This window comes from Littorina saxatilis, linkage group LG11 (genome assembly GCF_037325665.1).
Source record: "Littorina saxatilis isolate snail1 linkage group LG11, US_GU_Lsax_2.0, whole genome shotgun sequence".
NCBI classification, from domain to species: Eukaryota; Metazoa; Mollusca; class Gastropoda; order Littorinimorpha; family Littorinidae; genus Littorina; species Littorina saxatilis.
The window spans coordinates 10,729,559-10,789,558 of record NC_090255.1 but is presented as its reverse complement, the minus strand read 5'-3'; the positions used below and the strand labels follow the sequence as shown (position 1 = coordinate 10,789,558).

Genomic DNA, 60,000 nt, shown 5'->3' with positions numbered 1-60,000 from the left:
TTAGAGATATATTGAACTATAGAAAGACCAGATGATGACACTTAGTAATGCAGCAGCTGTTACAAAGCTATCAAAACACAGTTTCGGTCTCTACTGACAGAACACAGTCAAATTTTGATCAAAACTGTCTCAAAGTCGCGCTATTATTTCCGAAAAACTGGAGAGCAATTTGAACTACAGTGAAATAACTGTTATTTCAAGACTGTCTCAGAGTCTTTTTTTTCCAAGACATTAGAGAGAGTTTGAACTATAGAAAGACCCATAACACAATTCTGCAAACAAGAAGGGAATTTGGGGCACGAAAGCGTGTCGCACGAGCCGAGTGCTCTTCAACTCTTCTAAAACGTCACGGCCGACAGTGCGCAACGATCCAGTGACTTAGCAGCAGGTGCGTTGCGCGGTCAAAACGAAAACGTGAAATGAAAACGACCCCTAAACCAGCTGCCCTCATACCGTTCTCTGGTAGCCATATAAGGCCTGGATGCTGCAGAAACCTGAGACGTTCTTTGACGTCATCGCAGAGTGCCAACCAGCGCCTTGCCTATCCATTTCATTTCGTTGAAATCTTTCATTTCAAATTTTAATTTCTATTTTCACTGCCTCTCGCTTGCTGTTGCTCCCGTTATAGAGTGCAGTGCATTAAATTTAATTAAGTTTTAAATGCGTGTGTTTGTGTGTGTGTGTGTGTGTGTGTGTGTGTGTGTGAATATGTGTGTTGCATGCACGCCGGCGCGTGTTCTCTCTCACACACACACACACACACACACACACACACGGGGCGGACGCCTTACCACTAGGCCAACCGTGCCGGTTGCAATGAAAGTAGAAGTTGAACAAGGTCGAATTGACTGACTCCTTTTTGAACAAGTGAAGGCTGTTCTCACTTGAGCCCGAAGTCGACTTTGGGTAGATTTCGCGAAGTATTTTTTGCCGAAAATTCGGCGCCAAAGCGTCGTGCAGCCAGCTTCGTGAAGTAGACTTCGCCCTATGAATGTGAGGCTCAAAAAGATCAACGGGTGCCTCTTTTGGGTCTTGCACGAGACCGAATATCACGTGCGTTTCCACAGACACGTCTGGAGTTCACTGGCACAGACCGAAGCACCACTGGACGTTTGACAAACGACTTGTAAAACCAAGGCTCTTTCTTCCTCCAACAAACAAACACATAAACACACATTCACAGCGCACTCTCACTCAATCACTCGCGCGCTCTGTGTGAGTCTCTCTCTCTCTCTCTCTCTCTCTCTCTCTCTCTCTCTCTCTCTCTCTCTCTCTCTCTCTCTCTCTCTCTCTCTCTCTCTCTCTCTCTCTCTCTCTCTCCCCCCGTTTATATGTTCTTTTACTTCACATTGTTTGTTTGTTTATTAGCTTTGGTTGTTTCTTCTTACGTTTTGTCTGTCTTTTTGTTGGTCTGTTTGGTCAGTTGTTGGTTTATCATCAGTTTGTGTGTTTTGTAGCAAGGACTCCATACTCGGAATCCAGTGGCAGGACCGGATCACCAACGTCGAAGTGCTGGAGCGCGCTAACTCCACCTGCATCGAATCTGTGATCAGCAAGACCCAGCTCCGATGGATGGGGCATGTCGTCCGCATGGAGGAACAGATGGGGCATGTCGTCCGCGTGGAGGAGCAGCGCCTTCTGTACGGAGAACTTTCATGTGGAAAAAGACAGCAGGGCGACCAAAGACAGGATACACAGACTCTGTCCAAAACAATCTCCATTGAGGAGTTGGAGGGGTATGCCAGAGCGGTGGTGAATCCTAGTCCATGAAGCCCGCGCCGAGTTTTACTTTTAAGAGGCCCTTGTCAGAAACTTGTTGCTGCAAGAAAGCAACGCCACAGCACAACACCGGCAGACTTCCAGCAAAGATATTCCAGGGGAATATTTCTGTTTCCAGGATTTACTTGCAGAGCTAGAGCCAACACCGAATACACTGATCGCTGAAGAACGCTGAAAGTCTTCTTCGGATCCGAAGGACAACCACCAAGCAAGGATTAGGCTTCTTCTTCTTCTTCTTCTTCTTCTTCGTTCATGGGCTTAGACTCCCACGTTCACTCATGTTTTTAGCACGAGTGGATTTGTACGTGTATGACCGTTTTTACCCCGCCATTCAGGCAGCATACGTCGATTTCGTGAGAGGCATGCTGGGTATTTTCGTGTTTCTATAACCCACCGAACTCTGACATGGATTACAGGATCTTTTCCGTGCGCACTTGGTCTTGTGCTTGCGTGTACACACGAAGGGGGTTAAGTCACTAGCAGGTTTGCACATAAACTGACCTGGGAGATCGGAAAAATCTCCACTCTTAACCCACCAGGTGGCAGCGACCCGGATTCGAACTCACGACCTCCCGACTAGGAGGCCGATGTTATACTACCACGCCACTGCGCCCGTCAAGGACTAGGCTGAAGACAGGACCTTCTGGACCTAGCGGTACTCTCCTTGGGTGATACAGTTTTCTGGCTGTAGTTGGATCTCTATTTGCACAACACACAGAGTTCTGCCATACAGTCCATAGAAAGCAAGTCACCATACGGCCACCATAGAATTTCATTGCAGGCACACACCATAAAAATAAGACACCCATCACTTCGCCCATATTACTCATCCCCACCCCCTCAAAAAATAAAGACAAATAAATTAATTAATTGAATAATTATAATTGTTTGCTTGTCAATGGTCAGACTTGATGCCAGATGTGTCAAATAGAGTTCATAGAAGGGTAGCTTCCCTTTTGAAGTCTGCAAATCAAGCGTGTGTTTCATTACATTTAGTCAAGTGTTGACTAAATGTTTTAACATAGACGGGGAATCGAGACGAGGGTGTGGTGTATGTACATGTATGTGTGTGTGTGTGTGTGTGTGTGTGTAGAGCGAATCAGAGAAATCTATTGGACCGATCTTCATGAAACGTCACATGAAAGTTTTTGGGTATAATATCGCCACACGTTTTTTTCCATTTTTTTTTATAAATGTCTTTGATGACGTCATCCGGCTTTTTGTGAAAGTTGATGCGGCACTGTCACGCCTTATTTTTTAAGCAAATTGATTGAAATTTTGGTCAAGCAATCTTCGACAAAGGCCGGACTTTGGTATTGCGTTTCAGCTTGGAGGCTTAATTAATCAGTTTGGTCATTAACAAGCAGAAAATTGTAATTAAACTTATTTTTTTATAAAACGATCCAAAAATAATTTCATCGTATTTTTCGTTACTTTCTGATTCAAAAAACATATACATATGTAGATATGTTATATTCGGATTAAAAACAAGCTCAGAAAATTAAAAATATGAAAATTATGATTACAAATAAACATCTAAAATCGATTTAAAAACAATTTCATCTTATTCCTTGTCGGTTCCTGATTCCAAAAACATATAGATATGTTATGTTTGGATTAAAAAGAAGCTCAGAAAATTAAAAAGAATAGAGATACAGAAAAGCGCGCTATCCTGCTAAACGCAACTTCTACTACGCTATACTGACTGGCTTGTCAATTTCACTGAGTTTTACACGTGCGAGGGATTGACGAAGCTGTACTGTCTTGGTGAAAAAATGCAGTGCGTTCAGTTTCATTCCGTGAGTTCGACAGCTTGACTAAATGTAGTAATTTCGCCTTACGCGACTTGTTTTTTGTTTTGTTTTGTTGAAGGGTCAAAAAAGTTCAGGGGACGTTCTGGAAGAAAACTGACTTTTTGAACACCTAATAATCACACAAGTGACACAAAGGACATGAACAGACAGTAACTGCTTTCAAAAACAAATTCAATGCGTTCTCCCCGCCCAAGAACGTTTTTTACCCTCTCAACAAACTCGATTTTGCAGACTTTCCAAAGAAAGTTGCTCTTATCTGACACCCAGCTCGCACCGTTTCCAACAAATCAAAAACCACATGTGGCTGTATAAATAAAATAAAAACCCACTTCAATCAAAAAAAGAGAAGAAGAAAAAAGAAACCAACCTAGCTACCATTACCAATCGTAATTTTCATACCCGGGTAATTTGTTTTCGCTTTGTAATCCGAAACAAATATTTTGTATTGGCTAGTCACAGTCACTAAAATCTTGAAGACTTAAGATACATGGACATGGCTGGAGTCAAACCACAGACTAAGATACATGGACATGGCTGGAGTCAAACCACAAATCTTGAAGATTAAGATACATGGACATGGCTGGAGTCAAACCACAAATCTTGAAGACTAAGATACATGGACATGGCTGGAGTCAAACCACAAATCTTGAAGACTAAGATATATGGACATGGCTGGAGTCAAACCACAAATCTTGAAGACTAAGATACATGGACATGGCTGGAGTCAAACCACAAATCTTGAAGACTAAGATACATGGACATCACTGGAGTCAAACCACAAATCAGAAGCTGGATAACCAAGCTGATCAAGAAAATTGCATCTCATTCATCAAGCAAGTGTAACTGAGTGCACACGTTGCACAACAATTATCTGGAGGCAAAGCCAATCAAACAGGATTGAGAATTTTACAGACCTGCCAGCCCCTGTGAAACCTCAAGTGTAGAAAATTACATTATTTCTAAATTTTCAGCGTAGCAAATGTTGTTACTTAGGTGTAGCAATGTCTAAAACCTTTTCGCATGTCCATATTTAGGATATTTCAAGCAAGAAAATAAACATTTTTGAAAAGTTTATTTAGAAAAAAGAAACATAATGGCCAACAGAGAGTGTCTGCAGTGGGCACAATGTTTTATGACACAAATTCTGACCGCTACACGGAGTGAGAATCAGAAATGAGTATCAGGACTCACAGGAAAGAGCTAACTGTTGCATGCTAATGATTGTTTGAGTGTAGCAATTTTAAGCTTGGCGTAACACTATAGGAATTTGTCTTAAAATGTAGCATGCCACGCTAAAAGCATAGCAGTTGGCAGCTCCGATTTTAGAGTTAACTGAACAGCCCCATGGTCACGCAAAGGTTCTTAGAGCATACAACATGACAACAGCAGCCACACCCCATCACAAACACTCTGCTACTCCACATCTCACGAATGTGCTGTCTCCTAAAGTAACAAAAACGTCAAGTTACTATAAGTATAAATAGCTCACACTTTGGCAGGGAGACAACTCCATCAAAGCAGAGCAATTAACTGCTTGTGACAAGGGGGACTACCTGCGTCCCCCTGTCACACAAGTACACAAACAGGTCTTTCAAACACATACTAGAAGATGAAACATGCAGAAGGAAGCTGACATGTCACATTCTAACACCCACAACTCATAGATATTGACATTATTGACATTGACAACTTTATATCAAAAAGAGACATTCAGGGGAGACTAAAATGGTGTGTGTGTGTGTGTGTGTGTGTGTGTGTGTGAGTGTGTGTGTTTGTGCCTGTGTGTGTGTGTGCCATGTATTTCAGCATCTGAGACTTGTATAGTGCTCACTTTTGAAACTACACTCGAGCTCCCCTTTAAATTAAAGACCTACTTTTGTTTTTAAATCGGAGCAAATCAGGTCTTAAACAAAGGTTACGAAGAGGTGATCTGAAATAGTAAGGTCTTAAAAGGGGAGGGGGGGGGGGAAGGAGAGGGGAGGGGGGGGGGGGGGTCTTAATAGAGGGGTTCCATTGAAATAATACACCGGTGTAACATGAAATTTTTACTCCACGAAAAATTTACTCCGGAGTAAATATTTCGTACGAAATTCTTACTCCGAGTACACTTTTCGTATGAGAAAAGAATTCCCCAAGGCACAAAAAAATTACTCCCTTAACGAAATTTTTACTCCCCATTTTTTATATTTAGTCAAGTTTTGACTAAATATTTTAACATCGAGGGGGAATCGAAACGAGGGTCGTGGTGTATGTGTGTGTGTGTGTGCGTGTGTGCGTGTGTGTGTGTGTGTAGAGCGATTCAGACTCAACTACTGGACCGATCTTTATGAAATTTGACATGAGAGTTCCTGGGTATGAAATCCCCGAACGTTTTTTTTCATTTTTTTGATAAATGTCTTTGATGACGTCATATCCGGCTTTTCGTGAAAGTTGAGGCGGCACTGTCACGCCCTCATTTTTCAACCAAATTGGTTCAAATTTTGGTCAAGTAATCTTCGACGAAGCCCGGGGTTCGGTATTGCATTTCAGCTTGGTGGCTTAAAAATTAATTAATGACTTTGGTCATTAAAAATCTGAAAATTGTAAAAAAAAATAAAAATTTATAAAACGATCCAAATTTACGTTTATCTTATTCTGCATCATTTGCTGATTCCAAAAACATATAAATATGTTATATTCGGATTAAAAACAAGCTCTGAAAATTAAATATATACAAATTATTATCAAAATTAAATTGTCCAAATCAATTTAAAAACACTTTCATCTTATTCCTTGTCGGTTCCTGATTCCAAAAACATATAGATATGATATGTTTGGATTAAAAACACGCTCAGAAAGTTAAAACAAAGAGAGGTACAGAAAAGCGTGCTATCCTTCTTAGCGCAACTACTACCCCGCTCTTCTTGTCAATTTCACTGCCTTTGTCATGAGCGGTGGCCTGACGATGCTACGAGTAAAATGGCATTGCGTTCAGTTTCATTCTGTGAGTTCGACAGCTACTTGACTAAATATTGTATTTTCGCCTTACGCGACTTGTTTTTACTTCCAGTAGAAATGGGATGCGGGCGAAGGGATAATGCCAGTAAGTGATCTCGCGCACACGAATGTTGCGCTACCCTCCCTCCACCCCTTCCACCACCAAGACTAACAGTCGACAAGGGACTACAAATTTCGTACACCTGGCATGGGAAGTTAAATTGCTCGTGTTGGGGTGAAGCAGGGACCTATATTATAGGTCTATGGGTGAAGTAATGTATTTGTTATTTATTCGTCAGGGGAGTAACATTTTTGTACGAAATGTTTACTCGGAACTCACCTGTCTTGGGGAGTAATTTTCTCGTGCAATGGGGGAGTGCTTTTTTCGTAAAGGGAGTAACTATTTCGTACGAAATGTTTACTCCGGAGTAAAAATCTCGTGGGAGTAATTTTCTCGTGTTACACCGGCAGTGCAACCAACTCTACTACTGTGGCTGTAAGTGTAAGGTTAGCTCGACATTATATATCTCGCTCAAAATGAGCTAGATTCTCGTAACTGTCGGAAGAGCAACAGTCGTTAATTCGGTGCATGCATGCACAGTGTAGAAAGGCGATCGACTTCGAAGCGAAAAGGGAGGTCACGTGGATCGAAAACGTAAACAATACCAAAGAGTGTGACATTCAGTTCTGTATTCACCACTCCCATAATGTTTTTTGTTTTTTTTAAACTAAACAATACAATCCAAAACTGGTAGCAGAGTGTGCATTACGTGCTACCCAGCCCACTTAAAGTTAAACACTCAATAAAAACAAAACAAACACGCAAAACACTACCCTTTACAGAACATCATAACGCGAATCATTTCAGACGAATGTGCCAATCAATGGAACCAATGGAAATACAAACATGGTAAACAATCAAACTGATGCCTTTTAGCGATCCAGACAAAATTCGCATACAATCTGCTGATGTCAGCAAGAATACTTGTAGCCGTACGCATCACAACATGAAAGTGGGAATCTTACCTTCACTTTCGACGCCATGTTGTGAGATATTAGATTAGCATATTACGTAATCAGCACTCTAAATCCATCCTTTGGGAGAGACATTTCTGCACCATGAATAATTAAAATACTGCGTTCAGCAGATTGTAATGCTTATATTTGTGCAAGTATATGTACTATTGAGAGAGAAAAAAAAGGGAAATTAGGTAGAGCTAACTTTTCAGGAGGCATATTTTGCTAGTTATGCATGTTCCGGGCCTGACTGTGTGTGACGTCACGTCGAACATGCACACAGAACCATGCGATTGTCAACAAGAACGTAAGAGCTGCCAGAGCAGAATGGTGAGATTATCACTTCATCGATTCATTTTGCAGCATTGTTTTTGTGTATATTATATACGTTAATCAGCCTTAAGAGTGAGAAGTTACAGTAGTGGTGACAGTTGCTTTGGCAGGGTCATTCTCATGCGCGCGCTCTAGTTGTTTGGGGTCGTCTCCATGCAGACAGAATCATTCAAATCTCTGGTATTCATATTCCTCGGACTACGATAATGGGCGAAATTTAGTGTTTAGCTAAAATACACATGCATGACAGCTTGGATTTTGAAGCGACATGAGAGTTGATTTCAAGAACCTTATCGTGTTTGCTGTAATCAATGTTTACTTCGTGCTCTTTCTCTCTCACTCTCAGCCTGTAAGTGTCACAGTCTCTCTCTCTCTCTCTCTCTCTCTCTCTCTCTCTCTCTCTCCCTCTCTCAGCTTTTAGGACGGATTTGAAGGATACCGTCTGTGTCTGTCTGAAACCGGACCGTGTGTGTGTGTGTGTGAGGATAATTGCCCTGTATCAATAGGGATTCCCTCAGTATGAATCACGATCAGCAATTCAATTGACATCTTTCTCATACATGTCTCCTCTGTAAATGGAGTGTTGATGGTCAATTTTGAATTTAGCTTTGAAACTGGAGCTTTAATCTTTATGACTTTGTTAGTTTTAAATATTTAATAAGTCTGAGTACAGGGGGCTGCTAAAGCTGTCAATAGATACTTCCCATGTTCAGCTATACTCTTATAACTGTGCTCTGGAAGTTCCTCAAGTGGCTGAATTTTCACACAAATGCACACAGACACATATTTACAAACACTTGCTTGCACTTGCAGACAGATGTAGACACACACAGACACACAGAGTCGTGTGTGCGCTCGTAAGTGTCATTCCTCTTTGAACAATATTATATATATACATACTTGTACAGTGGAACCCTTTTAAGACCTTCACAAATCTGCGAAAATCAGGTCTTAAAAAGAATGGAGTCTGAATTAAAGAGAGGGTACATTTACAGAGGTTGTGAACAGAGGAAAGTGGGAAAACAGGATCTCAAAAGGGAGGGAATCTTAGGCCAAAAAAAAATTGTCTGTTTCTGGTAACATGGCTAAAAAAAATAGGGTCGGTAGGTCAGGATTTTTTTTTATTTTTTTTTTTACCCCAAATGTAGACCAATAAAACTAACTTTAAAAATCGCGCAAAGAGACTGGATTCACTATACATAGACTGATAATCATAGAGACAAGACACTCAACACATTTACAAATCGTCAGCGGACTTTCGTTTTCACACGTTTTTGTTGTTCATTTTCTCACCCTGTCCTTTACCACCAAAAAAAAAAAAAAAAAATTTTGAGTTTGGAAAAAAAAAGTTTAGGGTCGGCGCCGAAATTTAGGGTCGGTCGGGTGACCAGAAACAGACAAAAAAATTTTTTTGGCCTTATTAAATTGGGGAGGTCTTAAAAGGGGGTGGGGGGTGGGGTACAACTCTATTTTGTTGCAGATGCTTAATTTTGTCATTCCTTGTTTTTGCAGGCTGTGTGGTCCAGCCTAGGACCAACTCTTAGCTGGACCGGTCCAATGCAAGCAGTCAAACTCACTGGACCAAGGCGCCAGAAGAGTCTGCGATTTCCAGTTCGCTGCAGAGAACCAGCCCTCAAGATCAAAAGAGAGACATGAACCTGTGTTATCTATAAACGTGTTGTTACCACACTCTTTTCTGTATACACAATTTCTTTATGTCAACTGTGGGGTGACTATCAGGAATTATTCTTCGGGGAACATCTTGCAGTGTCAGTGATAAATTATCCATCGAAAAGAAACAGTAGTATTTAGGCTTCAATACATTCTTTATTGGAATGCTAATGGAAACGCAAACATTCTGTATCAAGCAAGGGCAAGTGTGCACCCTGTCTGTAGTTTTTGGTGGGCAGAACTTGTAGCACCGTTCTTGGAGGAAAAATGATGAAGAAAGAACTTCATAACTGTTCACAGTCACACAGTGACAGGAGTTGTAACCTGCAGTTCTGACCCAGTTCAAGCACCGCAAAAACAAAACAAAAAATGTCAGGAGTTTCCACAACATCCACAACCACACTGAAAACCGACGTGACGTCGAAAGTGTTGCCCGGTGACAAATCCGGCTTGCCACTGGAAATATGGCAGATCATCTTCTCCTATCTGTCAGTGCGCGATCTGGGCTGTGTTACGCGTGTCAGCAAGACATGGCATGATCTGGCGCTGAGTATCGACATGACGCGATGGAAGGAACTGTACTTGGCGTGCAAGGAATGGCGTCATCCGTACTGGCCGCTGAATGTTCGCTTGGAGCCGCCGTCATGGAAACAGGCGTATCGTGACCAGTACCTTTCGACCCGCTTCTGGCGTCGCTGTTCTCGACAAGCGCACAAAGCTGGCTGCATGTCTCTGCTGAAGGTGGGTAGAGAGCAGAGTCGCCAACTGCTACCCTTTTGGCGCACCATGCTACGTTTAATGACCAAACACGCTGTTAGTGTTACGCCAAGCTTAGAATTGCTATGCTCAAACACATTTTTGGTGTGATTTCATCGAATCAGACTCCGCGATTAGTTCTCTCCCATTCTGGTGGCACCCATTTTCGGCTCGTGCACCTCAGTCTTACCCGATGCTCCCCAGCATGTCGTAAGAGGCGACTAACGGATTCTGTTTCTCCTTTTGCCCTTGTTAAGTGTTTCTTGTATAGAATATAGTCAATTTTTGTGAAGATTTTAGTCAAGCAGTATGTAAGAAATGTTAAGTCCTTTGTACTGGAAACTTGCATTCTCCCAGTAAGGTAATATATTGTACTACGTTGCAAGCCCCTGGAGCAAATTTTTGATTAGTGCTTTTGTCAACAAGAAACAATTGGCTCTATCCCATCTCCCCCCCTTTCCCCGTCGCGATATAACCTTCGTGATTGAAAACGACGTTAAACACCAAATAAGGCCTAAAAAAAAAAAAAGGTGTGGTTACGGTAACCCAACCTACCCTATTTTTAGGGGCCGACCCTATAACTTTTGATTACATTTGTCAAAAAAAAAAAAAAAAAAAAAAACGAGTGCAGAAAACGCAATGAAAGCAAAAGCGCCCGAGTCGCACACTTATTTCCCTGTCAAGTAGGTTTAATTTGTACACATTGGAAAAAAAAAGTTTAAAAAAAAAAAGTGATTTCCTACCTTCCTACCCTATTTTTTGGGGATATGTTACCGTAACCACACCTATTTTCTTTTTTGGCCTAAAGAAAGACCTCAGTCCTGGGACATGTACAGTATTTTCTTACCATTGGTTTTGTGAATCTTTAGTGTGTATCTTTAGTGTGCATGTAGCTTTAGTTTTACTTTGTGTCTGTGTCCACAGAAGTGAAACATAACACCAAATAGACTGAAGTTAGGCCCGCCCCCCCAATACAAATGGTTCCGATAACAAGGTAAAAAAAAAAATAAACCACTATAGGGTTGGTAGGTCGGTTCCTATTTTCTTTTTTTTTAATTGAAGTTTTTGATTTACATAGGCGTATGGTTTTTTTATTGGCCAGAAATCACGCAAACTGTGCAGACCCTTGGATGTTGGAGTTGAGATAGCTTTCCTTGCAAGAGATTTGCAAAATCACTGCCATGTTCTAGTGAAGCGAAAAACAAGGCTCCTGTTTTATTAAGTAAAGAAAACTGACACTCATAATTTGTTGTTCCTTGAAGTTACTCGCCCAGCTGGCTTGTTGAAATTTGGCTATCCCTGTTTCAGAGGAGCAAGGAGAGACAGAACATCCAAGTGGGTCCAGGCTTACAGCACGAAACTCTGAAAAGCGCCTTCGCTGTCGCAAACGAGTATGACAGAATACTGGTGCATCCTGGGATCTATGACGAACAGCTTGAGATGACGCTGAAAGTGCCGTTTGAGCTGGTGGGGGTGGGGGAGCTGGGAAGCGTGATTTTGGTGGTTTGCCTGGAACACCTGGCACTGACCGGAAGGCTGTCCAACCTGGTGCTGCGAGCTCCCTGGTTCTCAAACTTTATCCTCAAGGTAAATTAGGGATTTTGTGTGTGTGTGTGTGTTGAGATAGAATGTGTGTGTGTGCGGGTTTTTTTCATGAGGTAAAAACAAAAAAGGGAAAGGCTGAAGTGTGATTTTTGTTTTCGTGCCATATATTTAGAACCAGATCATACACGTATAAAACGTCAGCCTATGAAGGAAGAAGAAGAAACATGAGCGATTTATAGTAGCTCTTGGCGGGGATGTAGCTCAGTCGGTAGCGCACTGGATTTGTATCCAGTTGGCCGCTGTCAGCGTGAGTTCGTCCCCACGTTGGGCGAGAGATTTATTTCTCAGAGTCAACTTTGTGTGCAGACTCTCCTCGGTGTCCGAACACCCCCGTGTGTACACGCAAGCACAAGACCAAGTGCGCACGAAAAAGATCCTGTAATCCATGTCAGAGTTCGGTGGGTTATAGAAACACGAAAATACCCAGCATGCTTCCTCCGAAAACGGCGTATGGCTGCCTAAATGGCGGGGTAAAAAACGGTCATACACGTAAAATTCCACTCGTGCAAAAAAACCACGAGTGTACGTGGGAGTTTCAGCCCACGAACGCAGAAGACAGAAGAAGATAGTAGCTCTTCATTTCTTGTGTGTTGGTCAGACACCACACCTGTCAAATGCAGAGAGCTGTTTGTGATGGGGTCCAGCTGCTGTTGTCCCCTGGAATGCTTTTGCGAACCTGTGACTTTGAGTTGGCTATTTGTTTAGCCAAACGTGCTCCTGTTTGACTGGCTTAGGTGATTCAAGTGATCTGTGCACAGTTATTACAATGTTGAGTGACCTGCTGCAGCACAGATGCTCTCGGCTAAAAAAAAAAAAACTTGGTCAACATAGGTGGGGTAGAAAGTGTTAAGTTGAAGGCGGCCCGAGATAAAATGATACATGTAGTGATACTGCTTACAATACAAGTAAGATAACACAAAAGTACTGCTTGTAGTCACATGCCTGGTACAACGTGACAGTGATGGACGTAAACCTGTTGCTTACAGGTGAGGTCCGGCTACGTGCAGGTGGACAACTGCATCATGGAGGACGGGATGATGTGTGTGGTCAACCCGGCGTCGTGTCACGTCCAGTTCTGCACTCTGCGTCACGCTACGGTCATCATGCAGCACGTCAATGCCAGCATCATCAGGAACTGCGAGTTTTCACAGAGCGACAACGCAAACATTGTAGTCGAAGGTACGTTGGGGATTAGACAAGGTTCGAAAATAAGTCTGTCGGGTTTTTATGAGTTATGGAAAAGTTGAATTTCCTTAGAAATTCTGTGATAAATGTTTACATGTAGAGCTTCATTATTTAAATACTTTTGTAAAAGTAAATCTTAGTAGTTTATTAATGTACGATTGTGCATTTCGACGAGGAAAATTCCTGGACTTCTTGTCTTTACAAGCGCATCTCAAAGCAGATTCGGTATTTTGACACATGATTACAGTTTTTGTCAGTAAACATGGAAAGAAGCATTTGTTTTAAATGTATTGGTTAACTTAATTAATGGTGCGACGGACGCATGTGAAGCATGTTTGAATCATGGATGGTCAAATGCTCTGTGGAGTAAGCTCATTTTTCTGAAAATACGGTTTGTTTGAGAATATTCCAAGTGCAAAACAGGGTTCCAAGGTCTGATTACAGTTATCTTATCATATCTTATTTTATCTTATCTTATCTTATCCTATCTTACCCTCAGGTTACCCCAAGGAAGACAAGAGCTGGGCCTACACGTACCTGTGTCAGCAGACAGACGAGGTCTTTAGCCAGAAGCAGGCCCAAGGTTACAAGAACCTGCTCAAGGTCACAGACAGCACGACCTCTACCCTTCATTCGACCTTCACCGGAAAATCCTTCACCGCCTCCACCATCAAAACCTACGACACTTTGTCGCGGGGTCGTGCCTTCAGCCAAGAGTGTGACTATATGAATGTCAGTGTGGTGAACTCTGGCGTGAACGGTCACGCGGGTGGTGCTTGTGGCGCTGCTCAGTCAGGCGTGAATGTGAACAACAGTGGCGCTCACCTGTGCGGAATGAGAGCCGAGGCGAGGGATGTGAACGGAAGTCGTGCAAGCGGGAACACCATCAACGTGAACAGGCCTGTCAGCAGTGAAGACACCACTCAGCAAGACATCCGCAACACAGTTTCACATTCCACGGATGTGAACGATCACGAACAAAACCAGTGCGGAGAATGTGCATCTGACGAGGGCCACGGGCACTTGATTCACGCAGAAACGTGTTGTCATAGAAACAACGAGGAGGAGGGCAACGACACGGATGGCGGTGAATGGTTGGAAATCATCGACGAGAGAAAACCGTGGCAGTTGGAAGGCGAGGAGAGGAAGGACCGAGCGACCAAGCCTCAAGATTTAAAGTCGCTGGAAGAGCCTGAAGAAGACTGTGCGTCCCCAGAACACGAACCGTCTTCAAGCGCTACAAGCAAAGCAGGTACCTCAGACACAACCCAGGGTGCTAGTGAAAAACTGTTTGAAAAACGCGACGCTTCCCAGCAGGGGGAAGCACACAACAGGCTCGGGGAAGGGGGCTCGATCCATAAACCGACCAGCTATGCAAAGGGGGATGGAGAGACTGAGCATTCTCCGAAACACTCAGATGTTAGAGGTATTTCTAGCTTAACTGCAGAAGCAAAGAAAGAGACTGGGCATTCAAAGAACCTAGGATGGGACTCAGCACTGGGTGGTGTACCTTCTACTGCCGGTGCTGGTGCAAGTACAGGTGAAAGTGAGATTACACAAGGAGGGGAGATTGTACCTCAAACTCACACTGTAGAACTGCATCCCAACACAGGAAAAGGTCATCTTGTCAATGGTGATGCTTTCCCGCAACATCTCGCTGCTCTCAACAAGGGGGATCACTCTGGTGACCACGACCCGAATCCCCCCGTCCTCCTGAACCCCCACCCCTATCCCCTGCGCCCCCATTCAGACCTCCACCCCCATCAACACCATCATCACCACCACCATCCTCACCCCCCTCAGCCTCTCTCCCACAGTGCAAACTCTCCAAAAGTTGGTGACATTGTCGACAATCACCCCCTTCCCAAAAATCCCTTGGAGGCAGAACGAGAAGAGCGAAGGTCACAGGGATCGTTTCACAGCAGCAGGAAAGATGGTAGCAGTAGTGAGGACGACGACGATGACCTTTCCATCTTGAATGACCTTGAATCTGTTGGCTCTCGAGGTATGAGATATTAGTTTTCATTGGATATTGATTTTATTTGGTTGTGATAGTAATACAAGTTTTCGTTCAATGTGTTTGTTTGTTTGGTACTGTTTAGATGTATAGTAATAAGTACCGAGATGTTGGTGGGATTTTTGTCTTCAACAAAATTTGCAGGAATGGCGATAAAACAAAAAGTTTTGTCAGTTTTCCAAAATGTAGCCAGGACAGTCTTTCTTTTGGTGACATCAGTTGCAACCCCCCACACACACACATAATATTATGTATTTATAAACTAACCTTTCTAGATTTTTTCTCTTAATTTTGGAACAGTAGCAAGCTATCTGTTTTGGATTTGTCCATATCCGATATTACATCCGTATCCATCACATCCATGTCATATATATTCACTGCAAAAACCCTTAGGTTGACGTACTTGAGACTGTTTCGTTTTGTTTATAAGGCAACAAAAAAAAAAATAGTCTGTTTACGGTAACCCGACCGACCCTATTTTTTTCGTGCGACCCTAGACTTTTTTTTGGCATTTGGGGAAAAAAATACCGTAAAAATATGGTTTTTTGGAAAAAATTTAAAAAAAATCCCGACCTACCGACCCTATTTTTTGGCCTATGTTACCGTAAACAGACCCTTTTTTTTTTTTTTTGCCTAATTAAACATTTCGTAATTTTGGAAATTCTTAATTTTGTAACATTGGCGGTCAATCTATTTTGGATTTGTTCATATCCTTCTTATATTCATTTTCAGGCTCACACCACGCCCCCAGTTCCAGCTCCAGCGAAGACGAGGAGCAGGCGGAGGAGGAATTGTTTCGCCGTGACTCAGTTTACGATTGTTCTGATACTGAAGAATCGGTGATCATGCTGCCTCACCTGCGACAGAAACACCTGGAGGCCTCGCTCTCCGCTAACGCCGTCAACGCTGATGTGGGCTCCATCTGCAGCCAGGCGTCACGACCCATCACTTTCAGGTTGGATGCTTTTTCATTTTTCATTTTCATAACTTAATTGTCCCATTGCTTTGGAATCCGTCTCTGAGTCTACACATAAAGTTGAACCGTGTGTTACACGACACTTGAGATTGCCACAAGTTCTCAAACGTCGTATAGTTGTGTTCTTTTATTCTACGTCGCCCGTCTTCGCAGCAGCAGAAAACAACTCGTCAAATTGAGTTCGAGGATTTATTTAGCATTCCATACATACAACTGCACATCGTAGCAGAACTCAAAGTAGAAGCTTTTTTACATACAAATCGCGCTGGCCTATATAGCAAATACTCAATCTCGAGAATATTCCAGACCGAACATGATACAACTACATTATACGAGCCGTCTATGGACTAGAACAGTGACGTTCTCTGTGACGTACATCAAAAGCGCCGACGCACTTAATCCGAGCGAACGCCATGAACCCACGACTCAAAACAACGTGGTAAACAACTTGTTTTGACAGGACTAGAAAGTTCACCTGCATTCTCGTTCAAACATAAATATTGTGTTTACAAAATATTATATCGGTACTTTCCCACAAAGTACAAATAAGTCAACTACATGCAACACACAAAACTGAACCAAAGTTCAGCAACGGCAGCGTTTCCTAACACCGTGTCCGTCCCGTCTCGGATTTCAACCCTTGACCTTAGGATCCAGCGCTCTACCACCTGAGCTACCCGGCAGCTGCCAACTGTTAGTACGTTTTTTAGGCATGGGAATTGTCCGCCGAAATATTTTTTTGTTCCGCCGGAAAAGCAAAAGTGTCCGCCGAAAAAATAAATGGGGGAGGCAAAAATGGTTTTAAAAACTGAATTTAATGGCAATCTTGGAGCTCAGATGACACCAAATTGCACCATTCTGGGGGGGGGGGGGGGGCATACCCCCGGACCCCCTTAGTTAGGGGCTAGGCGCTTCACTCCGTCGACTTTGCTATTACTTAAAGATTTTCAGCCTTTTTTACTTTTTTCATTTCCCATTCCTGGTTTTTAGCATAGCATTAGTGGACAATGGGTCAGTTGGAGCTGGATGCCGTGACCGCAAACAAAAATTTGTATCAAGATATGACCGACTTATCAAAGCTATTGAACATTCGACCAGTCTGGGGGTCAGAAAAATGCGACAGATCAAATAAGACAAAACTGTCACATGCTACATTTTAGCAGAAATTGCTAAACTTTTATGCCAAGCAAAAAATTGCTGTGCAAAAACAAACATGCATACAACAGTGTCTCTCTTTGTTATGAGTCCTGGTACTCATTTCTGCTTTTCACTCCGTGTTGAAAATATATTGAACACTTTGTTTTTGTACAGCGCTACACAGGACGAAGGGGTGATGTCTTACATTGGTAAAGTGCGCGGCTGTCTGATACATCACTGTCGCATGATGCACAGCAAGGGCGGGGTCATGGTCAGCCTTCAAGGTCACGCCCTCATCTCCGGCTGTGACATCAGCAACGTCAGTTATGGCGTACGCTGTATCCAGAACTCAAGGGTGGGTAGTGCTGTGTTTGGGATCGAGGCTCTGTGGCTGTTTTTCTGGATTTTTCATCTCTCGCTCACTTTGTGTGTGTCAGCTTGTCTATTTGTGTATCTTCATCTGTGGGTGTGACATGGGTAATGTCAGTTATGGAGTTCACTGCATACAACTTGCAAGGACCAGTACTCTGTTGTGTCCGGAAGGTTGTATATATATTATAGCTGTTTTTCTGTGTTTTTTCTCTGTCAGTCGTCTTGTTTGTGTTTCTCTATCTATTGTCAACACCTACTGGGACATCAGCAACGTCAGTTACGGCGTACGCTGTATCCAGAACTCAAGGGTGGGTAGTGCTGTGTTTGGAAGACTCTGTGGCTGTTTTTCTGTTTGTTTCTCTGATGTGTGTGTGACTGTCCATCCTTCTAGCTTCAACACCTAGTGTGATGTAATAAACAATGTCATTTATAGAATTGTCTTTGTCCTTAGGACCACAAAGCTATGTGTTTCCTCCTCTGTCAGTTTGTGTGTGAGAGTGTGTAAGTGTGTGTGTGTGTGTGTGTTGATGCATTTGCCTGAATTGTCTCCAACTTGGGACATAACCGCTTTATATATGATGGTGATCACACCATAAGAGTTTGTGTGTGTGTGTAATGGAGCATCTTGCCGCCAAGACTTGATTTTTCAGAGATATCATAGTGTATGGAGATGTACCCCCCTCAAAGACTCTAGCTTGTTAAAGACCTAATTGTTGTTAATTATGGAGAAAATTATGGTTCTTGTTTTAGGTCTTAGAACGGAGGCACCACCGTGCAATAAGTGCTGACTGGATTTTGTTCATCCATGTTTCTGGGCCCTCTTGAACAGGTAGTAATACTGAAGAACAGAATACATCACTGTCGCACCTCAGGTATCTTCATGAGACTTGCCGCCTCTGGGCTCATTTCAGGTAAGCAACTGTTATCACAATACATATATATAAAGATAGGTTTAACACAGCATTTATACTCAGTGCACAAACAGAAGTGACGTGTATATGTGTAAAGCCAGCACTAGCATTTGTGTGCAAGTTGTTGGACATTTTGACGGGCGAAATTGCCTAGTGGATAAGACGCCGGCCTCACATGCAGATGGTCGAGTGATCGAATCCCGGCCGCGTCTGGTGGGTTAAGGGTGGAGATTTTTCCGATCTCCCAGGTCAATTTATTTGCAGACCTGCTACTACCTTAATTGTCTCCCTTCATGTGCACACCCAAGCACAAGACCAAGTGCGCACGGAAAAGATCCTGTAATCCATGTCCATAGAAACATTAAATGCCAAGCTAGCGTTACCTGAAATCAGCATCTGGTTTCCTAAATGGCAGGGTAAAAACGGTCATACACGTAAAAAAATAAAAAAACTGTTGCAAAACATATGAGTGTTCAAGGGGGTTTGTGCCCATGAACGCAGAAGAAGAAGAAGTTAGACATTTCTAGGTGGTTGTGAGGTTCTGTGGTTTTCATCAGTTGTTGATGTTGTCGTTGTTGTTCTGCAACAGCTATGAATAAGCCCAACTATCTCTGTTTCTCTCTCTCTCTCTCTCTTTCTCTCTCTCTCTCTCTCTCTCTCTCTCTCTCTCTCTCTCTCTCTCTCTCTCTCTCTCTCTCTCTCTCTCTCTCTCTCTCTCTCTCTCTCTCGCGAATCATATACATTTCAAAGCAATTAGGCTGGGTGCATGTGGTGATTCATTTCTTTTCATCCAGTGAATATCTCTGTATTTCAGGCAACGACATTCATTCCAACAACGAAGCAGGGCTTGACATCAGAAAAAATGCAGATCCTATTGTTCAGGTATCTTGTTCTTTTGCTTAAGCTTACACAAGATGAAACCGGCACGGTTGGCCTAGTGGTAAGACGTCCGCCCCGTGATCGGGAGGTCGTGGGTTCGAACCCCGGCCGGGTCATACCTAAGACTTTAAAATTGGCAATCTAGTGGCTGCTCCACCTGGCGTCTGGCATTATGGGGTTAGTGCTCGGACTGGTTGGTCCGGTGTTAGAATAATGTGACTGGGTGAGACATGAAGCCTGTGCTGCGACTTCTGTCTTGTGTGTGGCGCACGTTATATGTCAAAGCAGCACCGCCCTGATATGGCCCTTCGTGGTCGACTGGGCGTTAAGCAAACAAACAAACAAACACAAGATGAAAGTCATTCATCTTAGTTATGAGAGACAAAGAAGATCGTGTTGTTTCACTGTTTTGAGCTACCTACAGCACTTCATTAATACCAGTTGTTTTTGAGTGCTTGTAAAAGAGGGTTTGTAGTGGTACAAGAGTTTTGCACAAAAGCCTGTGAAACGGAGGAAAGCGAAGATGAATTCAGGATTTGACCTATTGCCTCTCCCTGGTGTATTTGATTCCTGCTATAGGGCATGCTTTGTGTATTAAGCGTATTAATTAAGCGTTGTTGACTATGAATGTAGATGTAAATGCTTGTATAACTGTGTTTTAATTTTAAATGTGTCAAGCGCAAAGAGCATAATTGTAAAGTTATGATGTTGCGCTATATAAATGCTCATTTATTATTATTATTATATTATGTGTGTGTGTGTGTGGTGAGTGCATAATTTTGCTATTGTGTGCGATATTTTATGATTTTCAAGGATAGAGGTTTAACCCCTTCACTGACCAGCACGTACTAGGTACGTGGTCATGTTTGGTTTGTCATACGCCCATACACGTACTAGGTACGTGGCATTTACATCAGCACTTTTCAGGACATTTGTGAAAACTAAATGGGAGGTAACCACTGTCCAACTTCTTGTAGGGGTTTAAACACAGTTCTTTCCCATTGACCGTTCAGATAAGTTAGTACCACGTGGTGAAAACTCATTTTCTTTGTTTTTCAGCACAACCGAATTCACCACGGGAAGCGGTCAGGCGTGGTTGTGCTGGGCAGTGGCCGCGGTCACATCCGTAGTAACAGTATCTATAGCAACACCGAGGCTGGTATCTACATTCTGTATGGGGGCAACCCCACTGTCAGGTGGGATGGGGTTTGGTTTTTCACTTTGGATGAAATGAGTGTGTGGGGGTGGGGGATGGAATGGATTGTGTGTGAGTGGGGGTGGTGTATGTGTTTGTGTCATTGTGTGTGAGTGGGGGTGGTGTATGTGTTTGTGTCATTGTGTGTTTTTGTGTCTGTGCATTTTTGGCTCACGTAAGTGTAGCCTATGCGATCGTAACTTTGTCTGTCTGTGCGTGCGTGCGTGCGTGCGTGCGTCTGTGCGTGTGTATGTCTGTGGTAGAAACTCTAACATTTGAAGACGTCACATTACATTGACGTCACATTATGACGTAAGAGGGTTAGACGTCACGCGAAGGAAGTACTGACAGTCTCGGTCATTATTATTTTGAGCGCGCCGAGACTAGTTGGCAGTCGTGTCCTTGTAAGTAGGCTACATGCAGACAGACAGATCTAGATCTAGTGTCTCGCTTTCTTGCACAGTTTCACCTATGCTCTTTCTGTGTGTGTGTGTGTGTGTGTGTGTGTGTGTGTGTGTGTGTGTGTGTGTGTGTGTGTGTGTGTGTGTGTGTGTGTGTGTGTGTGACGGAGTGATTGAGTTTGTGTTACCGTTTGTCGATGTGAGCCTTGATGGCTTCGCCTCTTGTTGTGTTTGTGTGTGTGTGTGTGTGTGTGTGTGTGTGTGTGTGTGTGTGTGTGTGTGTGTGTGTGTGAGTGTGTGTGTGAGTGAGTGAGTGTGTGAGTGTGTGTGTATGTACAATATATGTGTGCACGAGTGCATGTGTGTGTTGGGAGTAATATGGGTAGAGGTGGAGAGACAATGGCAGTAGGTGCATACCGTGGTGTTTGTGATCCTGTATTTGTCTCTGTGTGAGAAACACATTTGTGGCTGCATACATGAACATGCGATTTTGACTCAACTTTTTGACTTTATTCATTTTGCGGGAGAGCTTAAGTTCTTGTTTAAATCAGGAGCAAAAGGTGTGTTTGGGTCTTTGATGTGCATCTGTCTGTATTTCTTCCCCTGTATGTGTGTGTGTATGTGCGTGTGTGTGTGTGTGTTCGTGTGTGTGTGTGTGTGTGTGTGTGTGTGTGTGTGTGTGAGAGAGAGCATCGTTAACAAAGCAAATGTATCGGCATGTGTCTATTTCATTTCAGTGAGAACACCATCTATGACGGGAAAGCTGCAGGCGTGGCAGTGAATGAGGGGGGTCAGGGCTACATCTTTGGTCAGTATAACCTGTTGCTCTGGTCATTGTACAGTGGTAACTCTGATTTAAGGCCTTTTACAGTCACGGAAATGAGGTCTTGAAGGAGAGGGAGCAACTGAGGTTTGTGTGGTGAGGAAATGGGTTATCTACCCTGGATAACTCCACAAGTCATTGATTCATACAGGGCCTAGCATTGTAAGCCGTTCGGCGTACTTTACGCCGAAATAACATCTCCAGTGTGCGGAATTCGATTTGGTGTAGGCCGAAATGCAAAAACCTGTTATTCCCAAACGGTAAACCCAAACAGTCCCAGCTTTCGTTTTGTGCGCCGTTCGGTTCAATTCTCAATCGGTTTGACAGTTTGCTTGAGCACGCACTTCCTCTGACATCGCGCGAGCATACTTTGTGCCGGTATTTTGTGGCTCTAGACTTGAAATAATGTCTCGAAGCAACATTGTTGAACGTGGTCAGCCATTCAGTGACAAAGAATCCAGGTATTCCTGGAAGTGGGAATGGCACTTTTAGGCCAAATAACACAAGATTGTCAGTTTTCTTGTTTTCTGTCTGTGTTTTGCTTGTTGGTGAAGGCATAAATGATTTAGTTGCTCAATCAATCTTCTTTGGGGGGGGGGGGGGGGGGGGTGGGGGGGGGGGGGGGGGGGGTCATTTTAGGTAAAAAAAATCTCCAAAAAATCTTCAAAAGCCCCCCGAACCCCACTGGGGGCCTCCTGCGGCCCCCAGACCCCCGCCTTTGTAAGCTGAACTCACTTTTTCCAATGCTAGGCCCTGTTCATACAATGTACTTTGCAATCTGAAATAGCAGAGGATGTTTAGCTACAGTGGAACCCCCCCCCCCCCTCCCTTTAACTCACTCGGGGCGGCCAGTTTTCTCCCTTGACTTTCCCTCCAGACGGGCCATTTGCATGGGCTGGGAAAAAATTCACAGTGAAAGAATGAATAAAGATAGACAGATGAATCGCAAATTTCACCTTCATCCACGTCAGATCCTTCAGTTTGAAGCATTTCAACAACTTCCAACGCCGTAAAACGCCTTGCATTGGGTCTACGAGACGAGCGTGACAACTGCGTGGAAGACGCCATTGTCTTGCTGTTTACCCTCACGCTGATCGTCGGTAGTTTCGCAAACCGGGTCACAATACAGACAAAGAAAGGGACAAGTGAATGCAGTTGCTTCCCTTGCACTGTGGAAAGACCACAGAACAAGCTAGCAACATTTAGTTCCGTACAAACTGCGTCACGATTGCCGCGCGAATTTTCGAAGTTCAGAAACGCTATAGCGTTCCGTCGTCAGGAACGCTATGGCGGACTCGGAACGCTATTGCGTTCCATCGCCCGGAGAGAGTTAAGGCCTTTAAAAATCAGAGAAAAGTAGAACTTATAAAGGAGGGGGTAAATTTGCAGAGGCTGTAATTATAAACAGAAAATCTGATAAAACTGTCACGAGGAGGGAGTCTTCAATTTGGGTGGCTTAAAAGCAGGTTCCACTGTACCATCTTTTACCATCGGTAGCTCTGGTGGTAGAGCACAAGTGCAAATGGCTGATACCACCTAAACACACATACACTTGTGTATCTCATCTAAAGTCGGGGTAAAACCCGGGAACATTCCCCTAATGGCCTTGCCGTGAAACCTAAATTCAATCACATATTCTTACCTCAACTCACATAAATGGCATTAACTTCAGTTCATTGCTAAGATATTGAAGTAGTACTCGACCCTGGTAAGGGGGGAAGTAACTCCCTAAGAAAAACAATCCGTAGTCAAGGACGGGAGTCACCTCCCCTACCGGTAACCCGCACATGCGCGGTCCTGCTACCGGCCTTCATTCCACCCACTTCAACACTACTGCACAGACGTGTTGTTGTACTCCGGCATATTTTTTGCCTTGGCCTTTGTGGAAGGCCATTTGACCCTGGTTTTTGCGTTGCTATCTTTAGGTAAGATCGTTTCAATCTCTTCGCTGCTTTCGTTCGAGTATTTTCGTTCGTTTGAGTATTTTCGCTGTTGTAATTCATCTCCACGTGCGCGTGTTTGATATTGCAAATGGCGGACAAAAACTCAAAAAGCAAGGGCAAACTTGTTTCCCTACTCTCTTCACCGGGAAAAGAGAAGGATAAAGACAAGCCCAAGTCTAAATCAAAGGCGCGTGCCTCTGTGTCTTCTTCACAGCCTACTTCTTTAATTCTGGTCACTGACCCGGCGACTAAGAAGACAGAACGGGTGTCGCTCAACTCTACGTCACCGTCACCGGTTTTCCCTACGCGGGAACGTTCTACTTCTCCTCTCTCGCGCTCGCAGACGCCACGGTCTAGCGAGTCCGTGTCGCGGGAAGAAATTCTGGCTATGTTTGCAACTCTGAAACATGACCTAGTTGCCTTGCATTCGGCAGAAAGGCCTGTCGCTCCCCTCCCGCCTGGCGTGGGGGGGGTGGCTTCTCTTTCTAGGCTGCGGCCGTCCGCGACGATCACGTCGGCTGATCTCGGGCCGGATTTTTCTGGTTCGGTCGCGGATTCCCCTGCCTTTTCAGGGGGGTTCGCGGACTTAGCGCCGCCCGGTTCCAGCGCTTCGGCGTTGGGCGGCGTTTGTGGGAGTCCCCATCTTTTTGGGGGCTCACACTTGCCTGCGGGCCCGGGTTACGCTCTTGCGTCGCCGGGTTCGCAGACGGCTCCTCCCCGGCAGTACACCGTCCATCACGTGGCGGGTGCGCTAGGGAGCGGCGTAGCGCGCCAGCCTGCCCCCCTGGGATCAGTTTCGGCTGTCCCGGCCTCTGGGGGGCAGGCAGCAGCGTCTTGTTTGCCCAGCTCTGGCCTACAAGATTCTGTCGGCGGTCATCGACCTGTAGCTCTTGGTTCGGCTGCCGCCGTTCCTGGTTGGAGTTCGCAGGGGGTAGGCTCCTCTGGCTGCCCCTCGGGGCTTCCGGTCGGGCCTGCCCGCGGATTGTCGTCCTCGACTTCCGGTTGTGCTGTGGCAGGCACTTCCGGTGGAGGACAGCGGGCTAGTGGTTCCGGTGGCAGTGTCCCTGCTATCCCGTCCCTGGTTACGCATCGACTTCCGGCCCCGACTTCCGGTTCCGCCGCGGCGGTTCCGGTTGTCGGCGGTGCTGTTGGTGGACAGTTTGCGGCGCTTCCGTCTATTGTTCAACCGACTCTAGCCACTTCCGCTTCCGTGGACGGGTGGGTTTCCGGTTTGCCGGACCCTCCTTCTGATGGAGATCAGGAAGGTTTTGGAGAGGAACAGGAAGGGGATGAGGATTGCTCTGAATCTGCTACCCCCTTACGGATTCCCAATAAACTGGGCCCTACTCTGGAGTTGGCTGCGGAGATAACCTCACGGTATTTCCCTGAGGGTGTCTCCGCCGATTCTACTGTGGTCGCACCCCCTCCTTCTGCTTTGGCAGATTTTGCGGGCGCGGGGGACACGAAGGCGAAGTTCCGGTTCATGGAATCTCCTTCCGTCCCTTTTGTGATGGCTCAGGTGTTGGCGGACGCTAACACACCCTACCCTCTCCTGGCTGCTCATGGGGAAGCCCCCCCGTCTGCTCAGCCTTGGTTAGCCTCGGCTCAGGCAGGCGGCGGCCTCCCAGCTAATTCAAGAAGATCGCGGCTGCCTAGCAGGCCACATTCTCTTCTCTCCTCGTTTTCACTGCCCACAGCTCCACTTCCGGTGACTCCGGAACTGGCTCGCTTACGGCAGGACGGTTATAGCCGAGATAGGACTGCCGTGTGTACGGAACAGAGTCTACTCGGGCTGGAGGAGAGCGGGCGTTCTTCCCTCGAACTGACCTCTTTAGCGGAAACGCTCATCCGGTCTCTCACGAGAGCCATCGCTTCGTCCATCGAACCTTTTAGGTTCCGTGACGATGCCATTGAGGCTGATGCTGCCATGCTCTTGGCGGCCCTCGCGAAGGTCACTGACAGTCAGATGACTCTTGCTGCTCGGCTCTACTCTCAGGTTGTGTTTTGGAGGCGCGAGGCTTTTCTTAACGGCTCACGCCTGACGGATAAGGCCACCATAGACTCTTTGAGAGTCTCTCCCTTCTCAGAGGGTGCGTTGCTGGGATCACGCTCTTTGGATGCCCTCCGGCAGCAAACGGAGGAGGCTCGTGACCATCATGTGGTGCAACTGACGGAACTCGCTCTTAAGCAGCACGGTAACAAACCACGGAGTTCTGCACCAGCTGCAGGCAAGTCCTCGGGGCAGAAGTCGTCTCAGGCAGGTAGGGGTGGTTCATGTTCCCGCCCTTACCAGCGTAAACCTTCCTTTGGGAAGCGGGGGTCTGGGCGCAAGCCCAACCCCCAATGAGACCCCCCCGATCCCGTCACCCCCCCAGCCTCTACCCTTTCGGTAGCAGGCGGCCTCTCCCGGGCCCTTCCAGTGTGGCTGTCTCGGACAAGCAGCCTATGGATCATGGGGGTGATTCGATCGGGGTTCCGCCTCCCTTGGCAGGAAGGCAAGGCCCCTTTGTCCAGAGCGCCGGCCAATTTCCGGTTTCCGGCCAGCCTCGACGCTCGGGAGACAATTCAGGCGGAAATCCTTCTCTTGCTGCAGAAGCAGGCTATAGAGGAGGTTCTCGACCACTCCTCCTTGGGTTTTTACGGAAGAATCTTCGTTGTTCCCAAGGCTTCCGGGGGGTGGCGGCCAGTCTTAGACCTCTCTCCACTGAACCGCTTTTTGCGCAAAATTCGGTTCACTATGGAAACGCCGGCGACCGTCAGGGAGGCGCTTCGCCCGGGCGACTGGGTGACGTCCGTCGACCTGACGGACGCCTACTTCCACATCCTCATGCACGAGGCGGACCGGAAGTGGTTGCGTTTTCTGTGGGGGGACCGAATCTTCCAGTTTCGAGCCCTTCCCTTCGGGCTGTCACTTGCTCCCTGGGTATTCACCATGGTGGTGCGCCAACTTTGTGCCCTCGTTCGGCAGCACGGGGTTCGGCTCAGGGCATACTTAGACGACTGGCTGATCCTTCATCAGCGGGAAGCGCTCTGCCTTCAGCATACCCAGTTTGTCCTTGCCCAGGCTCAGGATCTCGGCTTCCGAGTCAACCATACCAAGTCCGAGCTGACTCCGTCGCAGACCTTTACTTACCTGGGCATGGCGTTCGATTCACGGGAGTGGACAGTCCGTCCCACTCAACGCCGGGTGGACAAATTGCAGGCTCTTCTGTCTTCCCTGTTAGGGCTTCAGTCAGCTCCAGCCCGGACGCTTGCGTCTGTACAGGGCCAGATGGAGTCCATGTCGTCCCTTATTCCGCTAGGCAGATCCCACAAGCGCCCGTTTCAGGCGGCGCTCAGTTCAGTCTGGAATCCGACTTCACAAGGCTGGGACGTTTCAGTCCCGCTCGGGGTCTGGTTTCAGCAGACCACGCTTCAGTGGATGAACACCCCTTGGCTTCTGCAGGGAGTGCCCATAGCGCTTCCTCCTCCCTCCACGCATCTCTTTTCGGACGCGTCCCAGAAGGGTTGGGGGGCTCACGTGGACACACACACGACGTCCGGTCGGTGGTCACAAGAGCAGCGGCTTTGGCACATCAATCGCCTCGAGCTCGAGGCAGTCTTTCTGGGGCTTCAGCATTTTCTCTCCGCCCTTCAGGGCACCCATGTGTTGATTCATACCGACAACACGACAGTTGCTGCCTACCTCAACAAACAGGGCGGTTCCCGGTCTCAACTGTTGTCCAGCCGAGCATGCGAGATCCTTTCTTGGTGCGCTCGCCATCAGATTCTGGTCTCGGCTCGCTACCTACCCGGCTGCCTGAACGTCCTGGCCGACGCCCTCAGCCGGTCCTCTCAGATCCTCCACACAGAGTGGACCATCGCACATCAGGCGCTCCTCCGCCTTTGGGCTCAGGTAGAGCGACCGATGGTCGACCTCTTTGCCACGAGGTTTTCGCGTCGCCTTCCGATCTTTGTCTCCCCGTTTCCGGACCCGGAAGCGTGGAAGATCGACGCGATGACGATCAGCTGGACAGGTCTAGTGGCTTACGCCTTCCCTCCCACTCCACTCATCGGAAGGGTCCTGCGGAAAGCCGACTTAGAGCGGCCTCGTCTTCTTCTCGTGGCACCGCGCTGGCCCAGTCAGCATTGGTTCCCGGACCTCCTGCGGCTCGCCAGCGGCCCGCCAATTCCGCTCAGCCTCCGGCGAGGGGAGCTTCTACAGCCCAGGACGGGCATTCTTCACGATCGTCCCGAGTTCCTGGATCTTCACGCCTGGCGACTGTTCGGCGATCACTGAAGCGCTCAGGCGCCTCAGATCTTACTTTGGACTTAGTCCAGAAGGCTCACAGGCGTTCCACCTCCTCTGTTTATTCATCGCACTGGCTAGCTTGGACTCGATGGTGTGCAGCTAACAATGTTGTCCCGGTCGCCCCGCGGTCAATGCAGGTCGCAAACCACTTGGCATGGCTCTCCGCTCAGGGACGCGCCGCGTCCACTTTGCGCGTTCGCCGCTCAGCCATCTCGGTTACTCTCAAGCAGCTTGGTCGCTCCATCTCCCTCGGGGGAGTCATCGCGAGTGTGCTAAAGGGCGCGGCCCTCAGTTCTGCAACGGAGAGAACTTCTGTTCCGGCTTGGGACGTTCTGCTAGTACTCGAATTTCTCCGTTCTAGTGCTTTTGAACCTTTACAAGACGCTAGTCTTTCTGACCTTACGCGCAAAACTCTCATGCTCATACTGCTCGCTTCTGCGCGAAGGGGCAGCGAGATCCACGGCCTCTCAGGCTTAGACCGTGATATCACTTTTGAAAGAGACGGCTCGGTTGCACTGCGTTTCCGTCCCGATTTTCTCGCCAAAAATCAAAAACCTGACCAACTTTCACCGATCATTTCCATTCGGCCTCTTCGGGACATTTTAGCCCCCGGCGATCCGGATCTTTCTAACTGTCCGGTACGCGACTTAAGGCTTACTTGTTGCGTACCGCTCCGATTCGAGCATCAGCTCAGAAGTTGCTGTTTATTTCGATTAATACAGCCCGAAATAAAGACATTGCAAAAACCACGCTTACCAGATGGTCTTCCACACTTATAAGGCATGCCTATCAGTGGTGGCAGACACAAGGGGGGGGGCAGTCAGTCCTTCCTCTTCGATCACCTCGGACTCACGAGGCTCGAGCGTGGGCAACTTCCTTAGCTGTCCTCAAGTCTGGTAGGATGTCAGACGTCCTCAAAGCTGCATACTGGACGTCTCAAGATGTCTTCCTCAGCTACTACCTCCGGGACATTGCCAGCACTCACCCGGACGGTACCAACTGCCTCCCAGCCATGGTTGCCGCAGGCCAGATACTTCCAAGAGTTTAATGTGAGTATCCCACCGCCTTTATGTGCAATCTGCCATTTATGTGAGTTGAGGTAAGAATATGTGATTGAATCGAAAATTTCAAAACTAAATTTTCATTTAATTAATATACTTACTCAACTCACATCGTTTATACCCTCCCATCCATCCCCGCTAACATTATATGTGTTACAGGTGTGTGTTTCCGTGGGGGAATGAAGGCCGGTAGCAGGACCGCGCATGTGCGGGTTACCGGTAGGGGAGGTGACTCCCGTCCTTGACTACGGATTGTTTTTCTTAGGGAGTTACTTCCCCCCTTACCAGGGTCGAGTACTACTTCAATATCTTAGCAATGAACTGAAGTTAATGCCATTTATGTGAGTTGAGTAAGTATATTAATTAAATGAAAATTTAGTTTTGAAATTTTCGATTTCTCTCTCTCAACCATCTTTTCCTGTTGCAGACAACACAATCAGCAGCAACCAGTGGGGGGGAGTGGACATTCGACGCGGCAGCTGTCCCATGGTGTGTAGAAACACAATCACCAACGGGCTGGGAGACGGCATCGTCATCGGTGACCAGGGTCAGGGCACCATTGAAAACAACGTCATTTCTGGTGAGTGTGCCATCTTGAATGAGAATTGCTGGGAATTTAAGTTTCCACTGCTGACGTGTGTGTAATTTGTATGTTTTGTGTATGATGAAGAGTTGCATTGTTATTGTGTCGGTTAAGTTGCCATGCAGAAGGATACCACATGAGAGAGACAGACAGACTGTCAGACAGACAGAAAGACAGACAGACAGTGAGAGCAAGAGAGATGGACAGACAGAGAGAACGACAGACAGACAGAGATAAAGAGAGAGAAGGAGAGAGACATTTAGAAAGACAGACACAGACTGATAGACAGAAAGAGACAGACAGACAGACAGACAGACAGAGTGAAAGATAGACAGACAGAGTGAAAGATAGACAGACAGAGTGAAAGATAGACAGACAGAGTGAAAGATAGACAGACAGAGTGAAAGATAGACAGACAGAGTGAAAGATAGACAGACAGAGTGAAAGATAGACAGACAGAGTGAAAGATAGACAGACAGAGTGAAAGATAGACAGACAGAGTGAAAGATAGACAGACAGAGTGAAAGATAGACAGAGTGAAGGATAGACAGACAGAGTGAAGGATAGACAGACAGAGTGAAAGATAGACAGACAGAGTGAAGGATAGACAGACAGAGTGAAAGATAGACAGACAGAGTGAAAGATAGACAGAGAGAGTGAAAGATAGACAGAGAGAGACTGAATGAGTACTCAGGAGAGTTTGTTTATTCAGTGGTTTTGCTTTGCATGGCAGCTTAGAGGCAGAAAGCGAAGAACCGCATTTTGAGTTTTTCCCTGATAACCTTGTTTTGCGGCTGAATGTTTTATCAAAAGTTCTGTATTTCAGGCCTGGGAATGATACGCCTTTCGTCGTAAATACGACGAAGTCCTTTTGTAATTGTGTAAGAAAAGAGCCTCCGTTTTCCCCCTAAAAATGCTTAAAACGCCCAAACCACTTTTACTCATTCTCATTTGCAATTCAGTTGAGACCCCCTTTTCAGACTGACCAACATCCGAAAAAATCAGGTCTTTAAAAGGGGTATTTTTAAAATAGGGATACATTTACCAATTTATAATCAGAAAATCTGAAGAAGCAGGGTCTTAAAAGGGAGGGAGTCTTAAATCGAGGGGTCTTAACAGGGGGTACCTGGAACCAACTCCTGCGATGGCGCTGGACCCAAGTGTATCAGCTTTTGCCTTTCCATTGGACCATTTCAGCGACGTGGAGAGGGAGGGGGCTTACTTCATGGCGACAGTTTGTTTGTTTGTTTCTTCGTTCATGGGCTGAAACTCCCACGGCTTTTACGTGTATGACCGTTTTTACCCCGCCATTTAGGCAGCCATACACCGCTTTCGGAGGAAGCTTGCTGGGTATTTTCGTGTTTCTATAACCCACCGAACTCTGACATGGATTACAGGATCTTTTTCGTGCGCACTTGGTCTTGTGCTTGCGTGTACACACGGGGGTGTTCGGACACCGAGGAGAGTCTGCACACAAAGTTGACTCTGAGAAATAAATTTCTCACCGAACGTGGGGACGAACTCACGCTGACAGCGGCCAACTGGATACAAATCCAGCGCGCTACCGACTGAGCTACATCCCCGCCCGCATGGCGACAGTGAAACCCGCCTTTCAAGACCTGAGAAAATCTGAGAAAATCTGGTCTTTAAAACGACGGAGTCTGAAAATGGAGGTAGATTGAAAGAGACTATGAAGACAAAATCTGAAAAGTAAGGTCTCAAGAGGGGTCTTTAAAGGGGGGGGGGGGGGGGGTTCCACTGTAACAGTCGGTTCTCCATAACAAGCCACTCAGGCATCACACTCCGGGGAGGACACTCCAGCTTTGCTGTTGAATTTATTTATGTTTTATAACTACGTATGTTGGGTGTGCTTGGCTGGAGTGAATGGAGTGATGACCGCGTGTCAAAACGAATTCGCAAACTTGGGCAATACATTTTCTGTATTCTGTATAGCATCGACAAAACATGAAATCCGTAGTCTCCCGAGACTGAAGGATGCCCACTACAGTTAAACCCCCTATTCAGACCTTACTTTTTCAGACCTCTTGTTCGTGACCTCTGTAAATTTACCTCCTTTTTAAGACATGTTTTTCTCAGATTTTTGGAAGTCTTAAAAGGCGGGTTCCACTGTATTAATAGGGGTTTGCGATGGTAACAGAAAGCTGCATGGTGTGACGTGCTATGTTTCAGACAACGCAGGCTGTGGGTTGTGGCTGATGAGCGCCAGCAGACCCTATATCCATGGCAACCAGATCAGCAACAACGGTGACACTGGCGTCATGATGGTTAACAAAACGGTAAGCTTTACTGCTTAATAACAATTGTGTGTGTGTGTGTGTGTGTGTGTGTGAATGTGGTTTATTTTTGGGTTAAACAATATTGTTAAGGCACCATAATTCAAGATTGTAATGTGTCACAGTACTTTCTATCGTTTTAATTTCTGTTGTGCAGTTATCTATGAAAATAGCAAAAAGCTGTTTGACATGTTTCAGGATATTCAGCATGAAGGAAGCCACATGCTGCCGGCGGGGGCGGAGAGCGTGGATCACATTTCCCGCAGCCTGAGCATGATGGAAGTGCTGGACGATGTTCCCACACCGCTGTCCAAGTGTGAACACACCACGCTGCAACACAACAACATCTATCACAATGCTGGTTGGTTCATTTCATTTCCTTTATTATCCCATTGCTAGCAAATTTAGGTCGCTTCCTCTCACTCTCAGTGGAAAGCTAGCAGCAACAAGAGCCACGCTAACTCAGGTATGTGCGTGTTTAGGAGCAATCAGTCATCTGCACTTATGGCAGAATGATCAAGGTGTTTTACATGCCACTGTGGTGACAGGGGGGGGGGAGGACGGGACATGAAAACTGTCTCTGAGTCTGCACATATAAAGTTGACCCGTGTCCGCCCCAGCCTGGATTCGAAGCCGTGACCCGATGATCACAAGTCCAGTGCTCTACCAACCGAGCTACCTGGCCCCGTATAATACAGGTGTTTTTGTTCCCAGGTCGAGGGGTGGCGGTGGAACTGGGGGGCCAAGTTGACATCCTGTACAACGCCATCTACGCCAATCATCACGACGGCATCTGGGTCCACCAGGAGGCACCACTGGCCCTGTGCAGCAACAGCATCAGCAGTAACCGTGGCAACGGAGTGGTTACTGCTCTCACGACTTCAGTCAGTGTTTGAGTCTTTTGTCTTTTGTTCTTCCGTTTCCTTGAGGTTTTTGGTGGTGGTTCTTTTTTCTTGGTTTCTTTCCTTTCACCCCAGTATGTGTTGTTTTACCGCCAACACCATATGTATTTTGCTGTAAACCTTTTGCTAGAATTGGAACCTTTTCCATTTGTGCTCCTGCTTTGTCTACTTCGTCCCGCACTCACTATTCCTCTTACTCTCTCTCTCTCTCTCTCTCTCTCTCTCTCTCTCTCTCTCTCTCTCTCTCTCTCTCTCTCTCTCTCCCTTCCCTCTCTCTTTATCCCTCCCTCTCTCTGTGTATCTTTCTATCTCTCTCTCTCTCCCTCCCTCTCTCTCTCCCTTCCCTCTCTCTTGCTGCCCTCTCTCTTGCTTTCTCTACTTCATCCTTCCTCTCTCCTTGCTTCTTACTCAGTCTCTTGCATTTTTCACGCTTACTTTCTTTTTTGGCCTTTCACCCACTCCCCACCCCCCGTCCCACGGCCTTCACATAGTTTTTCGATTATGCTTTACATTAATCTTAAGCTCACCCTCATCCCCCCTCCCCCCATTCACCCCCCTCCTCTTCCCTCGAGTAAAATAGTGTATTACTGACAACAATGAAGACGATGATATTGATCTCATCATCATTTCTTTTTCTTGCCTTTCAGATGGAGATTAGTGGCAACGGTATCTATGACAACAGGGACTGCGGCATTGTGTGCGGCAGCCATGTTAAAGTCTGTGAGAATGACGTCGTTGGAAACCAGGCAGGGGGGATCACTGTGGATGAGAAGGCAGTTGTCAAGGTAACAGCAAAACGTTGCTATCAAAAATTCTCGAGAATAAAAAAGAAACAGAATATACTTCAATTTTGCATATTCAGTAGAATTCATATTTTCAGCATATTCCACGATCATCAGTGTTATTTTATCATCAACTAAAATGACCTACGGTGGTATATGCAATGAAAAGACACCATTGGGACCAGGTAAAAGTATCCCTACATTGCAGTTGGCCTGTCATGACGGTTGTATTTTGGTGAAGTTAGTTGACATAATGACAACAAAAAGTGTCCTTTTTTGGGAGATGTCCTCTTACCGTAGGGGCCACACATCACAGTTACTACTGTTCTACTCAAGTAGAATTTGTTCTTGGCTGAAAAGAGTAATTTTTAGTGTGATAAAGACTTGAAAAGCTAAGTTCCAGGTTACATTAAGGATTTTGTATGCACTCAGAATAACAACACAGTCACACGCACATGCAACACTCATACAGACATGCACACACGCACAATCACACATACACACACACACATACAAACACACACACACACACACACACACACACACACACACACCATTAAATCTGTATTCGTCTTTCAGATCAGTGCGAATCGTATCCAAGCCACAACAGGTCATGCTGTCAAGGTCACAGCATTGGCCACAGAGGTCGTTGTCGAGGGCAACCAGATCTATAGTGACTGCGGCCAAGACATTGTTGACCTGAGCCAAAGGGCCACAGTCAGGGAGAATCACACCCAGCTCCCTGCATTAGCCCAGGACAAAATTGGAAACAATTCACGGTAAGTTGGGATTTTTTGGGACAAAATTGGGAAAAATTCATGGTAATTCATTTGACAAATTTCGAAACAGTTCACGGTAAGTTGGGAAATATTTTGTCAGAATTAGGAAGGATCCACCATTAGATTTCACAGAATTGGAAACAATGCATGGTAACTTTGGAATCATTTACCAAAATTGGGTACAGTTTACAAGAAGTTGAAAATCATTTGACAAAACTGGGTACAATTCACCATAAGGTAGGAATATTTCAAGAGAATAAGAAACTGTTCATGGTAAGTTGAGAATCATTTGACAGAATTGGGAACAATTTATTGGTAAGTTGGGAATCGTTTGATAAAACTTGGTACAATTCTCAATAAGTTAAAAATCATTTGACAAAATTGGGTACCATTCACGTTAAGTTTGGAATCATCAACAGAAAAAGAAACGGTTCATGGTAAGTTGGGAATCATTTGACAGAATAAGAAACAATTTGTTGGCAAGTTTGACAGATCTTGCATGGCATCAGTCAAGAAATTGATCAGTTTTATCAAAAAAGAACAAGGGGATCGAGACTGCAGCTTCTTCATGTGGCTACAGCAGTCCCTCTCATGAACGGACACCCTTGGGCCATAGCAAAACTGTCCGTACATTGCAGGTGTCCGGTCACGGGAGGGGTGACCACACCACCCCCTCCCCCATACACTCACACAGAGACACACAAACAACAGGATTGAGTCTATGCTAATCACTTCTTGTGGCTACTAAACAATAAACTCCTAATACTTCTTTAAACGTTCTGTAAAAATGATTTGTATGAAAAGTGTTGAAAAGAAGAGATAAAATAAATCCTCAAGGCAGTGAACACACTCACCATGCACTGACATACGAAAGCAGCCACACAAACACAGCACAGAGGAGCGTGTGCAGATGCTTTGCAAGAATAAGCTTGAAACCCAGTTTGAATAAATAGCAGCAGATAGAGCTGCATGTCATAATTATGTAATTTATTTTCATCTTGTCTGGCTTTATTGACTGCATGCCGATCATGTGGCATGGCAGTGACTTTTCACTCTTTAGTCGGAAATACACTGTACATAACACAGCTCCCACTCTCCCTCACTAATGCCTACCCCAAGCCGTGACAACTGATGCTTGGAAATTGTGTGGAAGAGTACACCTCTCTATTTCTCTCCAATGCTCTTCCTGCTGACATGCAGTGACACCGGACACCCCACAGAGTTTAGCCAGCTACCCCTCCACCTCCCCTCCCCCCCTCTCTCTCTCACTCCCTCCAGCCATGTACTGTTGAGCTGTGGCCAGAGAGGTCAGCTCCAACTGTTCACTCAGAGCAAAACCAGTTGACTGTGTCGTAACTTTTGACACAGCAAGACAACTGAAGGGTTCACAGATTAGGCAACCGACTCACTGGTCAAGGCTGAGGGGAAACAAGAGTATCTTGTCAATGAAAGAGGTTACACACAGACACACGATGCTGAGAACTGTGGCCGGTTTTTCACTCTCTTTCGCTCAGGACCTTCATCGACTGTGGTTTCTGTTGTTTACGTCCAACAGACAAGAATAAAGAGCACAGTGCAGTTTCATGTTGGCATCTTCGCATGTACTCCACTCCTGACCAAAACTACCCCCCCTCCTGATGGGTACAGGTGCACTCAAGTTACCAGTGACTGTCGTCACGCCATTGCGGCTGTGATCTTTGCACCAAGAGCCGGACTGCTCTGTTATCGATTTTGTTGTGGTGAAAATTTGACGATGGTCTGTCCGTACATTGGAGGTATGACCTGCTGTTGGGACCGAAAATGAGTGTCCGTGTCCACGTTTTGCAGGTGTCCGTTTAAGGGGGGGCAAATATAGAAGGAAAACACTCCGTGCCGAGCAAATGTGTCCGTACATGTCAGGTGTCCGCTCACGCCGGGGGCCGTACATTGCAGGGACTGCTGTAGTAATTACTGTTGGTTACTCTCCATTGTTGTGTGATTCAACCACAAATCTTACAAAGACGCGGATTTTAACCTGCCGTACTTCCTCAATGGTAGCTGTTTGTTCATTCTGCTAATTGAGGATGACATTTGCTTGTTCATTTCAATGCTTGTGTTTCTCTCAGGTGCCAGGAGACTGGTTCCGGATAACTCTCACTTAGTTTATTACACAGGTCGTATGCATTTAGAGTGCTTACTTCCCTTTGTTTATCAGATCTTTAACCCCTTCACTGCCACAGTATAACAGCATTATCCGAACGGTCTATGGGAAAGAAATGTGTTTAGAACCCCTACAAGTACTTGGACAGTGGTTACCTCCCATTTAGTTTTCAGAAATGTCCTGAAATGTTGTTGACACAAATCCCACGTATGAGATACGGTTATGGGCGTAGGACAAACCGAAAATGACCACGTATTACATACGGGGTGGGCAGTGAAGGGGTTAAATCTGAACAACAAAGTGACTGTGGTGAGATGAACAAAGTTAAAAAACAAAAGATATCTGGTACTCACCGATACAAAAACTGAGTATATTGTCAATATCGGTAGATCTTTAGATAGCCCTCTGCCTCATTTATTTCAGATTTTCATTCTGCTAAATTCACATGTTTCAGCCACAAGTATCACAAAGACACCGTGTTCAACAAGTCGCTGTTCCTCAAGGACCCTCCCCCTCGCCCCGCTATCCAGCCTCCGCCCCCGCCCTCCCACCTCCCCGCCCACAATGTCAGTTCCATCACCAAGGTCATGCTGCCCTCTGGTGACACCTGCCAGGAAGGGAGCAAACTCTGCAGGATTTTGTGACGGTGTTTCTATAGGGTTGGGAAAAAACAGACAAAGAAAGAAAGAAGCACAAGCAGAGTGGTGAGCAACAATGTGGAGATATACAAATGAAGTAATGCGCACATAGTGGTGCACCTTTGTTGCTGACCGCGATGTTTGGCGTCGCCGATCCACCAGGCTGTCCCCTCCTTCGAGAACACCCGCAGGGGAGAGAGAGAAAATCAAGTTTTACGCCCTCACGGCAAAGACATTAGGGGCATGATCCCGGGTTGTACCCCGACTTTAGATGAGATACACAAGGGTATGGGTGTTTAAGTGGTATCAGCCATCGGCACTTATTGCAGAATGACCGAGGTCTTTTATGTGCCACTGTGGTGACACGGGGGTGGGACATGGATACCGTCTCTGGGTCTGCACATAAAGTTGATCCATGTATGGCCCGGATTGGAACCCGTGGTGACACGGGGGTGGGACATGGATACCGTCTCTGGGTCTGCACATAAAGTTGATCCATGTATGGCCCGGCCCGGATTGGAACCCGTGACCCTCGGATCACAAGTCTATCGCTTACCAGCTAAGCTACCAGGCCCTCAATTCAAGCATAACATGCGAGCATAATCAATAGCATTTTCTGTCCACTGTGTTATTTAAGATATGTCTTGTAGTACAGTGGAACCCCCCTTTTAAGAACCCCCCCCCCCACCACCCAAGTTCCCTCCCTTTTAAGACCCCCCCCTCCCCAAGTTCCCTCCCTTTTAAGACCCCCCCCCAAGTTCCCTCCCTTTTAAGACCCACCCCCCAAGTTCCCTCCCTTTTAAGACCCCCCCAAGTTCCCTCCCTTTTAAGACCCCCCCAAGTTCCCTCCCTCTTAAGACCCCCCCCAAGTTTCCTCCCTTTTAAGACCCCCCCCTCCCCAAGTTCCCTCCCTTTTAAGACCTTACTCTTTGAGATTTTCTGTTCGTAACCTCTATAACTTTACCCCCATTTTAAGACTTCCTCCTTTTTAAGACCTGGTTTTCTCAGATTTTTGAAGGTCTTAGATGGGGGGTTCCACTGTACTTTTTACAAACAGATGTAGACTCTTGTAGGTTTGTTTTATTGTGACTGGTTTGCATGGCAACAAAGACAAAACACCTCACAGACCACCCAGCTAGTCTGCACAGTGATGATGATAACAGTGTTGTGTTTTATGTGTAGAATGAGTATGTGGTGCTTTCATTGAAAAACAGGTTAACACTGCCTGTAAACGTTGTTGTTCTTGTTGTGAGAGAGAAACAAACTTTACAGTGGAACCGCCTTTTTGAGACCTTGGGGAAAAAACCCTGAGAAAATCAGAATCTAAAAGGAGGGAGTCTGAAATCAATGGTAAATTTATAGAGATAGTGAACAGCAAAATATGAGATAGCACAGTCATAGAGGAAGTTGGGGGGGGGGGGGGGTCCTCTGTACCACATTAATGTATATTTACATATATTTTCTGGTCATTGAAAGATGCAAAACTGATGCTATGTATATTGCGGAGGCATTTAGCATGCTGATTTATCCAGACATTGCTAAACAGCGACCAGAGAATAATCCTTTTTGGTCACAAATGCGCAAATTGTCATCCATGTACTGATCTCTAGTGGATGTCAAACAAGAATTTTTGTACATGTACAAAAAAATGTATTGAGAGAATGATGTGCATTTATTTGTTACATGTTCGTACATGTGTGAAATGACTGTCATACTGTTTATCATGAGGTGATGATCGAGAGACAAGACTGTCTCAAACACGGAGGGTATTCACTGGTTGTAAAAATACTTGGGTACAGTGGGACTTCCCCCCCCCCCCCCCCCCCCCCTCTTAAGACCTCCAAAAATTTGAAAAATCAGGTCTTAAAACGGAGGGAGTCTTAAATTGGTGGGTCTTAAAAGGGGGGTCTTAAAAGGGGGGTCTTAAAAGGGGGGTCTTAAAAGGGGGGTTCCACTGTGTAAGGGAAGACATGTTACTGAAATCATGACATTTATAAGGCATGTATCTGCATGTTCACATAGGGTAATTGGTCCTTATTTTGTACATGTATTTTGTTGTGTATCTCAAAAAGGCATATCACTTGAAATTATTAAATTAATAATCCTTGTATGTCTGTAATGTTCATATTGAGCTATTTACATTTTGTTTCAACTATTTAATATCAAATGTGAAAGTCACTATTTATGTCAAATATGGTATGAAGAGTGTATCCACAATTTATTTATTGCATTGACATATCAAATCAAGGTATTGTGTCCACTTTTTGTCGATATATTCCAAACGAAGTTTTATATTGTGTTTTGTGCATCGAATTGCATAGTGTTTGGGTAAGATTGTTGCTATATGATTGTCAGGTTTTCCCCATATTTACAATCTAAAAAAATCAGGAAAACTGTTGTATCTATGAGTTAAACATTCCGTCCATATTTTCATAATCACTGCTACAAGGAAATGTGTGTGTATCATGTTACAGTGATAGTTTATGCTAAATGGAATCGTTGCATAATATAATTTTGGGCTCATGATTTTGTGAGCGGTCTTTGATTCATTGATTTTGTTTGTTTAACAAACAAAATTTAATGAGAAATATATAATTAATAATATAAAATATAAGACTATATAATTCAGTTAAATATTGATCAGTTGTATCAGTGTGACGTTTAGTTCCATCATCTCTCTGGGCTTTTCACGATTACAATATGCCCTTGCCATTGGGAAAATTTGAAAGATTAAAACGTCTTGTCTGCACCAAGAAATAAGATGAATGAAAGATTGAATAAAGGAGTGAATGATTGAATGAATGAATGAATAAATGGATAAGAGTAGCAAAACAGTCAGTAACATTGCTGAATTTAATTCCGGACTTGCATGGTAAGCATCAGAGGCCCAATTGTGTGTGTGTGTGTGGGGGGGGGTGTGTTTAGGAGTGTTGGTGGGCTTGGGTGGGTACCGGGTGTGTGTGTGGTGGGCTTGGGTGGGTACCGGGTGTGTGTATGGTGGGCTTGGGTGGGTACCGGGTGTGTGTGTGGTGGGCTTGGGTGGGTACCGGGTGTGTGTGTGGTGGGCTTGGGTGGGTACCGGGTGTGTGGTGGGCTTGGGTGGGTACCGGGTGTGTGTGTGGTGGGCTTGGGTGGGTACCGGGGGTGTGTGGGGTTGGGTGGGTACCGGGTGTGTGTGTGGTGGAGTTGGGTGGGTACCGGGTGTGTGTGTGGTGGGGTTGGGTGTGTGTGGGGTTGGGTGGGTACCGGGTGTGTGTTGGGTGGGTACCGGGTGTGTGTGTGGTGGGGTTGGGTGGGTACCGGAGGTGTATGTGTGTGGGAAGGTGTGTTGATGTTTGGTTGTGTGTTAAATGGGCTCACTGTGACATGAGTGTTGAAGCAAAGACATGGCTGTACATGTTGGTTACTTACGCAGAGTAAAATCACACATATAAAGCATGCTTTCAGCAAGCTGATTGGTTCTTTCAGCAAGCTGATTGGTTCTTTCAGCAAGCTGATTGGTTCTTTCAGCAAGCTGATTGGTTCTTTCAGGAATTAAAACAGTCTGCAAAATGGGGATTTCTGAACTGTTTGTGGCAAATATACTTAAAATGAGTGTGTGTTTGGCTTCCCCTTCTCCCCCTCCCCCCATCTACACACATATACACTATTGGTTGTTTTTTCTCTCTGTATACATGTGTATTTGAGGGAATGGAAGGTATACTTGCAAACTTACTGGTTGTTGTTTTTCCATGTTACTGTTGCCATAGTGATGTGTCTGTATACAACATTATGTGTCAGAGCCCCCCGCGAGTTAGGGGGAGTCCCATATTGGTTGGGACGAGAAAGAATTTACCCGATGCTCCCCAGCATGTCGTAAGAGGCGACTAACGGATTCTGTTTCTCCTTTTACCCTTGTTAAGTGTTTCTTGTATAGAATATAGTCAATGTTTGTAAAGATTTTAGTCAAGCAGTATGTAAGAAATGTTTAGTCCTTTGCACTGGAAACTTGCATTCTCCCAGTAAGGTAATATATTGTACTACGTTGCAAGCCCCTGGAGCAAATTTTTGATTAGTGATTTTGTGAACAAGAAACAATTGACAAGTGGCTCTATCCCATCTCCCCCCTTCCCTCCGTCGCGATATAACCTTGAACAGTTGAAAACGACGTTAAACACCAAATAAAGAAAGAAAGAAAGAAATTTTTTTGTGTAACCCAGTTGCTATTTTTGCATCTTAACTTTTTGTTGTTGTCAAAAGATTTACCGTTGAAAGGTTTAGTATTTCACGTTGTACATCGATCAGGAGGAAGAAGAAAAAAGTTTAACACGTGGTAGTGGATGCGTTTTTTTTCCCTTTTGTTGTTTAAATTCACTGTTACTGTAAGTAAAGGATTTATTTGTGTTTTCTCCACGCAAGCAGGAGTGCAGGGTTGAGTCAGTCTCCACATATTAGCACATCTTTCACAAGTTTTTCTCCACGCAAGTAAGAGTGCAGGGTTGAGTCAGTCTCCACATATTAGCACATCTTTCACATGTTTTTCTCCACGCAAGTAAGAGTGCAGGGTTGAGTCAGTCTCTACATATTAGCACATCTTTCACATGTTTTTCTCCGTGCAAGTAAGAATGCAGGGTTGAGTCAGTCTCCACATATTAGCACATCTTTCACATGTTTTTCTCCACGCAAGTAAGAGTGCAGGGTTGAGTCAGCCTTCACATATTAGCACATCTTTCACATGCTTGTGTTTTTCACTGCTGTGAGGGATCATTGAAATCTGCAGAAACTGAAATGGATTCAAAACAAAGCATAATCATTACGCACTTGTTGCACACATGTTGCTGCCATGGAAACTCCCATGATAAACAACATGTTGCTGCCATGGAAACTCCCATGATAAACAACATGTTGCTGCCATGGAAACTCCAATGATAAACAACATTGCAGGCATGTTCAGATTACAAACAAGTGAATATTACATGTTCTAATCATAACTGTAAACTTGTACATCATGTAAAACCTGCTCTTATTCATACATTAACAAAATATTCTTCTTCTTCCTTCTTCTGCGTTTGTGGGCTGAAACTCCCACGTACATTCGTGTTTTTTGCACGAGTGGAATTTTACGTGTATGACCGTTTTTTACCCCGCCATTTAGGCAGCCATACGCCGTTTTCGGAGGAAGCATGCTGGGTATTTTCGTGTTTCTATAACCCACCGAACTCTGACATGGATTACATGATCTTTTTCATGCGCACTTGGTCTTGTGCTTGCGTGTACACACGGGGGTGTTCGGACACCGAGGAGAGTCTGCACACAAAGTTGACTCTGAGAAATAAAATCTCTCGCCGAACGTGGGGACGAACTCACGCTGACAGCGGCCAACTGGATACAAATCCAGCGCGCTACCGACTGAGCTACATCCCCGCCCACAAAATATGAAAACGTTTCTTGATGGAATTACCTTGTAGAACTTTTCTGTTTTTGAAATTCGTACCGGATTTTAGTTTTACCCAGAATGCAAAAGTTATGTTAATAATCTGACGCAGTGTTGTACGTCACCTTCTTGTTGTTTCTCTCCGTCCTGCTCTTCATCTCTCTCTCTCTCTCTCTCTCTCTCTCTCTCTCTCTCTCTCTCTCTCTCTCTCTCTCTCTCTCTCTCTCTCTCTCTCTCTCTCTCTCTCTCTTTTTTTTTTCCTGTGTTTGTTTTATTTTGCTTTTACTGTATATCATTTGATTTATACAGCTTGAAAAATTGAACTGGTCAGTTTGATGCCAATTTATGAACAACTAATACTACTTTTTTGTAGTAGAAAATGGTTATAATTTTATTCTGCTTATTTATAAATTTTGTTGACACTTTTTTGTGTCCGTTTCTGATTTGTAAAGTTTTTTTAGGTGGTTTTTTTTCTATAGAGTTTGCTTTGTTGAAGAGTATAGGTTGCTAATGAATTGTGATACAGTTGATATGTACAAGATTGTTATCTGCTAATGTGTAATTCACACTGAGATGAGTCATAATATATTATATATTGTTGTCTGACGTGGTTCACGAAGATCGAAGTATGCGTGTTGATTGACATGAAAATACATAGTCTTCTACATGTACGTCATTTCTGTGTGTGTGTTTGTGAGTGTGTGTGTATTTGTGTGTGTGTGAGTGAGTGTGTGTGTGTGTGTGTGTAGTGTGTGTATGTGCTTGTGTGTACATGTATGTGTGTGTGTGTGTGTGTGTGTGTACGTCTGTGTGTGAGTGTAATACAATACCACCCCCCAAAAAATAAAAAATAAAACAAGTGTTGACCATAACGGGTCAATGCGCCGCCAGGTGGTGACACGGGGGTGGGACATGGATATCGTCATTGGTTCTGCTCAAACAGTTGGTCCGTCCCGGGGCCGGATTCCAATCAGCGACCTTAAGTCACGCAAAACTGGGGAAGATATCGTTGTTGTATGTGTGTGTGTGTGTGTGCATACGTGCGCGCACGCCTGTATGTGTGTGTGTCCCTGTATGAGCAAGGTGTTGAATTTTGCCCATTATGAATTGTCTATTTTTGCAATAGCGACCTCATTTTGGAGCATAGCACTAATCTGAGCGGCTGTCAAAGTACACCTGCAGTATGTTTTATCAAAAATGTAACTCACGTAAAATCATTTTTTAAATTTCTTTACCAGGGAAAAAAACATGTTTTCCAATCAGATCATAGTAGTTCTGCCACAATAAAGTGTAACCATTCCTCCTCCAAACACACACATACACACACACACACACACACACACAAACACACATACACACACACCACTACCCTCATCTCAATGCGGACACAGATGGTCTGTACGTTCCGGTTGTGGCCGCTTAGGGGTTGACGTCAGTGGCAGACCAGTACTTGTGCTTGAAGCAACCTCTACCTCACTGCTGACATCCAGAAAACTATTAAGGTTAACAGCTGACACCTCCATCTGTTGAGAAAATCCCTCAAAACGCGTTAAATATGGCTACAATAAATGCGAATCTCAGCTGAGATGGGGGACCAGCGCGGAACACGTTCAGTCGATATGATGTCCCAGCTCGGAACACATGGGTGTCCAGCGCGGAACAAAACTCGACTGACATGGGTTTGGGTTTTACTTCCTGTGCCTTAACGCCTTGAAGCAGGTTCGGGAAAATGCATCAGCATAACAGCAAGAAACAATGTCATAGAACAAACTAATGATACAAAAAAAGCCATACAATGATACCTTTGCTTATCATTTCTTCATTTTGATCAGCTTTTGTGCCCAAAAAGCGACATCCCGCAAGTATTTCAAGCCGATGCGGGTCACATAATAAACCTAGTCAGATAAAAACAACAGCAATAGAGAGAAAAATTACTTAAGTTAGTGCTAAAAACTTTAGAGTGTTAAATTCATAGCTCAGAATCCAGTGACATTCTTTACTTATTTTTGATACAAGTCCATGTAAGCAAGCCAAAGAACATTTGTCGTGAAATTAATTGACGGATTGAGCTTCAAACTTAAGTATAATTAATTAATTTGGTTGTTCAATCGACGAAAATGGCGTACGTTGTCAATCATGGGACATCATTTACACGAAAGAGTTGTCTCCCTTGTTCGCTCATACGGATAATTCCTTCTTTGACCCATGTAAACGAAATGCATTCGTACAGTTCATCGGAGTTCATTCCGTAACTTCAAAAGGATCTAAAATGACTTGTTATGATTACAAGTGCAGGTTCTACAAATTTGGAGACTTAAATGCCTCTGAATTCTGAGCTATGAATTTAACACGCTAAAGTTCAAGATTACCCGTTTTCGGATATGAGTTTTGTGAAAGACATAGTTTGTACTTTAGTGCAGACACTTACGTTTGTGTGACACCGGGCCTAGCTGAAAACGGAGTAACAACGAGCCCAGCTGAAATAAGGCGGAACACAGTCCCCGGTGTGCACATTGTGCTCAGTGCATATGAACCGATAGTTGTTTTGGGCAAAATAAAGTTAAAGTCTATATTATTTTCAGGATTGATATCATCTCGGCCGTGATGTGAACGGTGCCTTGCTGGAAGTGAAAACTTGACTTCCCGCGTTCGTGTGTGCAGTGTGTATGTGTCAGTGTGTGTCAGTGTGCCCAGTGTGTGTGTGTGTGTGTGTCAGTGTGTGTGTGTGTGTGCCCGTTTCAAAACACTCAATCGATCAGATTGTCGTGACGAAAGTGACGTTTTCATAGCTTAATTTTCACAGAAAATCTTAACATCCTTAACAGTCTTTTTCATCATGCTGTTTATTTTGAAGAGGGCGCATGCTCTGTGATTTTTTTTTAAATTTATTTATTTTTGTGTGTATTACATATCAGCTGCAGCTACCGTGCTAAAACGTAACCAATAAGCCAAACATGCGGTCGCTTTCCCACGCCGGATTTAAGTGTCGGAAAACGACCTTGTAGAAAAGCCTGAATGGAGGTGTTTAATTGTTTTTATTTTGTTGTTGATAGACTATGTAAGAGGTAGGGTTATATGTGTGGTGGAAATAAAATGTAAGTGCAAACACACACACACACACCCCTCCGATCACACACACACACACACACACACACACACACACACACACACATACGCGCACGTTTACACAAGTACTTCCAAACAACCCAGCCAGCAAAATTTTGCGCAGCGAATGCGTGTCGCAGTCGCCAAACTCTGCGTAACAACTGCACTGGACGCATGCGTAACGCGCGCGATTTTGCAAAGCGAAATACATGCGTGACACACTCGTTTTCCCTCAGATTACGCAGACCATACGCACCTCCAGCGCACGCTTATTTGACACCAAGACAAATTCGCACTCTCCACGCAGACGTCACGATTGCTTTACGCATTCTCACGCTATTAACGCGCTCTCCACGCAGACGACACGATTGCTTTACGCATTTAACGCGCTCTTGACGCAGATGTCCTGATCATCTTACGCACTCTCCACGCAGATGTCACGAATTATTGACGCATTCTCAGGCATTACGCGCTTTTTACGCTCTCTTCACGCAGATGTCACAATTGCTGTACGCATTCTCACGCATTTGACGCACTCTCCACGCAGATGTCACAATTGCTTTACGCATTCTCACGCATTTGACACACTCTCCACGCAGATGTCACGATTGACCTACACAATTTTACGCAGACCACACAACCGCTTTACGCACTCACAAACAAATAATGGGCAGTGCACAACATTGTATTGATCCAGAAAGACAAAGGTCAAGCGTGCAGGTTCGATAACAGAGATGATCATAATTATGTACAAGTTCTAAAACAAAAATGCAGTCAAATAAATTGATTAAAACAAAGGAGAGATTTGAATCTCGCTTATTGCCATTGTGACTTCCAGGTTTTAATTTCACTGCATTTTGACATACCAGCAGCACGGAAACAAAAATGATCAAAATACTATTCAAAGCAGAATTCAAATTGGCAGAACAAAGAATAAATAGAACAAAACCCTGATAGTCATCATCGATACGCCGTAGTACATGCAGTGAAGAATCCAGTATAACTTATAAGAGAGAATTTTGATGTACACTCGTCACTATATCACATTGATGTAAACAAATAAATAAATAATTGGCACAGCCTAGGCATAGGCAGCAGTGAGTTGTATCAACATGTTTGAATACAGAACAGCAACAAAAAGAGAAAAAAAGTTCTACAAGCCAGCTAATAGTTGAACTTCAGATTACTAATGATATCACAAACAAACACTTAGTTAATGCCCATTCTCCAGGGATCGAAATCCAGTCAATGTACACCAAACTAGGATAACACATACATTTAGAATCTATCACGACTGCATAAAACATTGGTATGCAATTCACAAAGCAAGGAACTTGAAACATGAACATTGACATTAAACATACATATGTGCCCCACACACATTTCGGACAAGGCAGCTGAACGAAATTCAGATGTGGATGGAGCACAAAATAATTAGATGGGGCGGCGTGAAAGCATACTGGGACAAGGAACAAGCAAGAGAAAGAGGATAAGAAGATAAAAGGAAGAACAAACCGAAGAATAAGAAAGAAAAAAACAAAATAAGAGAAGGAAAGAGAAAAAAAAAAGGAAAAAAAAAAAAAGGAAAAAAAAGGGAGACAATCATATGAATGTGTACCATTTAAATAAAAGAAATTTTTGTTTGTTTATTTGTTGCTTAACGTCCAGCCGACTACGCAGAGCCATATCAGGACGAGGAAGGGGGGGATGAAGGGGGCCACTTGTCAAGCGATTCCTGTTTACAAATGCACTAACCCATTGTGTCCCAGCAGGCTTTAGTAAAACTAAATTAATACCTACTGGAAGATTACCAGTTTCCAGTATGTTAAAATAGGCTTAACCTATCTACTGCTGGACTTACATCAGAACACTAACAGATTAAACTATACATGAATCGCGAGACAAGCGGCAAGAGAAGAGATTTTTGGAAAAAATACAGGTGAATGAGCAAGAAGGCAGAAAAAAGAAAAGAATTCATGAAGAAAAAGAGAGCATGACAGGAAAGAGGAACCAAAAATCTACCTAACAGCAAACTAGAAAGCTCCTGCGGTTCCAAAAACAGGAGGGGCCTTTAATTTCATAACCGCAGTGCCCCACTGCGGGATAAAAGAAATTAAAAAAAATTACTTTTAAAAAGGAGACATTTCAGGTTTTGATTTGAAGTGTGTTAACATATTCACATATACCAGTAACTTTGCATGGAAAAAAAAAGTTCACAATGATTTGAAGCAAATTCAAATGCCAGAGAAAAAAACAGAACAAAACCCTGATGTCATCATTGATAATCAGTGGTACGTTCAGTGAAGAAAAAACAATTGACACAACCTAGACATGGGCAGCAGTGAGTTATCAAGTTTCACTACACAAAAGTAACAACTACAATAATGAAACAAAAGGTAAAATGCCAGCTAATAGTCAAAATTCAGAACAATGATATCAAAAAGAAACACTTATTCAATGCCCCTTCTCCACTGATATGTATAAGCACACCAACATGACATAAACTCATAAATTAAAAAAAAAACATGACATAAAACTCATAAATTAAAAAAAACTTATCAGACTGCGTAAAACATAGGTTTGCCATCTCAAAATGGATGTAAAACACGCAGCTTACTCACAAAATGATAGACAAGTCTCCAGCGGCCAGCTGCTCAGCAAACAAAATAAGGTGGCGAGGATCAATATAATTGAAATGCATTTTTTTTTCTGTTTCGGAGAGAACTTTGCTTCATTTACTTTACACTGCCTGCATTCAAGGGCTAAATTTTTATCAGGTGCACCAAGACTTACATCTATAGAAATCCAATCATAACGGTTTTAACAGCAAAAAAAAAAAAAGTATATTTCTAGTCTCGCTTCTAAATTCTCAACTCAACTCCAAAAAATAATAAAGAACAACAAAAACCCGCATCATGCATTGTCTCCTTCAAGCTGCCTAGGTTGTTTGCGTTCGACTCCCATAAATGACAAGGAATTGTTAAAACCTTTTCTTTCTATTTGTTCACTTTTTGTTTTCTTCTTTTCTGAACTCTTTATACTTGTATTTTATTCATTTTAATTTAGCCTGAAGGTTTGAGTCGTGTATTAAAAATCGAATATAGTGTGTAAGTGCCCTTGAACAGCTTTTCCAGAATCATGTATTCTATATTTTTAGTATGGGATACCCACAAGAAAAGTTCAAATGCATCCATGCGTCTCCACTGATAGTAATGGTAGTTGAGCACTTCCAGTTTAGTCTTCTGTCGTTCTGACACAACCTAAAAGGGTACATCATGTCTGAACATCATCTGTAGAAGAGTGTGAAGTTTAAAGCTTAGCTTAAATAATGTCCAACAAAACCCCAGATTCTTCTGTACATTACCCATCAGCCACACAGACCTGAACTGTGAAATACAATTACTCACTAGCAATTTCTCAGGCGAGTCAAATCTTACATTCATCAAATTTTTGCAACTAGCATTGTAAATAAGCCTACAGAGATTACAAAGTTCAATTACTGCAAACCAAATCATGAAGGCTCTTCCATGGCCTGTTGTCTCTTTCTTTTATCACAGGCTTCCAAAAACCAGTCTTGAACGGCCGTCTTCAAGGTCTTGACCTGTGGCACCCGTACAGCTTCACGGAACAGCCTCTGCATGACAAAACAAAAAATAACATGAACTTAGATCATCAAACAACTATCACTGATTTGAGAAAAGTCTCAAGTTTATTTCCTGACGCCTGTAAACTTGCTAAAAATCATACAGACACACAAACTTGCATACACACCATACGCTTTTACAACACACCAACTATACTTGAGTTAGGAAATTACAACACATTGTAATCCTTGTAGAAGAGAAGTAAAAAAAAAATACCTACCCTAATATTTGTTTTAACCCTTTCGCTGCCAATCAAAACTTGGGTATGTGCATTCCTGACTGCCAGGGAATATTGGAGTTTGGGGTGTAATAATTCACAAAAAAATCTAGCTTCAAACTGGCAGTAGGTAGGTAAGTAAAACCTATGTTGTTTTTAAAGGAAATTGAACCAAGAATCTGTTTTTAGTGTCTAATCATGGAAATGATAATTAGTTTGGCTTATAATGATGTTTAAATATGAACTTTTGAAAAATCAGCCCGGCGCATCTTCCGGTGCCTGTGGATCAAACACAGGTGGCTGTTTTGCTCGCTCCAAGAAAGGATTATAATCACTGTCATCTACCTGTTTCCAACGAATTGTCCGAAAGAAGATCTCCCCCTTCCCCTGTCAGTATCCATAATCATTTGCACCGCCTGTAGCGTCAGTCCGGCTTTGTTTTTCCCTACTAGGGCCCGGTCGACAGTCACCGTTAGCCATTTTGACGAGTCGAGATTTCTCTCCCATACCCTGTCGACAAGGCCGAAAATAGCCTTCAAACGCAAAACCGCGTCACCATTTATGTTTATTCATGAGAATGAGGTATCCTACCAAGCCATTGGCTGCTATTTGTGTGTCAGCAGTGACGTAGCATTTCTGGAAAATCCCGGAACGGAGAAGACGGGTTTACCCGTCCTAAGGCGCTGCGGCTGCACAAGCGCATGACTGGTATACCCGTCATAAGGCAGTCAAGTGGTTAAAGTTACCTTTACTATGACTTTTTCTTTGGGGGCCTTCGGAAATTCATAATACATGTACTGTGACGTGCAGACGCATATGTGACGACATCATACCGTTTGCTAACATCCTTATTTCGTATGTAGTCGAAAATCCATGACACTGACAAATGAGCTCAGGAACTTGGCTTCTAGCAATTTAATGTTAAGCGTAAAAGCTTTGACAACTATCATTCACATGTGAAACATGGCAAATTTAAAATTGATTCCAAAGAACAAAATTTGAGACAGAAATAACTTGTTGTTTTGTAGACATGGATTTTATCTTCTTCCTAAAAGGACCAGGATGATTTTACAAATTATGAAAAACAACTCACTGTCGATGGCTTTTAGTCGCAGCGTACACCATGGTCTCTTTCCCTGCCCTCCCCCAGAGCCCCCTGTCAGCAACCGTGTAGCCTATGGAACACCTTCGTCATCACAGCATCAGTAGTCGTCTTTAGTTCATGTCCACCAACCACACCGAGCTCATGGTCATGGATCTGAAACAAACAAAACAAGCCAACTGAATTCCAAAAATCAAATATTCAGACAGCTCTTCTTCACATACAAACAATTCAATCTGGAAGCATCATACTGTCACCTGGAACAAAAAATCAATAATCGCACTTGCTTTAAAAAAAAAAGTTTTCAGAAGAGCAAATGGTGATTGAGTGTAGCATTGTCATAAAATGTAATCACACACCTCAGGTGACCTGCATCAATCATTCAATACTATCTCACAAATCTTCATTTGGAAAGCACAAACATAGTTAGAAGAGAGCGTCAACCGTGATACTATTCAGTGTGGACAATTTTTTTCTGACCCATAATCCGATGCCTACACAAAGTGAGAATCAGAACTCACAAGAAGGCACTGTTGCATGTTTGTGATTATTTGCTTGAGTGTAGCACTTGCAATTTTGAACTTGAGGAAACAGCGTAGCAATTTCTGTTACATCCCTGAAAACCTAGCAGATGGCAGCTCTGGCCACAGAGCAATATTTGCATTATTTCTCACAGATGCAATGATCACAGAAAACAAAGTGGTGCATGCATTTTCCGCACCCCACATGAGAAAAAGAGGCCCATCATTGTGCGTTCCCATAAGCATAGTTTTATCATCAAAATGTGTTGGTTAAATTCACAAATGTGACCAATACGCATAAACCTTGCATGAATTCCCAGGATAATGGGAAACTGGTCATGACTGAGAACTGATGAACAGTTAAGATACACCCGTGAACCGTGATGACATCTGGCATCCTCCAAAAAGCACACACTCAAGGTAACATTTAAAGCCTAAAGAGCGCGCGTCTAACAATAACATGTCACTCTCACAAGATCTTGCTACAGTTATCTGGGGAAAATAGCACAGGCATGACTGGTCTGCTTCAACAATAGCATTCAAAGCCACCTACCAGTGATCACTCCTTCGACAGATCCATCATGTGCCTTCAACATCTTCCACACTCAACAGTAAAAAGATGACTCCATCGAACAGTAGCACAGGCTCTGGCTCCACCATGATTCTTTGGCGACCAATTACTAAATTAGTCGCATCAGGTCCATCTGCTCCTGTAGAACCTTCTCCAGCAGCAAGAACTGATGTTTATCTTGCCGCTCTGCTCTGCTCGTAGTCTTGTGTCCGCTGAATGGAAGAAAAGAAGAACAAAAAGACATTTACATGAAGCAATACATATTTTAGACAATCTGTCAGCCTGAAAAGAAACCATCAGCACTAAAAAACAATCTGAGCAAATGTTCAAAGTAAACGTGACATCTCTATATTTTTGAATTCAGGAGAAGATGAGGAATATATATATTGCAATCAATTTTTAAAGGGGCATACAGAGTGGCATTTGATGGGGTAAAAAGATGTAGGGACTCAGCAGTTGGAGATGAAAATTTTTGTGTGTATTTACTTCAAGCAGATTTTTTTTTTTTTTTTTTTTTAGACAGAAGAACAAACACACACTAAAAATCATTGTTTAAAGTTGAACTGACCTTAACTTTTCCTCCAAACACTAGAACTTTTTGTATTCATTCAAAAATATTCATCAAAAAGGTTAAATTTTAAATTCAATTTTGCAGACTTTGGATGAAAAGTTACTCTTCTCTGGCATCCCGCGGACACAGTTCACACTTTCTCATCAATGAGATGCCTGTGTTAATTAAAAACAAACATCAATAAAACTATTAAAATAAAATAAAAATTTAAATATAAAAATAAAATCGACCAACCGCCCCCACCCGATTTTTTTTCCCTTTGCTGGAAACAATACATTTGTTTCACTAAAACAGTAAAAGAGATCAGCTGAATTTGTTTGACACATCTGGTTATAACTAAAAGAATAAAACACAAAATAAGCCAAAGTCACAGAACAAAAAGACGCTGTCAGTGTCACTATCAATGACTCTGAATGAGACACTCATTGCTATCGAGCCATACCTGTTCATCTTCACCTTGCCGGGACGGAACGACAGTCTGCGTTACTGGCATCGGTGGCGGTGTTAAGGTCACTGTCCATCTCAGCTTTCTTCACCTTCAGTTCAAACAAGCAGTGAGCACCGTCATACTCAAGTCAAAGCTTTCTGAAAAAATAAATACTTGGAAGTTAAATAGGATCACATTGATTCCCAAACCTAACAGTAACAGTAACACGCAAACATCAAAACTGGAATATTAATTATTAAATATAAGCATCTCAATTTCACTAAATTAGTATATATTTATTTTCTCTGTGATGTATTTTTTATTTTTATTTCAAAAAAATCTGTTTTTCAACTTTATCACTGCACACGCTGACACAGCCTCTGCCTGCCTCTCTAGTCTATGCATGCCTCGGGAACAAGGGTAATTTTTCTCTTTTCCGAGACTCAGTCAGACACAGAATATTCCACTATGAGTCTATGTCTGGTATGCGGAACTGAAAGTTGAACATCTGTGGAAAAATAAAAAGATACAAATAAAAAAAAAACAGATTTATGAAGAGCCTATTAGTATTACTACTAAAGCTCCTGACAACTGCTGCCGCAATGACCCGACCAGATTAGGAACCAACCAAAGTTCACCAAGAAACAGACAATGAGACATAAAATGATAAACGAAAATTCAGTTTTTATGGTGCCGTGAGCGACCCGCGAATCGGGATTCGGATGGTATTTTCACTCTTCCACAACTCCTTAAAAACAAACCACTGCATCAATCAACTTTATGTTTTTGGAAAAGTTAGTTCATTCATCCATCTTTCAGACAAAACAAACATGAATGAATAGAACAGTGTTCTTCTAGGCGAAAAAAAAATCGAAAGTGTGAGAAATTCTCTCTGCCATCAAACTCGGAAGCCGAAGCCGCGAGCTATCAAAAATTCAAATTCCCAAATCTTTCCTTCAGTTGATCAACTTACCTATTCTTGAAAGAAGTCAATCTTCATTTCAGAGAGAAGGATAAGATTACCTTGCATCCAATAAGCAAGTCAAAAATACAAGTCAATATGAAGAAAAAGCAAAAAAACGCCGATACAATGTGGATTTGACAGACTTCTTGCCAACAGGAAGTTAGAGATTGTCTGACAGACAAGGGAAATAACTTCAATAAATTGCTCTTTTCAGTCAAGGTAACTGTCTCCCCTGAAATTGAACTTTCACAGAGATTTTCTTCCAAAGCAAAATAAAATAAAATGAAAATATGCTGAGAACAAATTTTATGTAACCATTAACATCAGCCTTTATTTTGAGTAGATAATTAGTTTCAAAGTTACTTTAGTTTACATTTTTTTGTTTAATCTGAATTTTTTAAATGTTTTTATCGTTTTGTTATGGGTACGTGTTCATATAGATTTCAGTTATCTTTTCTGTTCATATAATATTTTTATTATGCTTTGCCTAGATTTTTCCACGACATTATTTTGTGGAAAGCTGATTCCTACAACAATACCAAATCCCCATTACAATAATTATATTACATGCTAAAACAATTATAATGATAATACAAATTAAAGTAATCATATTTATTTTAAGATAAAAACAATCAGGATAACAATTAAGCAAATAAATGTTAGTAATAACAAAATGATTAAATAAAAATTAAATGGGAAAACCATTACATAAAATAAAAATATTTTTATTAAACTTTTAAATGCATTTTTTTTTAACCGAAACTGTCTTAAGATAAACTGAAAAATAACGGATTGAAAGTTTTTATGCCATTTTTTTTTCTAAAAAAAAATAAAAAAGAAGTTTTTGAAGAAGAATAACTATTCATAACCAACATTTAAAAGTAAATATTTTTTAATAACATAAAATATAATGAATTATTTCATGAAGTAAATGCATAAACCCACGGTATAAAATTAGGAAAAACAAAAATTGCAATCACCTTTTCATTGAATCCATGCGTGCTAAACACTGCGTGGTGAAGTCGTTTCGAATGCGACAATCTGCGTAAAAGTTGGCGAAAAGTAACGCGCGCGAAGCGAAGGTGTCACGAGGCCGTACGCATCCCCGCATGAAAAACGCAGAAATAACGCATGCGTCACGCAGAATCATGCTGGCTGGGAAGAAGGTAAAAAGTCAGACGTAAAAAGTAACAAAACAATACATAAAACTGCTCACGTTAGCATTCAAGAATTATACAGACACATAGTTATTAACTTTTCCAATATGATAATTTTATTATAAAAGTGACATCAGTCTTTTGAATATTAAAAATAAAAAAAATTAACATTTTGCATAAATACATTAAAACAAACAAGTCGCGTGAGGCGAAAGTACAACATTTAGTCAAGTAGCTGTCGAACTCACAGAATGAAACTGAACGCAATGCAACGCAGCAAGATCGTATACTCGTATATCCTCGTAGCATCGTCAGTCCACCGCTCAAGGCAAAGGCAGTGAAATTGACAAGAAGAGCGGGGTAGTAGTTGCGCTGAGAAGTATAGCACGCTTTTCTGTTCCTCTCTTCGTTTTAAATTTCTGAGCGTGTTTTTAATCCAAACATAGCATATCTATATGTTTTTGGAATCAGGAACCGACAAGGAATAAGATGAAAGTGTTTTTAAATTGATTTGGACAATTTAATTTTGATAATAATTTTTATATTTTTAATTTTCAGAGCTTGTTTTTAATCCAAATATAACATATTTATATGTTTTTGGAATCAGCAAATGATGGAAAATAAGATGAACGTAAATTTGGATCGTTTTATAAAACATTTTTTTTTTTTTACAATTTTCAGATTTTTAATGACCAAAGTCATTAATTAATTTTTAAGCCACCAAGCTGAAATGCAATACCGAAGTCCGGGCTTCGTCGAAGATTACTTGACCAAAATTTCAACCAATTTGGTTGAAAAATAAGGGCGTGACAGTGCCGCCTCAACTTTTACAAAAAGCCGGATATGACGTCATCAAAGGTATTTATCGAAAAAAAGAAAAAACCTCCGGGGATATCATTCCCAGGAACTCTCATGTCAAATTTCATAAAGATCGGTCCAGTAGTTTGGTCTGAATCGTTCTACACACACACACAGACACAGACACACACACACACACACACACACACACACACACACACACACACACACACACACACACACACACACAGACACACACACACACATACACCACAACCCTCGTCTCGATTCCCCCCTCTACGTTAAAACATTTAGTCAAAACTTGACTAAATGTAAACAAGTCGCGTAAGGCGAAAATACAATATTTAGTCAAGTAGCTGTCGAACTCACAGAATGAAACTGAACGCAATGCCATTTTTCAGCAAGACCGTATACTCGTAGCATCGTCAGTCCACCGCTCATGGCAAAGGCAGTGAAATTGACAAGAAGAGCGGGGTAGTAGTTGCGCTAAGAAGGATAGCACGCTTTTCTGTACCTCTCTTTGTTTTAACTTTGTGAGCGTGTTTTTAATCCAAACATATCATATCTATATGTTTTTGGAATCAGGAACCGACAAGGAATAAGATGAAAGTGTTTTTAAATTGATTTGGACAATTTAATTTTGATAATAATTTTTATATATTTAATTTTCAGAGCTTGTTTTTAATCCAAATATAACATATTTATATGTTTTTGGAATCGGCAAATGATGGAGAATAAGGTAAACGTAAATTTGGATCGTTTTATAAATTTTTATTTTTTTTTACAATTTTCAGATTTTTAATGACCAAAGTCATAAATTAATTTTTAAGCCACCAAGCTGAAATGCAATACCGAAGTCCGGGCTTCGTCGAAGATTACTTGACCAAAATTTCAACCAATTTGGTTGAAAAATGAGGGCGTGACAGTGCCGCCTCAACTTTCACGAAAAGCCGGATATGACGTCATCAAAGACATTTATCAAAAAAATGAAAAAAACGTTCGGGGATTTCATACCCAGGAACTCTCATGTCAAATTTCATAAAGATCGGTCCAGTAGTTTAGTCTGAATCGCTCTACACACACACACACACACACACACACACACACACACGGACACACAGACACACGCACATACACCACGACCCTCGTTTCGATTCCCCATCGATGTTAAGATATTTAGTCAAAACTTGACTAAATATAAACAAGTCGCGTAAGGCGAAAATACAATATTTAGTCAAGTAGCTGCCATTTTTCAGCAAGACCGTATACTCGTAGCATCGTCAGTCCACCGCTCATGGCAAAGGCAGTGAAATTGACAAGAAGAGCGGGGTAGTAGTTGCGCTAAGAAGGATAGCACGCTTTTCTGTACCTCTCTTTGTTTTAACTTTGTGAGCGTGTTTTTAATCCAAACATATCATATCTATATGTTTTTGGAATCAGGAACCGACAAGGAATAAGATGAAAGTGTTTTTAAATTGATTTGGACAATTTAATTTTGATAATAATTTTTATATATTTAATTTTCAGAGCTTGTTTTTAATCCAAATATAACATATTTATATGTTTTTGGAATCAGCAAATGATGGAGAATAAGATAAACGTAAATTTGGATCGTTTTATAAATGTTTATTTTTTTTTTACAATTTTCAGATTTTTAATGACCAAAGTCATTAATTAATTTTTAAGCCACCAAGCTGAAATGCAATACCGAACCCCGGGCTTCGTCGAAAATTACTTGACCAAAATTTCAACCAATTTGGTTGAAAAATGAGGGCGTGACAGTGCCGCCTCAACTTTCACGAAAAGCCGGATATGACGTCATCAAAGACATTTATCAAAAAAATGAAAAAAACGTTCGGGGATTTCATACCCAGGAACTCTCATGTCAAATTTCATAAAGATCGGTCCAGTAGTTTAGTCTGAATCGCTCTACACACACACACACACACACGCACACACGCACGCACGCACACACACACGCACATACACCACGACCCTCGTTTCGATTCCCCCTCGATGTTAAAATATTTAGTCAAAACTTGACTAAATATAAAAAGAATAACATTAACAGCTATTGTGTTTTCAGCGCAGCAATAGGATCCGATATTTAGACGAGACAAGTATAATGCCGACGAGTCGAAGACGAGTCGCATTATACTTGTTCGAGTCTAAATATCGGACCCTATTGCTACGCTGAAAATACAATAGCGATTATATAGCTGTTCTGACCTTTATTTGTTGTTCCAAACTTACAAAATGACAGTTTTTGCGTCGATGCGTTGATCTCAGGTTTTGATAGCAGACGCCGTTTCTTATGCGCATTAGTTTTGCGCAGGGGCCACACTGACTTTGGAAAAAAAACTCGATTTGACAACACAGCTGTTAAACAGCTTTTTATTAGTTCATTCGTATACATTACAACAAAAAGAAGTTTGAGTTTTTTTAATTTTGAACAAGACTACTTATGAAGAAGACCAAAACACAACATCAACGGAAAACTAGAAACAACTGAAGAACTAGGATGCAACAAGGGGAGGAAAAGAAAACAGCTAATCCGTACAAAGCGAGCAGTCGGCAGCGACGTTTTCAGTTTGGGTGAATGGCATTTATCATGTGTACTTGTCTCGTCATGAAGCGAATTTGTCAACCTCAGTTATAAACGACTACATGAATCATTGAATGTTAGTGCCATGGGTTGTACATCAATACTTCAGAGGGGAAGTGGGGTATTTAGTGTGGAGTTACGAGATAAGAAAAGCCGAATGCGAAAGTTAATTTGTGTCAGTCGGCAACTGTGAACTAAGCTCACAGGCACACAAAAACGGCTGTTCCGTTTTACTCCCCTGTTTGTACTACAGTACATCTTTCGACTTTGGGCATTTTGTGGTGTTTAGGGACAGAAAATAATAGGTTTAGTCCTGTTTCATCGGGAAGTTAGCAGAAAAGGGTATGCTATCGACATTTGTAAAGCTGAAAAACATTGCCGAGAAGAATTTCAAGTTGTCAGTGTATGCTGTTGTCGATCAGTGAAACATCGTGTGGTACATATGGGTAAACCGGAACCATACGTCTTTGTTATTGACAATATGCTTTTGGATATTGGGGAAAAATGGCCGACTTCCCTAGCATTATGCTTTGATGATCGGAAGAGACCATCCAATCACAGCCCCCGAATTCCCCCTCATCAGAATAGCTATATACAAGAGAGTTCAGAAAAGAAGAAAAAAAAAAGTTTAAAAATCATGATTTACGAAAGTCTTTATGAGACTCGAATTCGAGACCACCGGCTTTGGAGGCACACGTCTAACCACCCCGCCACAAGGCTTACACATTCGAGGCGTGAAAACTAAGACTTGAAGTGCCAACATAACTGCCACGTGCCCGAGTTTTCGAATCGAGCATTTCTTGACTCGTCGTTTTCCCCATTCGTATTTGTGTTGTGTACGTTTTCTTGATATCAGCATTACATGTAGTCGCGGTGTTGCATATAGGGCATTGGTATTTGTGTTTTGTACGTTTTCTTGATATCAGCATTACATGTAGTCGCGGTGTTGCATATAGGGCAATCAATTTTCACCAAAGCCGATGTCACATGGTTACTAATAAAAACAAATGAAGGGGTAATTCTGGAAGTGCTCAATAATTATGCAACTTTTTGATTATTTCGATTCATTCCATAATCCAAAACGTTTGGAATGAAGCAAATGAATAAAATACAAGAATTACGAGTTAAGAAAATATAAAAATAAAATTGCCGTCGAAGCGAATCGAACCCGGGACCACAAAAGTAAGGACGAGCGCATGATCGAGCGCGTTACCAACTGAGCTATTCTGTGGCACTAAAGGTGAGAAGATTTTAACTTCAAATATTACACTTGAGTTCTCGAGCGCGGCGACGACTGACTCGAGTTTCCGAGTCTCTCCGTTCGTATTTACACCCCCGGTATAGGGGTGTGTATAGGTTTCACTGGATGTGTTTGTTTTTACACCCCCGGTATAGGGGTGTGTATAGGTTTCACTGGATGTGTTTGTTTGTTTGTTTGTTTGTTTGTGTTCGCAAGTAGATCTCAAGAATGAACGGACCGATCGTCACCAAACTTGGTGAACAGGTTCTATACATTCCTGAGACGGTCCTTACAAAAATTGGGACCAGTCAAACACACGGTTAGGGAGTTATTGGTGGATTTTGGTTTTTTGGGGGGATCAACTACGCATAACTCTTCCTTATC

The 60,000-nt window shown here is 43.3% G+C and overlaps 1 protein-coding gene and 1 long non-coding RNA gene across 2 annotated transcripts; one reads left to right on the top strand and one right to left on the bottom strand.

The window, feature by feature from the left end:
• Positions 1–7,847: 7,847 nt before the first annotated feature.
• LOC138979732 (F-box only protein 10-like) lies at positions 7,848–37,935 on the top strand. The gene is made up of 18 exons (XM_070352474.1): positions 7,848–7,916; positions 9,432–10,331; positions 11,655–11,933; positions 12,938–13,130; positions 13,636–15,141; positions 15,886–16,108; positions 17,441–17,621; positions 18,468–18,549; positions 19,364–19,431; positions 20,488–20,624; positions 21,762–21,832; positions 29,570–29,722; positions 31,916–32,022; positions 32,218–32,380; positions 32,734–32,903; positions 33,569–33,706; positions 34,283–34,482; positions 37,077–37,935. The coding sequence occupies exons 2-18, from the start codon at positions 9,960–9,962 to the stop codon at positions 37,264–37,266; spliced, it is 4,233 nt and encodes a 1,410-aa protein (XP_070208575.1). The 5' UTR covers positions 7,848–7,916; positions 9,432–9,959; the 3' UTR covers positions 37,267–37,935.
• A 7,950-nt stretch (positions 37,936–45,885) lies between these two features.
• On the bottom strand, positions 45,886–52,637 carry LOC138979731 (uncharacterized). The gene is made up of 3 exons (XR_011460114.1): positions 51,816–52,637; positions 50,733–50,897; positions 45,886–49,412 (listed from the first exon to the last, which is right to left on the bottom strand). It is a non-coding gene; the product is annotated as an uncharacterized lncRNA (long non-coding RNA).
• Between the last annotated feature and the right edge of the window lie 7,363 nt (positions 52,638–60,000).

What these genes read in the sequence shown, in the direction of transcription:
- LOC138979732 (XM_070352474.1), top strand. Translation starts at nt 9,960, where the DNA reads ATGTCAGGAGTTTCCACAACATCCACAACCACACTGAAAACCGACGTG. An exon ending in TCACGACCCATCACTTTCAG is followed by an intron (nt 16,109 to 17,440) that starts GTTGGATGCTTT and finishes GTTTTTGTACAG; the next exon opens with CGCTACACAGGACGAAGGGG. An exon ending in GGGTCAGGGCTACATCTTTG is followed by an intron (nt 21,833 to 29,569) that starts GTCAGTATAACC and finishes TTCCTGTTGCAG; the next exon opens with ACAACACAATCAGCAGCAAC.